Source organism: Euphorbia lathyris, chromosome 10, assembly GCF_963576675.1.
Source record: "Euphorbia lathyris chromosome 10, ddEupLath1.1, whole genome shotgun sequence".
Classification (NCBI taxonomy): domain Eukaryota; kingdom Viridiplantae; phylum Streptophyta; class Magnoliopsida; order Malpighiales; family Euphorbiaceae; genus Euphorbia; species Euphorbia lathyris.
The window spans coordinates 60,186,939-60,259,027 of record NC_088919.1 but is presented as its reverse complement, the minus strand read 5'-3'; the positions used below and the strand labels follow the sequence as shown (position 1 = coordinate 60,259,027).

Sequence of the window (72,089 nt, the reverse complement as noted above, 5' to 3'; positions counted from 1 at the left end):
TAGTTTTTAGAATTTTAACAGAAATTTTATGATTTTATTAGTAATACACTAAATATATTAGACCTAAATCAGTTGATCTTACTTGGAAACCTTAGGGTTAGATTTGCATCCTTTCATGTGTTAAGACTAAATTTGCTTCCTTTATTAATATCGTGAGAATTCTCAAATCCCAATACAAAAGTAATTTAGTTGTTTGTGGGTTTCATTGTTTTTGACCCATGTTCAATCAATGACTGTGAGGTCTACTTTTACCTAAAATGTATGTAACAAATTTTTTTTTTTTGTGTCAACACGTTTAAATTTCGTGTCATATCTCGCCTATCCTACCTAAACTTTATTTAACAAAAAAATTTGTGACAACTCGTTTAAATTTTGTGCCATATCTGTTATGAGATTATTTGAACTAAAAGCTTAAACTTATAGTTAGTTTTTATTATTATCTCTGACAATATCGTGTCAACCCGTTTCAACAAAATTGATATTTGGTGATTGTTAACAGGAAATACCGATATGGTGGAGGTGGTATTACTGGGGATCACCGGTGGCATGGACAATATACGGTCTAGTTTCATCTCAAGTAGGTGACAAAGACGACATAATCGAAATACCTGGAGCTGGTAATATGACAGTTAAAGCTTTCCTAAAAGAAAATATGGGATACGATCGAAACTTTCTCCCAGTTGTTGCAGTGGCTCATATAGGTTGGATTCTTGTTTTCTTATTTGTGTTTGCATACGGCATCAAGTACCTTAATTTCCAAAAGAGATGATAAAACACTAGTAAATAAATAGATACGATACGTACCAGGCTTTATTTATTTATTTATTTCTGCAAATACCATATGAAATTGTATAGTTTAGGAGAGGTACAGAAACAGAAAATCACTTTTTTTTTTTTGTTATTGTCGTTATTATTCTTTGAATTCTCGTACATTTGTTGTAAACTCGGATTTCTCATAATAATGTTCATAATCAATGAAGTAAGGAGAGGTTTGTTTACTCTATTTTCTACCCATGTTTGCCTTTTCGTATTAAAAAAAAAAAGAGTTTTAGGTGTTTTGTTAGAGAACTATTGTTTATATTTTACGTGAAAAGTAATTTTTTTTTCATCCGAGTCTTCACAAGTCCATGGAACATTTTGATTCCTCTTAGACATGGAGTTTTCATCCGAGTCTTCACAAGTCCACTTCGACATAGGTACGAGTTCGCTTATATAATTTGCTATGGGAATTCTGAGACATGAGGATCATTGCAGGGCATTAGTAGGGCTATAAGGATCCCTTTCGTAATACGGTTGATGGGGAGATGGGACATTTTGCACAGATTTTAGTTGACATTGGTCTATTAAAGGAGCTCCAAATTGACATTGACATTGACATGGATTGGGTTAATTTTGAATACGAAAATCTGCATGCCTTTTGCTCCATTTGTCACTCGGTTGGGCATATTGTTCAGTCTTGTAGGCGGAATACCACACAAGGGGAGAAAATACAAGATGGGAGGAAATCCACCAATACTAAAACTAAGGAAGTTATAATGCACCAATCCAAGTTGGACGGGCACCGTCAAGTTGACATGAGACTAGCAAGCAGAGCGAAGCAACAAATAGTTTGAAAGCGGATGATTATTAATTCTCCTCGTAATATTGAGCCACAAAAATGAAATTGGAAAACGTAGAGCTTGAGGGCCGTGATTACAGTCCTTTTACAGGTGGTTGTCTATGACACGAATGGGAAGGAAGCTTTAACTCCGGAATGGTATGTTTTGGAACACAACATGAAGGCTCCTATAATTGACGGAACTCCAGAAAAACGGGCGTCATGGATCGATGGATGCGACAACGATGAGGATATTGAAAATTTGGATGCAATGATGCAACATTGCTATCTCATAGACATAGTGTGGGACATTTTTTGATTTGTGGGTTAGCTCTTCAACCAAACCCACTATGGACTTGTCTATTGATAACATCCGGTTTTATTTCTAGGACAAATGTATAATAATGTGAAAAAGAATGAGTTTTCAAACATTATATCACGATATCTGGATCGAACCGTGAAAGATACGACGAAAGTAGTTAGAACCAAGAGATCTACCAGTTAACCTATATCCGCCATCATATCTCATTTTGGCTGTTACATTGAAGATTAAACGGTGCCTTTATATTTTCTTCAAAAATGAATGGATACACTTAAATGACAATTAACGACCACTAAGAGCAGTAATGACGTGACTGTTCAATTAGAGCATCATTAATGCTCAAATGTATAAATACTCTAACTTAGGTATGTTTCGGGTATATTAGCTAACTTCCCTCAAACTCTTGTCATTACTCCTTGTCTTATCAAATATCATTCAAACTTTACCATGGAAGTGTCCACGCCGAACCCAACGGCTCCTCTTAGAGAAAGAATTCCGATCAAGAAAGTCTAACACAGTTATCGCCTATAAATGCAATTCATGATACTGACCAACAACATTTCACTCTGGCTAAGTGATGTCGTACTCCGCTCTCCGACTATTCTTCGATTGATCATGTAATTCCTCATCTAATGTTCGTGATTATTCTTTGATTGATCATGTAATTCCTAGACTCCTGAGGATGATAATGATATGTTGATTCAGTGTCCAGAAAATGTGGAAATTCGAAACACAATTTTTGGGATGAATCCTAGTAGTGCACCAGGGCCGGACGACTTTATTGGTTGTTTCTATCATGCTTTTTGGGACATTGTCGGTCCAGATGTTTGCCGAATGGTTGAATGATTTTTTTTTTTTTTTTTTTTGCTTACGGTGTCATCTACCTCGTTCTCAACTCTAATCTTATGGCTCCTATATCAAAAGTCGGGGGTGATTTAAACATCGAACAATTACGTCCTATCATTATGAGCAACTTCAGCTTCAAAATCATTTCTAAAACTTTAGATGATTGGTTAGCTTAAGTGGCAGCTAAAATTGTTCGGGACAATCAAGTTGGATTTATTAAAGGTCGAAGTATACATCAGCACATCGCTATTACTTCTGAAGGAACTAAATGCTTAAAAATAAATGTTTTGGAGACAATATGGCTATGAAAATTGATAAATGGGAGGATTCCTTCCTTCTTCCTCCTCTAAGGAGACCTGGATAGAAAGCAAGAACCTAAAAGGTAATGATGACGGTGGCGACAACAACGGAAAGGTTGAGAAGAAGGAACAAAGGAGAAGAAGAAAATGTAAAGAGAACTTCTCTCTACATAAGAATGTAATACAAAGTAGATAACGGGCTTTACGGGCTTGGAATTTGATGATGGAAATAGGAATCCTCCATAATTTGGGTTTACGGGCTTGTTTATCTAGAGGCCTTGGACCATGGTTCGTTGGTAATCTCGAGAAGTTGGTGGAAGGTTAACACGAATGCCTCGGACACCGATGGGTTGTTCCGTGCAGGAGGGCATTTCGTCGGTTCGTTCGCTTTCCCTTTGATCAACTCTTTTGTGTTCTTAGCTTAGTGGCATGCTGCAATTTTTTTGCAATTAATAAGGCTTTTGAAAAAGGTTGGAGGAATCTGTGGCTTGGAAGCGATTCAATTTTTGTGGTCAATCTTTTTAAGGGTCGCACCTCTATTGTTTCTTGATCTGTTAAACATGATCGGAACCATTTTCTTTGGCAATTACAGTCGATGAAACTTTGTCTTTTCTCATATGTATAGGGAGGGAAACCGTCTAGCTAATGCGCTTACTAATTATAAGAGAACTGCTTATGAGCTGTAATTGTGGGATACACATCCTATTTTTTGTTCTTATTTCATCAGTGATAACTTTAAGGGCCGTAATATGTATCGGCTTGTTTGATTCTTGTATTCTTTTTAATCTTTTTACATTTTCCTTTTCTAATAAATTGAAATCTTAGATTTCAATATTGCTTAAGGGTTTCAACCTAGTTGGAATGTCCAGTTTCCTTTTCGTGGTTGTCTACCCGCGTGAGCATTACCCCTCTTAAAAATTTAAAAAGGATGAAAGGGGAATCCAGTCGGATCGAACGAAAAGCAGAAGGCAGAATTCCGCGATGGGATTGAACTTGAACGAGCAAGTGACAAACCTCTGTTCAATGGCATTCAGATCAGGCATGAAGGAAGTAGGGTAAGGCATGATTCGGAAAAGAGTAAAGACCGCGGCAGCTTATCCGAACCTGCATTTAAGCTGGCTGGATCTGCGGTGTTATCCTTCCACGCTTAACACATGTAATCTGGTGCGTTGGAGCTCCCTGAATCTGCATCCGCAAACTGTTACTCAGCTATTAACTTCCATTTGAGAGAACTATATCACATATGACCATTTTAAGTTAAATTGTTTTTCGTCTTCAAAACATATAACAAATTGAGAATGTTGCCTCAACATTTTGGATATCTTATCCTAATTCTAATAGCTAAAAGATTCACAAACGAACTACAACAACAACAAAGCCTTAGTCCCGAAATGATTCGGGGTCGGCTAACATGAACCATCATATGAAACCGTGCAATCAAGTCGTGTCAGCGACACAAATTCTCCCCCTCCACTCTGTCCTATCCACTACCATATTCTCATCAATCCCTAATAAACTCATATCACTCTCGATCACCCTCCTCCAAGTTTGCTTAGGTCTACCCCTATCCTCACCATTACATCCCTTTGCCACTCTTTAGTCCTGCATCAAGCGCTCTTCGTCTTACATGGCCAAACCACCTGGCCAAACCACCTTAGTCGGTTTTCCCTTATTTTATTCTCAATAGATGTAACCCCTACTTTTGTCCTAATTATTTCATTACTCACCCTATCCCTTCTTGAATGACCACACATCCATCTTAACATATGCATCTCCGCCACCGACATCTTATGAATGTGACAGTGTTTCACTGTCCAACACTCCGTACCATGTAACAATGTTGGTCTGATTGTCGTGCGGTAGAATTTTCCCTTCAATCTATTAGACATGTCGGGGTCACAAAGGAAACCCGTAGCACTCTTCCACTTCGCCCAACTAGATTTAATCCTATGAGCAACATCTCCATCTACTTCTCCATCCGTTATAGATTCACAAACGAACTAAATCAAAAATTTCTATAGAGGCAAAATTAATCTTGAAATGGTACTCTATACTTAACCACACTTTCTTTTTCTTTTTCATCTACCAAACCAAATGATTTTCCTTTCCTTTTTTTATTTGAAATGAAGTCAGATTGCAAAAGACAATAACTTTTTTTATTTATAAAGAAACTGCCAACACCCACATCAACATATATTCTAACTTTTTTAAATAAGATAAATATAATCCTCATACAAGATACCATAAACAACAAACTCCTAACTATAACACCGTTAAAAAAGCAGAGGAACCACATAAACTCTCTAATTACGCAATGTGAGATATCTAAAGATACGATTAAGTAATCGGCTATTCTATATTCTTCAACCGATAATTTCATGAATGAATAGGTAAGTTCGGTCAAATTTGTTATGCATCAGAAAACTGAAGTTACTGGTTCATATTATCGGTAAAGGTATCGGTATCACGGACAAGCTTCTGTGAAGGGAGAATAATTGCAGCTACTGGATTATTCTCTAGTCCACCACTTTCATCAATAATCAATCTCAGACCATCAATGTGCAGTTTCCCGTGATGGCCGCTAACTACAATGGTCGGTTTCCCCGTTAATTCCTGAAACACAACATAATCCAAGGGTCTCACTGTTTAATTTTCGACAATTACTAGCCGAGTCGTCAACAGAAATACATAAAAGGTAGCAATGAACATTACCTGTGGGATATCCCAAACATTTTTTCTTCCACTCAGAGGCTCTATCTTGGGTATGCTAGTGTCTTTAGCTTTCAGACATTTTAGCTGTTCTTCGACGTTTTTCGCTTTCTCTAAACCAGCATGTACAGCAATCAATTTACAATGTTGAATTCCTTCTTCGTTCTCTATACATACGTCTTCCTGGAGAATAATTCGGATATAACCAGGTTTGTTTCATTCATTGTTCAACAATGTAAATGAAGTTACTGAAAATCCTAAACTCACCACTAAACATCACACGAAACACGCAATCATACTAATTGGTTGATGCAGAGACAATGAAGGAAATAGCTAAAAACTTGTGAAGAAATGAAAGTTGATTGAGTAATGTCAGAGATTAATATAAAAGCTATTCTCGGGCTTTAACTATCAGCTTAATGACAAGTAATAAGGTTAATAACGCCTTTTGCTTATATCTTTTGTTGTCCTAGCTACAAAATAGCGTTAAACAACTCTTGTAAGGACTTTTCGGTACTTCGATATTGAATAACAAATCAAAGAGAATTTTCTCTTTTTTCTTCCTATATTTCTGGTAATCACAGAATCAACAGGTTTATAGAACTCTAGCTTCCTGGAATTCAGCCGAATCAAACAGATTGCTAGCAAAACCAATTCTTCAAACAGATTGTAGTTCATATAATAATATTGTAAAAATATGCTCATTAAACATAAACTAGATTTCTCATAGCTAAAATATTGGTAGAAGGCAAAAATTGATCCAATACTTGGTGTAGTTTATCAATTTGGTTCCTTCCTAAACTTCAATTGTGGCATATTCAATCCATATACTTAGCATAATTTGTTAATTTAATCCCTGATATTCAAAACCAACACTTGACACAATTTGTCAATATGATCATGTGCATAGTTGTTAGAATCCTAGGATTCTCGATTCGAATCTTACAATTCAATTCAGCTTTATTTCGAGCTGAATCTATAGGCGAATCTAAATTATAATAGAATCTTACGATTCCCATTTGAATCATACTATTCAATTCTATTCAGCTCTATTTCGAGTCGGATCTTCATCTCCATTCATCAAAACAACAGTTACTACTAAACTCACTCTTCTCCATTCAAACTTTTCGTCTTTGCTAAGTTATTATACAGAATTGGGATTGCATTTGCATTGGATTTGAATTTTAAGTACTTGCTTGATATGATTTCTTTTTTTTTTTTTTTACATTAAAATTGCATTTCTAGACTAATATTTGATAATATTTTGACTTCAACATGGTAAATATTCTATTTTTATAATATTATGAATTTGAACTGAATCTTACGATTCAGTTCGATTCACGAGTCACGATTCACAAAATAGGATTTCGATTCACGAGTCGAATCTCGATTTGCCAAATATGATCACAAGTGTGATTGGTGACCTTTGCAGCCAAATTGACAATAAAAGTCAGGGATTGAATGGACCACAACTAAAGTTCATGAATCAAATTCACAAATTCACAAGTACAGCAACTGAAAATTGAAGTCATGAACTAAATTGTCAAGATCAAATTTCACGTTTATGCCTAGAATAATCAAGGGAAAATGGTCCCTTACCTCTTCATGTACCCAAACCAAATCAGCAAGAAACTTCTTGTGTTCATCAGGAACTGCATTCATGAGATCTGCAAATTTGCAAAAATACAATACAAAATTTAGAACTATATATATATAAAAGCACATCACCAGTTGAATAAATAGAAATTTCAATTTTTGGGGAAACAAGAAAATTCAAACTTTGAACAAGAACCCAATACTAAAATACAAATGAAAAAAAAAAAGTACAAAAAAAAGTTATTTTGCATATTTGCAAGTAGAGGGATATGGCCCCAACTATCAGCAAAAGAAATAAGGAATTTACTTCTAGTTACCATTAATTGAATTCCTTCTTTTGCTAGTGGTGTAAAGCAAATAGCTTCTATTGCAATGAAAATAACATCTTCGTCTACATGTAAATGCGCAAAATCACAACAAAAAAATTTGGCCTAATACATCCCTAGCCTCCGTACTTGTCCAGAAAAGTCAACTGCACGCTATACTTGAAAACATCTTATCTAACCCTTGAATGGCTTAAAGTTGAAGTGAAGAAGGGGAAGATTTTGGATAAGTTGAAGTGCGTTGGGAGAATAAATCGCTATAGGCCAATAAGTCACTTCTAGAGAGTCAATAAGTCACTAAGGTAAATAGGACATTTGCAAAGAATAGGGATTAGGATTATTTAATAATCTTGACAAGTAAAGGGACAAGAGATGTATTATTAAGCTATGATGCACGGAAACACATCATGCACCTTTTACGATAGGTGTGGGAAATGGAAACCCGGAAACTTAAATGAAAAACATTTCTAGGCACGTTTCCGTAATTACTCAAAATATGAAGAATGTCTCTCAATTTTTAAACGGCTCCCTCTGCCAATTTCGACTAAAATTCTACAAATTCAAACTTTCGATTTTGTGATTCTTATTCAGTCTAAGATTTAGGAAAGTTGACAGTTCCTATTTGACTGATAATCCTTCAATTTTTAAAGAAGTCTTGTCTCTTGAATCTGGATCTAGCTTTCTCCGTCTTGTTCTTTTGTTCTTGTTTTTTTTAAATGTATTATTATATTTTTAATATTTATAAATATGACCTATATTTTTAATATTTAGAAGTTTTCCTCACAAATGATCTTCCCATTCTCATTGAACATTAAAAAAAAGAAAAAAGAATTACATCAAACAACATCATCTAGCAGCAAAATTAATAAAACAAGAACTCAAGCACCAAAACCAAAACCAAAAGCTACCCAATTACTCATATCAAATCAAAGAAACCCAAAGAATCATTCGCATAACCATGCAATGACATAAACACAATTTAGCATCAGAAATCAGAAATCACATACCAGCAGATCCATGAGGAACCCCATATGACTCAAAAGTAGGAGCAGCATCATAAATTGAACCCTTAAGTTCAGTTCCTTTAGAAGGAATAATTCGAAATTTAGGACTTCCAGCCCATCTCCTACCTTGTAAATACATATTTTCATACCCAAAACCCTTATACCATCCTTCATTATCCTCGTTCTCTTCATAAGCCTTCCACCCTTCCGCAAACGACACCCCGTTTCCAGGCTCTGGCACAACTCTCAGAAATGCCGCAAAAGCTAGGTCGTGATTTCCGGAGAGAAACACATGCTTCTGATTTGGATAAGCTGAGGATAAATTGATTAAGAAATCCATGACTTCTTTGGTATGTGGACCGCGATCGCAATAATCGCCCAAAAATATGACGATTGCAGATGTGAAATCTTCAGGGTTGATTACTTTCTGGAGATTGGACCAGAGGTTTTGGAGCTTGGAGTAGAATCCATGGATGTCTCCTACGCAAATTACCACTCTGGGTTTTCCGGTGCCGGAATCTGATACTTCGTTTTTCTGCATTTGTTGAAGAGCTTGAGAGATTGTGAGTTCAAATTATGTAGCGGAGGCTGTTGATTTTTCGTTTCTGTGGAGGATTTCATAGCTTTATTACTATTTATACAGAGGGTTAACATGGGGCTGGGGATGAGAATCAGAATGAGAATGAGACAAATCCTGAGTAATGAGAATTTGTACATTCACTTGCATATATATGACTATCTTCCAAATAAAAAATAGGTTTAATACACAAATACCCCTTTGTTCAAATGTTTAAACTGCCCCTTCCAACTTTCAATTGTAACAACTTACCCTTCGAATTTGTCTAATTATAACGATTTACCCCTTAAACTTGTCCAATTATAAAATATAACCCAAATTGCTGACATGGACTGCAATTGAAGAAACATGTAAAATACAAAAGTTGTAACGTTCCTAGAGTGTGATAATCAGATCTTTTGCGTGATACGAATCTGGAGAAACGTTTTTACGGTTGCTTTAAATACGGGGTAAAAAACTTCCCGATTTGGGGTTATGTTTTACAATTGGACAAATTTAAGGGGTAAATTGTTACAATTGAAAGTTGAGGAGGCAGTTGCAACATTTGGACAAGTTCATGGGTTATTTATGTATTAGGCCAATAAAAATAGTATGATGAGACTCCTAAAACTTCCAGTATCACAATCAATCCTTTGATTTCTTTTAAAATGTAATTAATTAATCTTTCGGTTGAATGGTTAAGGTGAAAAAATATCACTAACCTTTTAGGTCAGAAGTAATTTTACTCCTAACGTTTAAAATGATGCAATTTTATCCCTAATATGGAAAGCCAATAGCAATTTTACTTCCTAACGTTGATAAATTAGGTCAATTGGAGACACTATTATAAAACACATATTTTGCACCAATTGCCTAATAATTCATTCTAAAAAAAAGTATTTTATGTTGTTTATAATTTAATAATAGAATTAGAGATTAATATTTATAAATTCAGTTAGTTTTTTGAACTTTTTTTTTGTCTAATTTGTACAAAAAAAAAAGACAATATATATTTTTTTATTTTTCACATCTCAACATATGTTTGCGATTTGTTACTGATAAAATGATGCACGTGTGAAATGTAGATGACAAGATTCATAACCGAGAAGACAGTTTGATGAATTATTTCTCAAACTCAATTTATCAACATTAGGGGTGAAATTGCTCTTGGCTTCCAACGTTAAGGGTAAAATTGCACTATTTTAGATGTTAGGGATAAAATTGCTCCTGACCCAAAACGTTAGGGGTATTTTTGCACCTTAACCTAAAAAAAATTTACTTGTAAAAGACAAAGATGTTCAAAAACTGAACCGGACCGAAATAACCGACCGAACTGATGAATTACGGTTTTTCGATCTAATAGATTCAATTTCGGTTTTAAATATTGAAAAATATTGATAATATGGATCGGTTCGGTTTTTTTAACCGAAATAATCAAACCAAACCAAAATGGGAATTAATTAAATTTATTATATATTAATTATCTATTACAATTATCTATTAAGTTTAAAGGTTTTTAATTTTTGAACACCCAACCGTTGAGACTGAAAGACTTTGTTCTTCAGGAAAACCGTCCAACTCCCTCGATCGCAAAAAAGTAAGTTAAATTTGGAAGATGTATTCCATGCATCTTAGAATGTTATTACATAATTAAAAAATGGCTTAAAAATGAAGTTATTGCTTGTTCAACTATACAAATTGTCTTCTCTTATATTAGAATCGTATACTCTGATTTTGGTCGTTTTACTTTTTTTAAGACTCGTGGAATACATCTTCCGCATTTAACTTACTTTTTTACGATCGAATGATCAATTGATTATATTTTATGCAAGTTCAGGAACTAACTGAACATTTTATGCAAGTTTAGGAGCTATCGGAATACTTTAAAACTTCAGGGGACCAATCAAGCTTTTTGAACAAATTCAAAGGGAAATGATATATTAAGCCAAAATTAAATTTTATCTTTCAACGTATAGTGATTAATGAACAGCACGTTATCAAATCATGAAATCATTATTTTTTTAATATAAAGTAAGAAATAAAAAAATTGTTGAACAAATGCTATAACCGAAAACCGAACCGAAATACTCGATTAGGTTCGGTTTTAATTTTAAGTCTTATTCGGTATTTGGTTATTTTTAGTTCAGTTCGATTTTTAGACCGAATCGATCGTTAAACACCCCAATCAAAAGGTGTATTGCACGTGCTTTGGAAAGTCAAACGAATTGACACGTAAGCGTCATGTGGTGAATAACCACATGTCGCTTACGTGTCAATCCTATTGAGTTTTCCAAGACGACAGATCTTCCGTATGCAGTTTTTTTTTGCAACTGATGATTAGTTGACTACATTTTAAGTATATTGAGAGAACTATCGGAACATTTTAAATAAGTTGAGAGGAGGACTATCGAGACATTTTGAAAGTTGAAGGAGTCAATCAAACTTTTTGAACAAATCCAACCGGAACTCAAAGTTAAAAGGTGTTGGGGCGAGACTAGTACTAAAATGGGTGACCTCTAAAAAAATCACGATGTTGCACCCTCAAACTTTTTGCTATTATCTCTTTCCGGTTTTGATCGCATGGACCTTATAGTATTTGGTCATTCATCATTAGATCTAGGTTTATTATAATCATAGGGTGAAGATTCAAAGAATTCTAAGACTTATATTTAATAAGTCTAGATCTAACGGTGAATGATCAAATTTATTTAGTCATTAAGATTCATGTGAACATGGTTACTTCTCTTTTTAATAGTTAAACTCTACCATCACTCAATTATATGGACTCAATAAAAATATATATATATATATTCTAACAAAACAATTAATTTGATTACACTATTAATTTTCTAACAAAACAATTAATTTAACTACATAATATATTTTATAACAAAATACTATAATTTCTAACAAAATAAATAATTTATATTTAATGATAATTTTGATTTCCAGACTGAAAACAAATTACACAACAACATCATAATAATATAATAATCAATAAGAACAAGGGAAAATGTCAAAAAATCAAAATAAGAACAAGCAAAAATTACAAAATTGGGTCAAATTGGAGACTCATTTACATATTTAACTCATTTACTCGACCTATTACATATCTAGATTGTTTTTGTGTGATCTTCCCATAATACTCTTAATATATATATATATATATATATATATATATATATATATATATATATATATATATATATATATATAAAGCACTTAGAAATTTTTTAGCCTTTCGTCTTTCTCCCTCCCGTCTGACTTCGCAGATTTCGCAATATGCGAAGTCTGAACGTGTTTTTGCGAAGTGGTATATAACAAAAAAAAAATGCACAACAACAAGGGATTTCAATCACTAAAATCATAACATTATCAAAATTTACAACAAGATTGCCACAATAAACTTCTAACTAATTATTTCAAAGTGAACGTGACGAATCTGGATGGAAATTTCTCCCTGTATTGGAAGTCCAGACCTTTTGGGATGGGTGTTTCTCATGGTGCACACCAAGATTGCCACGATAAACTCCTAACTAATCATTTTAAAATGAACGTGACGAATCTGGATGAGAATTTCTCCCTGTATCAGAAGGAAAGTCATCCCCTCTACATCCTAGTACATCGCCTTCATGCGGTATGTTATGTATTCAACCACCTTCAGAAAAATTTAATCGTGTTAGGCAGAAAAAATGAAGATTTGCCTTCGCGAAGTATGCGAATATAAATGTGTAAGAAAGAGGCTGATTTTACTTCACGAATCTGCAAGCAGAAATGTGACGCTTTGACTTCGCGAAACAATGATTACGTGAAGTCTGCGAGGGAAAAATCATGAACTTTTCCCTCGCAGACTTCGCGTAATCATCGTTTTGCGAAGTAAAATCGACACCTTTCAGGCTCTTTCTCCTCGCAGACATTCGCGAAAACGGAATATGCTAAGTGAATTTCTAGAAAAAAAAACGCAGAGAAAACAGTAGATACTTACATTTTTCGCGCCTTTCACCATTAAAATCTACAATAACCATATGATAAACTGGGGAAAACGATGAAAATAATGTAGAATAACGGTTGCTTTGAACCACACAAGAAGAAAGAAACCAAGAGACGAGCAGAAACAGGAAGATGGAGAACCATGGCGTCGTTTTCTAGCAATAGGAAGATGAAGAATCAAGAGATGAAGAGAGGAAGAAGAGAAAGACATGGTGATGGAGAGAAATGGTGCAGATTTCACGAAATATAAAGGAAGAAAAGAAGATCAAACGTCTGGGAAGAGAAACCGTTCGCGCAAGGAAGATGAAAGGGGAAGGGAAGATGAAAGGTTAAGGGTATTGTGGGAAAGTCACACAAAAACAGTCTAGATATGTAGTAGGTTGAGTAAATAGGTTAAATATGTAAATGAGTCTTCCATTTGACCCAATTTTGTAATTTTTCCTGAGAACAATTAAACTCTTACAGATTAAATACTTTTAAAAAGCATAAAATCATAATATGAAAACATGTTTAGTACTAATTTTCTTGTTTAGTGCTCGACCAAATCATTTCAAAGTTCATTACGTATTACTGTATCACATAATATCGCATTTCTTTGAAAATATTGTTGAAATTTTTTAATGGAACCTTGATTAACAGTAATAAGAGGCTCTCTTCCATTATCATCCCAATTAATTAAGACAACTCCTTCATCTCTAAGATTAAATTATGCAATATGATACGTGCATATATGATATCATGCAACTTGTCTCGATGCCAAGAACATGTTGGCCCTCATTCTATTGCCATCGAGATTGTAATAAAGTAAATGCTAGTTCGACATCATTTTGTTGCAACCTCTTCCATTCGTTTGAACTTTATCATTTTTGCATATTTCGAAAATGAAAAACTTTTAACGAATGTTGTCAACTCTGGGTATGTTCCACCAGCTTTTTTTTTTGTATAATTCTTATTATTCACCGTGAATTGAATGTTTAGTCCACCTCCATCCAAAACATCTTTAAATAATAGAAATTTATTGAACGCCTTGATATCATTGTTTGACCCTACAACTCCAAAGAATGCATATCAAATCCACAAATCTATTAAAGCAATTGCTTCTAGCATTATTGACTTTTCCATGCAATGAGACAATTTTTCCATTTCTGGTGCATTCAATCAATGCTACCAAGCATGTTGGGAAAACTATGCGCACTGAATGCAAATGAAATGATCGCTCAATATCTTCACAATTAAGCCTCTAAAGATATTTTGGTGCAAAAATATCAATAATGCATCGATAAAATTTTCTAAGCACTTAATAGTGATACTCCTAAGCACTTAATAGTGATACTCCTGACGATCTGTATGTATTTTTCATATTGGTCATTTACCGCTCCATATGCTAATTGTCGAATAGCTGCAATGCATTTCTTTAAGGGGAGAAAGTCCCCTTTTACCAACTACATCGAACCTAACTTGGAAATAATAAAAATGGTTTTGTAGAGCTTCCACGATTCGTTTGAATAACTTTTTTCTTATCCTAAATCTTCGTCGAAATGTTTTTGCAAGATATACCAACGCATCAGAATAATAATCATTGAGAAGTCGATCATGACCTGCCTCACGCTTTCAGTTGAGATACCTTGTCTCATCCTTTGGCAGCTTGATGCCTCACTCAGTTTTGCCCACTTTTTCATTAACAGTAACTCTTTCTCATTGTTTGAATCAGCTAAATATTCTTTTAAGAAAAATTCTTCAATTTTTTCAATCTCAGCAAGATTCATTGGAGTGTATGCAAGTATTTGTTAGAGAAAATATGAGTAGTAATGGTGGCGGTGGTATAAAAGAACAATAAATGGTGTTTATATAACCATATTGTAACGGTTAAATAAATAACAATTTAAAATTAAGTATTTCCTTATGGAGTGTTTTTTCTTCTCTATTAAGATGTTTCCTCACCCTTTGTGGTGATTCGACTCGGGATTATGACATGCTTAAACTAGAACTGTCATGGATGAGACAATCCACGTACAATTATTGTCCTTCAGGCCTTGGTATGCCCAGAAACCATTGATCGTCTTTCTCAATCTGCCCCCGACAAGCACAATAATGAGGGATTTGTTATCGAATGTGGGGAGTGGCAGCATCGTGTGATATGAGCTAACTTTGTTGACCATAATCAGAAGTTGATTTCTCAATTCCGCGTCAAAGGCTAGTATGTGAGGATGGATGGTATTGGTATTTTGAAAGTTGGGTTCACAGCTATAGCAGCCAGCAGTACACATATATAAGAGGAATCACATAAACTCTCTAATTAAACAATGTGTGATATCTAACAGATACGGTGAAGTATCGGTTATTCTATATTCTTCAACCGACAATTTCATGAATGAATAGGTATGCTTGGTCAACTTTGTTATGCATCAAAACAATGTTATATTGTATTATGCATCAGAAAACTGAAGTTACTTGTTCATATTATCGGTATCGGTATCACGGACAAGCTTCTGTGAAGGGAGAATAATTGCAGCCACTGGATTATTCTCTAGTCCACCACTTTCATCAATAATCAATCTCAGACCATCAATGTGCAGTTTCCCGTGATGACCGCTAACTACAATGGTCGGTTTCCCCTGTAATTCCTGAAACACAACATAATCCAAGGGTCTCACAGTTTACTTTTCGAGTCGTCAAAAGAAAAATACACAAAAGAAATACAATAAAAGGTAGCAATGAACATTACCTGTGGGATATCCCAAACATTTTTTCTTCCACTCAGAGACTCTACCTTGGGTATGCTAGTGTCTTTAGCTTTCAGACATTTTAGCTGTTCTTCGACGTTTTTCGCTTTCTCTAAACCAGCATGTACAGCAATCAATTTACAATGTTGAATTCCTTCTTCGTTCTCTATACATACATCTTCCTGCACAAGAATTTGGATATAACCAAGTTTGTTTCATTTGTTGTTCAACAATGTAAATGAAGTTACTGATCCTATACTCGGCACTAAAGAGCACATAAAATACACAATCCAAATAGGGTTAAACATCTTTTGAAAGGACTTCTGCGTATTTTGACATCGAATAACAAATCAAAGAGAATTTTCTCCTTTTTCTTCATATATTTGTGGTATTTGTAGAATCAACAGGTTTATAGAACTATAGCTTTGTGGTATTCAGCCGAATCAAACAGATTGCTAGCAAAACCAAGTCTTCCACTACATCATTGGTCTTCTCTCTTTTGCAGTTCATATCATAATATTGCAAAATATGCTCATTAAACATAAACTAGATTTCTGAAAGCTAGAATAGTGGTAAAAGGCAAATTTTGTTCTTGTACTTGGTGTCGTTTATCAATTTGGTTCCTAAATTTCAATTGTCGCGCATTCAATCCATGTACTTAGCATAATTTGTCAATTTAATCCCTGATATTCAAAAGCAACACTTGACACAATTTGTCAATATGATCACAAGTGTGATTAGTGACCTTTGCAGCCAAATTGACAAAAAAGTCAGGGATTGAATGTAGGCTACAACTGAAGTTCATGAATCAAATTCATAAATTTACAAGTAAAACAACTGAAAATTGAAGTTCATGAACTAAAATGACAAATTGAGCAAATTAGAAGATCAAATTTTAAGTTTATGCCTAAAATAATGAAGAGAAAACAGTCCATTACCTCTTCATGCACCCAAACCAAATCAGCAAGAAACTTCTTGTGTTCATCAGGAACTGCATTCATGAGATCTGCAAACATACAAAAACACAATACAAAATTTAGAATTATATATATATATATATAAGCACATCACTGATACAATAAATACAAAATTCAAAATTCAAACTTTAAACAAGAACCCAGTACTAAAATACAAATGAAAAAGAAGTACAAAAAGTGATTTTGTGTATTTGCAAGTAGAGGGATATAGTCGCAAACGCAATAAGGAATTTACTTTTAGTTGACTAATATCATTAATCGAATTCCTTCTTCTGCTAATCCTGTAACACAAATAGCTTCTTTTGCAACGAAAATAACATCTTCGTCTACATGCAAATGCCCGAAACCACGAGAAATGTGGTTGGCCTAATACATCCCTAGTCTCGGTACTTGTGCAGAAAAATCATCTGCCTCCTACAATTTGAAAACTTCCTATCAACTATTGATCCTCTAAAATCCACCTATTGATCCCCTAAAATCCACATGGTACAGCAAAGGCATGTTTTGGACAAGTTGAAGTACATATACTCTAAGGGGCCAATAAGAGTCAATAGATTACTTTTCTGAACTAAGTACAGGGCCAAGAGATAAATTATCTTCCCTTTCACATTGAATATCTTAAAAAAAAATATCAAACAACATCATATAGCAAGCAAAATTGACAAAACATGAATTGGAAACCAAAAGCTACAATTTGCACAATCATACAATAACATAAGCACAATTTAGCATCAGAAATCACATACCAGAAGATCCATGAGGAACCCCATAGGACTCAAAAGTAGGAGCAGCATCATAAATTGAACCCTTAATCTCAGTTTTTATAGGAGGAATAATTCGAACTTTCGGACTTCCAGCCCATCTCCTACCTTGTAAATGCATATTTTCATACCCAAAACCCTTATACCATCCTTCATTATCCTCGTTCTCTTCATAAGCCTTCCACCCTTCCTCAAACGACACCCCGTTTCCAGGCTCCGGCAGAACCCTCAGAAATGCCGCAAAAGCTAGGTCGTGATTGCCGGAGAGAAACACATGCTTCTGATTCGGATAAGCTGAGGGTAAATTGATTAAGAAATCGATTACCTCTTTGGTATGTGGACCTCGGTCGCAATAATCGCCCAAAAATATTACTAGGGCAGACGTGAAATCTTCTGGGAGGATTACTTTCTGGAGATTGGACCAGAGGTTTTGGAGCTTGGAGTAGAATCCATGGATGTCTCCTATGCAAATTACAACTCTGGGTTTTCCGGTGCCGGAATCTGATACTTCATTTTTCTGCATTTGTTGAAGAGCTTGAGAGACTGTGAGTTCGAATTATCTAGCGGAGGCTGTTGATATTTTGTTTCTTTGGAGGATTTCATAGCTTTTTTACTATTTATGCAGAGGGTTAACACGGGAACGGGAATGGGAACGAGAACGAGAACGGGGACAAAAGATTGATCTTTTGTTGTTTGGTTGAGCAAAATTAACCGACTAACGAGAATTAGTACATTCTCTTGCATATATGAGTTAGAGATAATTACAAATACTCAAATAAATGAAGGCTCATTTACATATTTAACTCATTTACTCAATTTATTATACAGTTAAACTTCGATAAATGAATATTCGATAAAATAATAATCTATATTATATAATAAATTCTTCCGATCCCGACTTGGACCAATGGACTAAAGTAATAACCTCGTTAAATGCATTAAGTAATAAAAAATATTTAAATCCTTAAGGGCCAATGAAAATATAAAGTAATAATTATTAAATTACATACAAAAATATATATATATATCAATATAAATACCCAAGGAAAAAAATATACATATATAAATACCCAAGAATTTACAAAAAAACAAGACCTATAATTATGCCTATAATTATTTGATTGATTTGTAATTACGCTAATGTGATAATTACAAATCAATCAAATAATATATTTCTTAAACAAGATAATTACATATCTAATGAATATTTATCGATAAATGAATAATTTATTAATTTATCGATAAATGAATAATTTATTCATTTATCGATAAATAAATAATCTCGCTTAATGAATATTTTTTTCCGGTCCCAAGGATATGCATTTATAGAGGTTTTACTGTATATCTAGACTGATTTTGTGTGACTTTCCCATAATACTCTCAATATTTATGCGCGTCTCGCTCCCTCCTGCCTGACTTCGCAGATTCGATATTATGCGAAGCCTGCGAACCTAATGTTTGAGTTTACTTGATGAATTTCATTAGCATATGCGAAGCCAATGTTTGGTTTGCTTGATGAATTTCATTAGCATATGCGAAGTCTGCGAAGCTAATATTTGGTTTGCTTGATGAATTTCACTAGCATATGCGAAGTCTGCGAAGCTAATATTTGGTTTACTTGATGAATTTCATTAGCATATGCGAAGCTTGGATGTGTTTTGAAGCTAATTCGTGAAGTGGTATATAACAAAAAATGTCAAACAACAACGGATTTTAACATTAAAATTATAACATTATCAAAATTTACAACAAGATTACCACAATAACAACATTAAAATCATAACATTATCAAAATTTACAACAAGATTGCCACAATAAACTCCTAACAAATCACTTCAAAGTGAACCTGACTAATCTGGTATCAATTTTGAAGCGGATGAGTAATTTCTCTCTCTACAGGAAGTCCAAACCTTTTGGGATAAGAAATGGAAGTCGGGACCTTTTGGGATGGACGTGTCTCATGGTGCACACTAAGATTGGCACAATCTCTCCTAACCAACCATTTTAAAGTGAATGTGACAATCTTGAGGGAAATTTCTCCCTATACAGGAAGGAAAGTTATCTCCCCTGCATCCGAGGACGTCGCCTTCTAGAAAGGGATGTTATGTAATCAACCACCTTCAGAAAAAATTAATCGTGTTAGGCAGGGAAAAAGACGATTTTGGCTTTGCGAAATGAGGATTAGCGAAGCATGCGAATTTAAATGTGCAGGGAAAGAGGTGATTTTACTTCGCTACTCGATGTTTTTGCGAGGTATGCGAGGTCTGAAACGTGACGATCTACGTCGGGGTAAATTTCATCAATGGTGTATAACATTTAGCTCATTTCACACTTTGGTGTACAACCTTTAATTTGTCTCACTAATATGTACGAACTTACAGGTGACCTCCCACTTTGGTGTACAGCAGGTAAAAATGACCGGTCAACGCGAAGTCAATACGCCACGTCAGCGGTTTGACCGGTCAAAAAGTCAAAATGTGACTCCCTAATATAAAATTACTTATATACCCTTTTCTTCATCCTTGTCCTTTCCCTTTCTCTCACTAACTCCTCCATCTCTCATTCTCTCTCTACCTTATGATTAGAATAAAAAAAATCAATGCATATGAATCCAAAAAATTGCAGGTGGGTTATGTAATTTCAATACTAGAATTGTTGATTCTGCTGTCTAGAGTAGGGAGAAGGAAAAATGGCAGAAAAGGAAAGATTTTGAACACTCAATCGTACAATACGATGGATTACAGAGCTTATAGCGCATTAATCTCAGATTTTGGAGGAGTTGGAGATGGGATAACATCGAATACTAAAGCATTTAAGGATGCGATTACTCATCTTGGTGAGTATGAGTCGGAGGGTGGGTCGGAGCTAGTTGTTCCTGTCGGAAAATGGTTGACCGATAGCTTCAACCTTATTAACCATTTCACTCTCTTTCTCCATAAAGATGTTGTTCTTCTTGCTTCTCAGGTTTCTTTCTTTCTTTGTTTTTCTCAGATTAACCAACCATCATTACGAACTATGTTAATTGGGTGTTTAAGTGTTTGATTATGAAATTAAAGTGCAGGATGTGAATGAATGGCTTGTGTTGAAACCTCTGTCGTCCATTATGTGTTGATCCTTCAGCAGTCTATTCGCTCCTGTTAGACTTTGTTTTTGTTTATTTCAAAAGAAAGACGGTCAAATATTGATGTAAAAAAGGTACCTGGAAAAGCATCTCTTCATATGATACCAGCTCTGCCTCAATGCATCAGGCATGGTGTCAGCAATAGTTTCAGATGCATATTATAATGTATTTATTAAATATTTAGAATGTAGTATGTTGTGCATATTATAATGTATGTATTGAATATTCATATGCATTGAATTTTTTTGGATTCTAATCCTAACGTAGAGAGAGAGAGAGGAGTTAGAGAGAGGGAAAGGGAAAGGGGAAGGGGTAAGGAGGAAGAAGAGGATAAATAAGTAATTTTATATTAGGTGGTCAATTTTTGACTTTTTGACCGGTCAAACCGCTGACGTGGCTCATTGACTTTGCGTTGACCGGTCATTTTTACCTGTTGTACACCAAAGTGAGAGGTTACCTATAAGTTCGTACATATTAGTGAGAAAAATTGAAGGTTGTACACCAAAGTGTGAAATTGGCTAAAGGTTGTACACCATCGATGAAATTTACCCATCTACGTCGCATATCGATGCTTTCGCGAAGTCTGCGAGGGAAATCATGAAATTTTCTACTCGCAAACTTCAGGAACTAATCGATTCACGAAGTAGATCGTCACGTTTCAGGCTCTTTCTCTTCGCAGATCTTCGCGAAATCATCGACTACGCAAAGTGTATTCAAGAAAAAACGCAGAAAAAACAGCATATACTTACATTTTTTGCGCCTTTCACCCTTAAAAGCGACAATAACAATATGATAAACTGAGAAAAACGATGGAAATAATGTAGAATAACCATTTCTTTGATGGTAACAAGAAGAAAGAAACCAAATAACGAGCAGGAACAGAGAGATGAAGAACCATGGCTTCGTTTTCTAGGATTAGGAAGTTGCAGAATCAAGAGATGAAGAGAGGAAAAAGAGAAATTCATTATGATTTGACGAAATGGTGCAGATTTCGTGCAATTTAAAGGAAGATAGGAAGATCAAAAGTCTTAGAATCATTAATGGAGGAGCCAACTTTTTGCGTAACCAAGGAGAGGGGGGGAGCAGTCGTTCGCGTTGGGGGAAGTGGGAAGGTTAGGGGTATTATGAAAAAGTCACACAAAATCACCTAAGTTGAGTAAATGAGTTAAATATGTAAATGGGCCTCCCATTTGACCTAGTTTTGTAATTTTCCCTATGAGTTATCCAGTCTCCCTCACTAATCCCACCAATCAAATGGCTTAATAAATGATAAACTAATAGTTGTATGATTTTTTAGGAAAGTTTCAATTTAGGTTAAAGGGAGCTTATTTTTCTAACCTGTTTAGAAAAGAGCTTAAATGGAGGTAAGGGTTAAACGAAAGAAAAGAGTTTAAATAGATGTGTGGGTTAAACGAAGGTTAAAAAATCTTGAAATAACTTCAATTTCAATCCTAATCTGGAGGTTCTTTAAACAACCTCCTCTCCCCTCCCTCTAATGAACCTTCTGAAACTTTCATCCAAACAGACCTTAGGTTTCACATACAAAATAATATTGATATGGGTTTAATATTTAAAAAACAGTATCAATTTAGGCATCGATAGCAGAACATGACACTCTATTCATATTACTCCGTTAAGTTCTGTCAATCGTACGTGAAAAGATAAATCAGAACTTAACGGATTAATATGGATGATATGTCACGTTCCGTTATCGATGCCTAAATTAGTACTTTTTTAAACGTTAAGCATATATATTGGTGTTGTTTTGTACATGGAGCCTAAATTGATATTTTTCCAAAAATCATAAGCTTATTTTATTACCTTATCTCACTTTTAAAATGTCAAGATAACTTAGGTAAATTACAAAACTTCACCAATTAGAAAGCTCATATATATATTTAAACTCATTACATATTTAGACTATTTCAATATAGACTTTCCTAAATTCTCACATATATATATATATATAACAAACTTAGTCATTTCTTTTTTTTCTTTCTTTCTTCGTTTCTTTCTTCTTCTAATTATTGGCAATCCTTCAATTTCATAATCAATCCAAGGTCCAAACTCTTCATATAAGTATTATGTTGATTTATATACATAAATCATTTTAGTTTGGTTAATTTTGTGAATTTGAAGTAAGTTTTGCACCTATATGATATGTAGAGTTTTGATGTTACCCAATCGCTTCGCGGTTTACGATTTTGCTTCATAGAATCGTAAACTGCGAAGCTATTATTAGAAAATAAGGGTTCATGGGTCACCTAAATCGTGAAGCCAAACTTAACATATGGTTCGCGGTTCACCTAAAACGCGAAGGACTTCGACTTCGCGGTTGTATAATTTGCTCAGAGTCCAGTGTCCTTAGTCAATGCTTGTTCTTCTTTTTTCCGTTGTGTTCATCGAAATGCCACACTTCTGAACTTGGACAGAGGCAGACTGTTTGTCTAACCAAATAAGGCAAAGATTCCAGGTTGACCAGGGGACAAGCTGTCTGGAGCTTCTGCTTCTTTCCTTATTTGGTGATGCATTGTTAGTTGTACAGAGTCAACATTTGATCTTGTCTCTTGTGCCTTGATCTTCTATCTCTGGAATCAGTCTTCTCTTTAGGCATGGCTTTGAGCTTCTAGATCCTTCTTGTTGTTGGACTGAAGTTAATCCATAGGCCTTTGATCCATCCTTAAGGCCTTTTATTATTTCCTTTACACTTACACTTAATTTATCAAACACTTAACAAACACATTAATCTAAATAAATCAATATTGAATTTTAACGTGTTATTAATTATGGGAATATTAATTTCTTTTAATATTTTTGTCATAATCAAAATTAGTGTGGAAATGTGTTTCAACATGCCTATCTAAAAATGATGGTTAAATCGAACCTATACTTCATCTAACCAGACATAATTAGGCTTTAGCTAGCCTTTATGACTATCAAACTCATATAGTAATCTCGTGTGTAACCTTCGAGAACCTAATAATAATCCCTTACTTTTCGATATCAAGTCCAGCATGAGGCAAGGTCTGTCGTTCGATGGGTACACAAAAGTGACGAAGTTGCTTTGACTATAGAACCATGCTTGTCTGTTAGAGCGAATTGGATGATCGGGCAGATTCACTCTGCATAGATTGATTGAACGCAGAAAGCCTTCCACTGGCAGGCGATCGTGTTTTTCAAAGGATTTCTCGTTACTCATGTCAACATTCTCACTTCTGATATCTCCAGGTTTTGTCACCAAAAACCTTCCCCGATTGACAGAACGTCCAGCTACTGACACTTGAAAAAAGCCACCCTTATTTGTTGCTCAGACATTTCTTGATCTCTAGTGAACTGATAGGTATGAATGATCAATTATACATTACCACATTCGGGTGCCGCCACACGCTTCTTAGTCCCATTAGTCAAGTGGCCGATGATATCTGATCTCGACATTAGATTCAACAATCCCTTACTCGTGGCTTCTAAGCATGACACATAACACCTGACTAAATCCATACTTGGCACCTTGACACAGGGTCGTTAGGCGATTAATAAAAGTGAATCGCAAGCCATCTAGGTCCCACAATAGACATTTTTAAGGATTCAACTCAGAGTGTTACATGAGAACCACCTGTGACTATTCTAACCATATGGTTTTCTCATAACGGATCATCCATAATTTACTGTTTCATAAACCTTAATGCCATTAATTTGACATCCAATTTCTGTAAGAAATGAAACGCCATTAATATCAAAACGCATACCAATCTTTAGTTAGTTATCATTTCCACGATAGTAACAAACCAGAGATATTCAGATTAGTATCTTATTGCCTCACTACTTCACTTGACCAAGTCCTCAACCCGCCAAACGTGAGCAGATCACTAACCTTGGATACTCTGTTAATCAGTTTGCACAAGTAAGCCGATTTAATAGATTATTCCATTACCATTTACATTTCCGTCAGATAAAATGTCTCAAGACTAGAGTTGGTCCCTTATGAGATCATATTAGTTCCAAAGGCGGGTGAATGGAACTATATGGCAAACTTAAAATCTTTTTAATGTACTCACTTGGCTTCAGCACAACTCTGTTTAACACAGATGTAGGATAATTAATATTAGAGGCTAGACCTGTTCATGAACCCATTGGCCCGCCCAACCCGCCCAAGCCCGTAATTCATGGGATGGGCTTGGATATTCATATTTGATGTTTGGCCCGACCCGGCCCAAGCTCGCTCAAGTCCGCACATAAAATGGGTTGGGCTTGGGATTCGTCTCAAAATCCCAAGTGAGCCCGGCCCGGCCCGATTTTATAATATTTTTAACTCTATATATATATATATTTTTTTTAATTATGTGTAATATATTAGAGTAATAGATAAAAAATAGAAAATTACAAATTAAGAATAAATTAATAATAATGTATCTTAGTTAATAACATAATTAGGTGGTGCATTCTAACAAAAAAAAAATTTACTCCTCCTGCCTTGCCTTGTACTCTAACAAAAGAAAAAATGCTCTTACAATTACATGATAAAGAAAAAATTAAAAAAATTAATATCAATAAAGACTAATAATAAATACATTAGATTTTTTTTAATATCAACATATTAGATGGGCGGGCCGGGCCGGGCTTGGGAATTACTTTTTATAGTCTAGCCCAGCCCGGCTCGAGCCCGATATAAATATAAGTGGGCTGGGTTGGGCTTGGACAAAGTAATTATATGTAAAGCCCGATTAGGTCCGGCCCGAGCCCGGCCCGGCCCAGCCCATGAACAAGTCTATTAGAGGCTGAGATATGATAATCAGAAGAAACTATCGATTGGGCAGTTATGATACTAACTATTATGATTTATGGATGCCTTTTTAGTTTGACATAGCCTCTGTTTAAGATGCAAGTATTTTAACAAATGATAATGCAACAGAAGCATTTTAGCATTTATAGGAGATCAAATATAAAGCATAAATAATCAGAAGCAGTAGGTTAGAGTTTAGAAAATAGTTACTCAGCAGATTTATCCTGGTTCGGCCTCTAGCCTACGTCTAGTCCTCGGAATACCTTCTTCTGAGCTTTAATCTACTAAAGCACTCTTTCGCGGGTAGAGCACAAACCTTTATACAAATAGACAAAGCCTCTGTATTTTCCGAATTCTGATTTTCTTCATGCATCTATAGGACATAATCCGTCTTATATTTGGAGAAGTATTCTTGCTGGTCGTCCTCTCCTTTTGAAGGGTCTTCGTCGTAAAATTGGTAATGGCCTCTTAACTGATATTTGGGGAGCCCCGTGGTTATTGGATGAATTGAATCCGTTTATCGAAAGCCCTCTCTCGTCTAATCTTCCAAGCAGTAAGGTTGCTGATCTTCTTTTGTCGAATGGGCGGTGGAATTATGAGTTAATTTCTCAAACATTTAATCTCAGGGATGTTAAACTTGTTTTGGCTATTCCTAGGAGAGATGTCTTGGTTGAGGATTCTTGGTTTTGGGGCTTTGATAAATCTGGTTTGTATACGGTTAAATCCGGATATAGGATTAGCTCTAGTCGTTGTGATTTGTTGCCTGGCAGCGGTGTCTGGTGCAGTATTTGGAAGTTACTTTTGCCTCCAAAAGTCAAAAATTTTATTTGGAGAATTAAGGCTTGTTGCTTGCCGGTTATGAAGAACCTTCTGAGACGCCACAGCAATCTTTCACCAATTTGCCCAATGTGTAATGACGAAGTTGAGGATGAGGTACATATTTTCTTACATTGCCCGTTCTCCCAAGAGGTTTGGTTTGAATTTTATTTGGATAATCGTATATTGGGGGTTCGCGATTTTGGTGCTTGGCTGGATCTTTTATTAATGAATTCTGATCAGTCCGCTTCTGGTAGAATTTTATTTGTTCTTTGGCGGCTTTGGAAGAATAGGAATAATCAGGTTTGGTCTCATTCTTGTTTATCACCTCGGGATTTAATTCGTGTTGCTTCTAAGGAGTTGGAAGAGTGGAATATTGCTCTTTCCTTGAGATATTCTTGTTTTTTTGGTTCGATTAGTCGTCCGGATTATTGGGTACGTCCCGGTTCTAATCAGATTGCCTGCAATGTTGATGCTGGTTTATTTCATGATGAAGGTTACTGTTCCTATGCGTTTATTTTGAGGGATCATTTGGGTTTGTGCTTATTTGCCTGTCATGGTGGTTTGAATGGATGTTTTGAACCTGTTCTAGCTGAGGCTATGGCTGTTAAAGAAGCCCTTTCATGGATCAAATGAAGTGGTTTAAAGAAGGTGGAGATCCGTTCTGATTGTTTGTCAGTTGTTCTTGCAATTAAGGAACGTCATCATTCGATTTCATATTTTTCTGAAGTGATTTCTGATTGTATTTTGTTGATTCAAGAGCTAGATGATGTATCTATCTCTTTTGTTAAACGGTCAGCGAACTGTGCTGCTCACTGTCTAGGCCGAGCAGTTAGTTCTGTGTCTCACCGTAGTGAGTGGCATTTTGCCCCTCCTTTTTTGTCCTCTATTCTTTTTGCTGATATTAGCCAATAATATTGCCTTTTCTTTCAAAAAAAAAAAGACAAAGCCTCTGTAAAGTACCTTCCTTTACAATCTCTCAACTATCTATATTCCTATTGCTTGCCTATAACTGAAGAAAACAACAGAACTTCTGAAAAGAATATTATGAATAAAGAAAGTTCTTTTCAAGAACACAATGAATATCTAAATAATATCTTATAGTAAGCACAAGTATGTATTTGAATATTGCTCTAGCTCTTTTGAAGAAGTTTGATCTCGCTTGATAGCTTGTATATGTCGTGTTCTTCAAATGGAGCGTATAGCATGGTATTTATAGGGGATGATGGCGAAAGATCCGTTTGAATTTGAATTAGCCGTTATAGGCAAATAGAGCCTATCGCCCTGCCTTCTTCCACCTTTTGCATTTCAGGCGAAAAGTTATGTTGCAAATTTCAGAGCCACTTTTGTTCTTGAGCCATGGTTTTCTGCAACCTTTTCGACTATGCTCGTAACAGATGTACGGTGAGGGGACACTCCTTCTGTAGCGATGTACTCTATGTCAGGTCTTGGGACCATGCATACAGTGCCAGCTGTTTAATCGTTTTTGTATGATAGGCTTCTGGATTGTTACAGCCTCTATACTTAATTTGGGCTTTTAATTTCTTAAGCCCAAATTCCTTTTGCTCAAGTTCATAAACACACTTAACAAACATATTAGTGAATAATAATCAAATTAAACTTGAGATTTTATTGCTTAATTTAATTTTGGGGTTCTGATTAAATTATTTTTGTCAAAATAAAAAACTCTTGGAAATTGTGTTTCAACAACTAGCACATACTCCAACACAACCTTGTTATGATACATGTTCACTAAAAATCTATATATCTACAATGAATGTATAACACTGGAGCTCGACAATATGTTGATCATATGAACTATTTGTAAGTATGGATGAGATAAGTTCAAACCATCGTCTCTCCATTTATTTTCTCTTATAAATTATTACTATAATTTCCATGTTTTTCTTAAATCAAAATTATCAATTTATATATTCAATAAGAATTATAATCATTTAATTTTTTTTTCAAATCTTTGCTATATACAATTTCATTTTTTTTTAATTTAATATAAAGGCACGTATTCAATATGAAAAACAATATACTTATTTCACATTATATAGATAATTACTATTTTAATACATAATTAGTTCTAATTAGTATACGTGTTACTATTACACTACTAAAGTTATAAAAAAAACAAAAATTTAGTCATGTTTTAGTTTTTCTTTTTTACTTTTTTATTTTCTCTTTTCTTATTTTGTGCTTTAGTTTGATAGTGTTAAAATCAATTGGTGAATTTTGTAATTATAAAAACATCAAAAACTTAGATTTGATTTTTCATTTTTTGTGGTATATATCTATAAATGTTATTATATTTTTAGCCTAGTTATGTTATAGAAAGAAATCGAGGCGAGGATTTTAATCGTAAATCCACAAAGAGGTTCCTTCTCAAACCTTTGCTTGAAGGAGTTAATCCCACATAGACGAACAAAGCTCTCTAATGAAGGCTAGTTTTAATTCAATTCATAAAAAGTTGTGTTCATTGCAAAAAGAAAGGGTTATATACTTCCCTTTATATTAAGTAAAAATACCAACATAGCCCAATAGGGTTACAATCAAAGGAGAAGATAATAAGGGTGGGATGGGGTAATTGGGATAAATGATAAGGAAATTAGAGTAAATGGCAGAATAATAATTAGTTGTGATGGTAAAATAGTAAATAAGATGATGACAGCTCTTGTCCCCCTTAGGTCAGCTTGGCGAAGAACCCACACGCCGTGCCATAAAACTCACATGGCGTGTGAGGCCACTTCTGGACTCTCGCAGCCATTTCTCCATTTCCTCCGCATGTCGAGCCTGATTGGCAAGTTGAGCGACACAACGTGCAAAAAGTGACACGACGTGTCACTCAAGTTTTTCCCCTGGGTATTTTCCACTCCTCTCGTTAGGTCCATGTTGGAGATGTCCGCATCAAGTTATGCAAAAAGATCAATAATTATTATTTATCTTTTAAGCCTTATGGTATAAATTTAGCATTATGAATATTGGAGGAGAGTGAATTTAGCTTGTATGTAGTAAACATTGCATTCTTAAACATAATGTTTACGAGTTGGTGCAATGTCAAGCCTAATTGATTAAAAATGAGTTTTTTTTTTCCATTAACATAAAATGGATTACACTATTCCAACGGAGAAACGTTAGGTTTAAGATTACACTATTTTGTGCATGGATGCTAATTACTCTCTCATAATAAGCATATGGTTAAATTTATACGTTATCCTTTGTAATAATAAAAATCATATAACCTCCGACTTATAAAAAATAGAATGTATATATGAAGGGGCCCAAGTTTATCATCTTGTCCCGAGCCTCTAAAAGGTCATGAACGATCCTGACGAGATCTTTATATGTAATTATAATTAACTATATTAAAATTAGGGTAAATTATAAATCTAGCCCAACTAAAAGGGCCCATTAACATATTTGACCCATTTTGCTTCTATCTCATCAAATTAGACACTTTCATCCTTTTTGGACAAATATACCCGTAGTTCCATTCGACCTATTCTTCTTCTTCTTCTTCTTCTTCTTCTTCTTCAATTTCTGATATCAATCGTTAGCGATTTTTGAGATTATTGAAGTATTCTAAATTTTGAAAAGGAAACACAAAACAAATGAAGCTTTCCCATAGAAATGGTATGTTTTTAGCTTATATGCTTGCTTTTCTCATTGGCCTTGCCTCTTTCTTCATCTGTAACAGTATCGTTTCAATTTCCTCAATTTTCCTCCATTTTTATTGCATTTGTGATGAAATGCGATAAATTTCGTCAGAAATGCGACAATAGTTGTCGTATCTACGGTGTCGCAGCTGCGTCATGAGTAATTTTTTATCGCATATGCGACAACTCTTGTCGCATTTGTGACGAATTCGTCACAAATGCGACATCGCAGCATAATCCCTTTTCAGTTCAATCGTTAGCGTTTTTTTTTCCTCATTTTTTGAGCTTTCCATCCTAATCCTCTCCCACGGACACTAATTCATAAAAAAACTACTTCTCTTTATAAACCACCGTATTTTCTCTCTTAAGACTTGGCGGCAGGGGCGGAGCTAGGGGGTAGGGGAGGGTCTCCCGACCCTCCGGAACACCCTTGACGAACAACGGTTCAGTCTCGAGCAGCACCCAAAATAGTTAAAATTAGTACTTATAACGTAGAATGCGATTATATGACATAAAACTAAGTTTGCATAGTTGGTTGTAGTGATATTTAAAGGAATCTCTACATCCAATTGGTCCTATGTTTGAATCTACCTCTCTTCACTTTTTATCTCATTTTAATTTTTTCTCTTAAACCTCATTCTCTTTTAAAAATATCAATATTAAGTATCATTTTTAATCATTATTAACCTCATTCTCCTTTATTATTTTTAATTGTATTTTTTTAGTTACAAAATTCATGATCAAGAAGACAATTTGATGAATAATTTCTCCAATTGACCAAACTTGTCAACGTTAGGGATAAAATTGCTCTTGGCTGCCAACGTTAAGGGTAAAATTGCACCATTTTATATGTTAGGGGTAAAATTGTTCTTAGGTGTAAACATTAGAATATTTTTGCACCTTATCCTTACTTTGTATTGAATCTCAGTTGTTTTGTACCTTAATGTTTCCAATTATGATCAAATTTACCCATATATTATCAAAAATTTGAAAATTTTGATTTAACTACTATGAATCAAAGCCTTAAGTCGTTATTAAGAAAAAAAAAATCTTCATGCAATGGAGCCCCTTCGGACTTTGAGCTCGGGCTCCGTCATTGCTTAGCGGTAATGCCGCTTTTGTCGGTTTGGGATGGCGAGACGTTTAGAGTCTGAGGAAGAAGGTGAATTGAAATAAGGCTATTCTTGTCCAAAGTGGATGAAAGTGTCTAATTTGGTGAGATGGAAGCAAAGTGGGTCAAATATATTAACGGACCTCTTCAAATAGGCTAGATTAGTAATTAGCCCTTACAATTACTTAGTTTTTTTAGGCAAATGTAAAAAAAAAAACTCATGTGTTTTCACATTTTGTCAAACTGGTAGGTGTAATTTTTTTTTGTCCAAACAAAGGCTGAGATTTTCGTTTGCGACCAGGAGATGATTAAGGTTTTTCACTTTACTAAAAAATAAGGACCTCAATGTTTCAAAAAAAAAAAAGGACCTCAAAATTAAAATAAACATTGACGATCTGAAAATTGAAAATTTCAAAAACGTAATGATATTTTAAGCATTTTAATTCTCCATTTTTTTTAATTTTGAGGTCATTTAGGTGTTGTTTGGTGAGAAGAGAGAAAATAAATGTTTAGAGAGAGAAAGGTTTGAAAATTGATGATTTTAGAAAATAAAAAATTTAGTTTCATAGTAAATATGATACTAAACAACTTTAATTATTAGAATTTTTCTTTTTGAGATCGTTAACAGTGATTTTTATAGTATCAAACTAAACGATCTTCGTTTTTAGCAAAACGAAAACCTCGGTCTATGTTTAAATATTTTTCTTTTACAAATATCAATTTAACAAACGTGGAAAATATTTTTTTTTAGATTCTTCTTTTTTTAAAGCAATCTTTTAACCTTTTTAAATATTATGGCTTAAACAACCCAATTGGTTGGAGGATGAAATGTAAAATTTGATTGGCAACACAAAGATATTAACAAAAAGATGAGATGCCACGAACGGTGAAAAACTGAAAGTAAAAAGGGCCTTTTTGAGAAAAGGCAAGCAAAAAGGTGGGCCAACTCAAGCTAAAAGCCAACTAACCTACAATAAAACCTCACCGTTCATTTCTCATCTTCTGCCCAAAAAGCTCATTTTGTACCAAAAACGACACACTCCACGTGGCCCATAACCTCCAGTCTAGTAATAATAATAATATCTTCTAGATTTCTTGATCAAAATTATTAGATTTAATATGTCACGGGTTTATTAAAAAAAAAACTATTGATTTACCATCTCAATTTGCAAGGTTGTTTCATTTAACGGTAATTTTTAAATAAAATACTACTCCCTCCTTTTCATATTACATGACTTTTTAGAGAGTTATATAGAAATTAAGGATATTGTAAAAAAGACATTGTTGCCCCTTATTTATTGATTCTAATATTTATTTATTCTATAATAAGTCCATTATTCTAATTAATTTTCGTGTAACCGCGTTTTATAGCAGAAAAAAAGATGACTTAACGTGTACTGATCATACAAAGTGTCATGTAATATGAAACAAAAAAATATTTCTAGAAAGTCATGTAATATGAAACGGAGGGAGTAATTTTCAGATAAACAATTATGATTATTTTTTTTTCAAAATAAAGACTGAGGTTTTCAATTTTAATAAAATAAAGATTTTTTCGATTGATACTATTAAAATCACATATTTTAATAAAATAACGATTTCAAAAATGATATATTTTAAGAATTACTAATATTCTAAAAAACTTTAATTCTTCAACTTTTTTATTTTGAGATTATTTAGATGATGTTTGATAAAAAGAGGAAAAGTTAATGTTTAGAGAGAAAAAGTTCCAAAAAAGATGATTTTTAAAATCGAAAATGTAGTTCCATAGCAAATATGACATTGAACAACTTTAATTCTCGAAAATTTTCATTTTCAGGTCGTTAAAGATGGTTTTAACAACATTAATCCAAAAGGTCATTGTTTTTTTACAAGTGCGAAACCTCAATCCTCGTTTTGACACAGTCCTTTATCTAAAAATTAGTGAAACCACAAGGGTTTTATTTGAAATTTACCTTTAATTTAGTTAGCTTTTAAGTCACATAAATTTATTTAAATTATATCGTTTATTTGGTAGAAAATATTAACATTTTGATAAATTATTACTTAAAATTTTTTGAAGGATAAAGTATCAAAATAGATCTATCGTTTTTTAGAATCTATCAATTTAGATCTCGCATGCAAAATGCAATAATATAGACATAACCTTCAAAAAAAAGGTACCAATTCAGGTTTTGATAACGAAATGTGACACATCATTCATACTACTCCGTTAAGTTCTGTCAATTGTACATAGAGGGAAAAATTAGAACTTAATAGAGTAATATGAATTATGTGTCACATTTCGTTATCGATATCTAAATTGGTACTCTTTCTTAAACATTAAGTATACATTGATGCTATTTTGTATATAAAGTCCATTACTATTTTCCCAAAAAATTTAGACCAATTTTAGTATTTTATCCTAAATTTTTATGTTTGAAAATAAATATTTTTTTTGGTGTTTGGACAACTATAAATGAAAAGGTGACTATTGTTTTCAAAATAGTAAAAAAGAAATTAAATAGAATTTTAAAAAATTTAAGAAAATGTTTTACTTTTTTAAAAAATAAAATGTTTTCTTAATTTTTTTTAAAAAATTTAATTTTCTATAGACTTATTTTTTTAAATAAACAAATATCAAAAAATTAAAAAAATATTTTTTCTTTATAATATTTTTTTGACAAACAAAACTACCTAAGCTTGTTATTACTCATTTGAATTTGCTCAAAGCTCACATCGTCATTTCAATATCCAAAAAAAAATTTAGTTATATATATATATATTCAGATGTAAATGGCATGGAAATTTCCAATAGAATATGGATATAAGTTTTGTCCATTTAAATTTTAAAGACAGGAAAATTCTTGATAGTTTAGACATTGGAATGGAAAATATAATCCTTCTTATTTACATCCCTAATCCTATAAATTAAAATATAAACTTTTTAAAAATATGTGACGGGTCCTTAAATTATTGTATCATTAAATTATTGGCGATTGGCGAATACCCTACATTATCCGTACGTCAGTTGTATATTAAAAAAACTTCTTGTTCAAATTCATTTTTACTTAAGAAATTAATTATATGCTGATGATTAGGTAAATTTAAGTAATCAATCGGTATTTTATGTCAAAGTTTAGGGGCTGTTTATGTATTATGCCAAATTATTATATTTCCAAAAAAATGCGATGAGTTATTTTAACGGTGGAGAATGAGTCTAGTGGGCCCCACAAACCCCATCCCCATGCAGCTCCCCACTGCACACGTAGCATTTCCACTGCATTTTGCCCCTTGCCTTCAATTCAATCTACACTCACTAAACTGGTCTAGACGAAGAAAGATCTTTTTTTCCCTTCTCTACTCCTCCTATTCTCCGGCACGCATCTCTCGCTCTCCTCCGACTTCGATTTCAATCAACCACCGCGAGATCTCTCCTCTCTTTTCTCTTTTCAAAACTATCAATGGTGAACTACACCTTGTCACCCGGAATACGTTTTCCATGTGCACCGTCGTCGTCTTTGTGCAAATCTCACTCCACTGGCTTCAATGGCGATCGAAGCAGTCCTGCTTCCCTTTCTTTTTCCTTGAAGAAACCTTCATTTTCTCGTAATATTTCTTTCCTTGATTTTGTATTTTTGTTACTGTTCTTTTTTGAGGTGTGATGTGGTATGAAAATGGAGGAGCTAAGTTAGATTGGTTGGAGAGTGAATATGATAGCGTTTGGCATTGATGCGATACTTTAATTTCTTTTAATAGACAGTGTGTTTGTAATTGTTGAGTAATTGTTGATCTTCTGAGCTATTTTGTGATTCCGATGTTGACATTGTAATGAAGAAAAATTGAAATTGTTGATTTCAAATTGGCACAGAAATATTTGCGGCTGGATCGCTGATTCCTTTTTTCATACAGTGTGTTTGTAATTGTTGAGTAATTGTTGATCTTCTGAGCTATTTTGTGATTCCGATGTTGACATTGTAATGGAGAAAAATTGAAATTGTTGATTTCAAATTGGCACAGAAATATTTGCGGCTGGATCGCTGATTGATTTTTTTAAAACATATAATCAGAATATCAATAATTTTCTTTAGCACTTGTTTCAGCTGTTCATCAGGATTGTTTTAGTTCTTTCTTCCACCAGCCAAACTGAAATTGATCATATTATTTGCTCTTGTAATATATAGACCTGATCTGTTGCTTGTTTGTAGGGAAGATCCTTGCTAGAAAGTCTTCTATTGATTCTGATTCCTCAAATATAGCAGTCACAGCGTCTGAGAAAACCACTGTTCCTGGTGTCGAGGTTGATGAGTCTTCTTCTTCTTTAACCGATCAATTAGAAGCCCCTGGCAAGGTTTCTGAAGAATCTCAGGTTTGTGACTATCTACATGAAAAGTTGAGGTTGAATCCCATGTAAATTTTAATTTAGAGTTTGAGATGGTTCATGGCTGGCAGTAGAAGGAAGATAAACTTTATGCTAAATGTAATTACGTGAAGGAAGGGGTGTATGCAATCGTTAGATTATTTAATAATTATGTGCCACTGCCAGTCAATCAGCATGTTTATTGTCAGAAAGCAGACACAATTTATCTATGAAAAATATCTGCAAGGATGAACAGTCATGTATTTGTTATTTCTCTTACTAAATTATTGTAAAAGTTTCTTATGGCCAACTAGGCCTATGGTGAATGTCTGTTAATGAACTTAAATCCCACAAAACTTCAGCGACAGAAAAACAGAGTACCCTGATGGCAATAGTGATTTGAGTAGAATTTCATAAATGACAATGCTATGAACATATTGTAGAAGTATCCTGCTCTGAAGGCTTGAACAAGCCTTGCACTCAAAACTATGAAAATATCAAATGCAACATTTTAAATATATGAATATATTATGCATACCTTCTGCCTTTACTTATCAAATCAAGGGTGGAATAACTAGGAACAAAGCTGAGAATATTCTTTTTTCCCGTTATGATATGATAGGAAAAATGAGAAAGGAAATAGGTTGAATTAATATGTGGACAGGAGGAGACAAATTATTCTCCCAGGGTTTGGAGAATGTCATTAAAAATTGCATATTTTCTCATAAATTAACATGTATTCTGAATGCTGTCATGTGTATCTTTATCAATATAATCAAGGATGTGATTCTCACTTTCATCACTCATTTGTTTATCCCCTCCCCCCGTTCTCTTGCTTCTCAAACAGGGTCAGATTGAATTCCTCTTTTCCTCTTTTCCTCACTTCTGTTATTGTAATTTTTGTTTGATTGATGTCATGGTCTTTGGATACCATGTAACAGACCATGAAAATACAGAGAAATCCATGGGATACCATGTAGAGTAAGATGCTACATTGATATATTAAACTTATGATGAATACACATATTTATACAAGGTTTTCCCTACAATAAAGAAAACATAGTGGCCCTACTAGCAGCCTATAGCTGTCACAGCAGCCTAAGCATGCTATACATTTATTACATTGACTTTCTGTAACAGGCATTTTCTGATTTGCCTAAAAGAGTCAACAAAAATTTGAGAAAAAATTGTCAATTTGGAAGAATCAGATAAGGGGTATATCTTGAAACGTAGTAGAGAACCCTTTTGGATAAATGAGTATATTATTGTGATCATCAGTCTACTGTCTTTCATTTTTCATGACGGAACAGTTGTCCAGATAACTGTTCTAGGCTTAATTAAACCCACGACTGAGCTCAGTTGCTGTGTTTAGACATCTGATACTTCAAGTAACTAATGAGCATAGTCAGGCCTTCACAAGTAATTGGTCAAGAGAGCCAAACTTATGGCATCTAATTCATACTTTCCACTATTTGGTTATGCTTTTATGGTGCTTGTGACAGGTACTGGATGATGTACAGAGACTTACAATGAAGGATGCTGAGAATGCTGAGGTTGCAGTAGAACAAAAGACATCTATCAATTTGCATGAGGCAGATGTCGCTGAAAAGGTCGAATCCAAACCAGGGTCCGTTCCTCCACCTGGTACTGGGCAGAAAATATATGAAATAGATCCAAGTTTGTCAGGTTTTCGTCAGCATCTCGACTATCGGTGAGGTTCTAATATTCATTTTCAAAACTGTTTCCTCAGTTAAAATGTGTTATCCAATCATTATATGGGGAATTTTATTAAAGGATGACATCATGACACCTTATTTAGTTCCGTAGATTATATTTATTTTGAGTATTATAAAGTGCCATCCTAGATTCTTTATATTCTTAATCTATGACTATTAGCCCTGCAAGGTTGTAAATGGATGGCATTGCATGCTAGTACTTGCATTTGCTTGAATTACATTTCAATTGAGGTCTATTGATTTTTTTCTTACCATAAATGGTCCAAATAACAAAACAGATATTATTATTTTATTTAATCTCAAGGAAAACTTTCAAGCCTATATCATTTCGTTCCTTGGAAACAATTAATGTGAAATATTTGGAGAAAACTATACTTTCTTATTCAAGATATTGCAATTACCCAACCAGAAACCCAAGGAAACTGAAAACTTTTCATTAAAGAGATACGAATTTCCATATTCTTTTCTTAGACTAATTGATTGTACTTATATATATGCCTTTTGTTTTAGATTCCTGTTTTTTGTGGAGTTAGCCTAGTTGTTATGCTAGTTTAAAGACTTGAATCTTTTGCATTCTACCTGATCTTTGCCCTATTACAGGTATTCAGAGTACAAAAGATTGCGTGCAGAAATTGACAAATATGAAGGCGGGCTGGAGGCATTTTCTCATGGTTATGAAAAGTTTGGTTTTTGTCGCAGGTATTAATCTGTATTTGATCCTTGCACTATTTTTTCTTTTATTTTGCTGCACTGTATGTACAAATCATTCTGTTATTTGATGTAGTACTCCATTTCTGGTACCTGCTATCACTTTTTTAATCTCAATAGATTGTAATTGAAATGATGCAAGAGAGTCTAGTTAGTTAAAAGAGGCAAAATAATATTGACATTTAGTTGGCCAAACTTGACAAACAAATTGCAATTTCGCATGATTAGCTGAGCTGTTTCTCCTAGTGTTATGAAACTATGTTTTCTCAGCTAAATGCTTCCAATCTATGTTGCATGGAAACGGAAACGGATACGGAAACTGAAACGGAAACGATACTGGGAACGTAATTCTGAAAAACATAGGAAACGGAAACGTGGAGAAACGTGTAAATATTAAAAATATAGGGGCATATTTATAAATATTAAAAATGTAATAATACGTTAAATAAAAACAAGATTGAAGAACAATATGAAGAAAGTCCAAGCTCAATCAAATTTCAAGAGACAAGGATTATAGGAGAAAGAAATATGGATAAGTTCTTTAAATTGAAGGATACAAGGAAGTAATTATATCTCAAACAGAAAGTTTCAATTTTTCTAATCTTAGATTGAGCAGGAACTGCAAAATAAAAAGGTTGAATTTCCAAAATTTTGATCGAAATAGGTAGGGAAAACCGTCTAAAAATTGAGAGACACGTTTCATTACGGAAACGTGCCCGGAAACGTTTCGTATCAATTTCCGAGAGTTTCCGTTTCCCACATCTGCCGGAAACGGGGAAACGCTTGTCATGAAGAGTTTCCGTGCATTATGAGAATTCGTACAATTGACTTTTTGAATGTCTCAAATTTTCTGGTATCTCGTTTTACTAAAAGATGTCTTAGAATAGTTTGAAAAGATCCAATTATTAGCAGTCTTAAATGGTGATTGCGCACTTGAGAATTTACTTTTATATCCCAGCTGGTCTACCAAGAGATTTGTACTAGCTCCATGAATTGACTACTTCCTCTTCTTTGTGATGGCACCATAGTTGTTAAAGGCACACCTCCCTCAAGGCTCAAGGTAGTGAGCCTTGATTGCAGAAAGCGAGGCCCTGTTTAATAGGCACTCGCCTTGTGCGTCTCGCCTGGGCCTCGGCGCCTGAATCAAGGCGCTCCTCTGTGTTTTCACTAGGGTTTTTTTTCTTTTTCTTTTTTACTATTTTGTGTAAAACAAATGTTTGACTAATCTCAACCACTAATCTAATTGAAAAAAGCTTAATCTTAACCCTTGATTTAAATAAGAATATCAAGACACAACTAAATATAAAAAGACTAGAGAGGGATTATAATCTCTAGTGGTTGATTATAATCTCTTTTGTATAAATAACTAAATATAGTTCTTGATACTTCACTATCAGTTCTTGATACTTCACTATCAGCAGATATTCATAGTGGTTGATTATAATCTCTTTTGTATTTCAGTGAAAAAGGAATAACCTATAGGGAATGGGCACCAGGAGCCATGGTACATTCTGTGTCATCCCTGTATTATGTGGTTTTAAATATTCTTTTGAACTTTTACTCTCAATAATGGGGAATTTCATAATAACTGGATTTTAGTACTATCACTTCGAATGTGATGACCTTCAGTTCAGGTTTTGGGTTGAATCTTTCATCTGCTTAGTTTTTGTACTTATATAATGTGTTGCAATGCATGTAATATAACATATTTATAAAAATGTTCCTTCTTATATCCAAAAGGTTGTTTCTTTGTGATTTATCAGCTGGAATGTTCTTTCCAGCTGATGTTAATAAATTTACTAATGAAAAGATTTTTGTATTTCCTACTCTGTCTTATGAATGGCTATATTTACATAATTTCCAGTCGGCTGCTTTGATAGGAGATTTCAACAACTGGAATCCAAATGCAGATGTTATGACTCGGGTATGTTCTATCAGAACCACTATTTTGAGTCTTCAGTCCATATCCAAGCATTTCCTCCTTGGTTGAATTGATATTATGAATAGCTGTTTTGGAGATCATTTTACTCACTATATCATTGAGAATTGGAAATATTGTATCCCTTCATACATTTTGACTTTCAGAGTTATCAGCGTCTTTAACTCTTTTATTTATTTCAAATGGAAGCATATGGAGAAAAAAATAGGTTGTTTGTAGTTCATTCTTGCACGGCTAGATCATTTGACTGACATTTGCATTAACAAGAAACATAGGAGCTGTAAAGGGGCTTTGACCAGATTATAAAATACTGCAATTTGAATCCTTGTTGTAGAGAAGTCAAGATTTTAAACTTCCTGTTCTATCCCTTGAACAAAAGGAAACTGCTACACAATCAGTAAATTGTCTTTGCTTTGAAGTGTTTGTATGGACCTCGGTTTTGTGCTCTTGGGGTAGCAGAAATAGGATTGAAATTGGACATTGCCTGATTGTAAAGGTTTTTCCATGTTATTGGAGCACATAAAGTTTGAATTATGTTGTAGACTATTGATGTTTATCGTTGCCTTAATATTATAATTCGATAGCCATCATTTAAAAGACATGGGGTGGAAAATGGAGGAAAATGATATATAATGGCATTGCCATTATCACTGGAAATCCTTGGTGAAGATGATAGTGGTGAAGGGAGGATAATACCTTAGGTTGAAATGCATTGTTTTTCCTTCTGGTTGGGGTGTTGGTGTGAACCATGGATCACAAATTTAACTGTATCAAGCACAAAGGTGGTTAATCTTGTCCAAGTTTCATCAAATGATATATTGTTGTGAAGTGTGCTATTTTCTGGCTTCATATGAACTCCTGTTAGATCTCTTATGTGTAAAACCATATTATATGCAGAATGAGTTTGGTGTATGGGAGATCTTTTTGCCGAATAATGCAGATGGTTCATCTCCAATTCCCCATGGTTCTCGAGTGAAGGTAATATTTCTCAAGGTTAAATTTTGGATATACTGGTGATTCATGGTAAAAGTTATCTGTTTAATATTTACATTCCATCCATTTCTTGTTACTTTCTTTAAGCAAATAAAATAAGATTTATTTTTCCTTTTCTTGAAGTCTAAATATATATTCACATGCAAAGTGTTACTGATGCTTCTAAGAATTGTCACTTCATTTCTTTCTTGAACTTACTGGCAAAAGATGAATAGGTTATAGCCTACAAAAGACAGGATGCTGCTGTTAGAAGGCATATTAGTAATAATAAGCTGTTATTTGCATACTATAAAAATGATCCCATAGAAAAATTGGCATATCCAAGACAATCGCACTCTGATCTTTATTGCAAGATGGATAGAGGATGAGAGCTAAGCTGGTGTTAAATGAATAGCTTGGCTTCTTTGGTGTTTAAATTATCTTGAAGCTATTTGTTGATTCTAATGAACATATGGATCATCAAGTTAAAATTGTCAGACATAAATGAAGAGGAAGATGTTATTCTCCTCAAAATAAATGAACTTCTGCTAGAATAATAAAGACTACAAAGAGGAAGATGTTATTATCCTCAAAATGATAATTCCTCCATTCCTTTTTAATTATCACTTTTGAGAAAATTCCAAATTCCTTTATATTTGTTGTTTTTAGATTTCCAATGACATTTAATATTCTTTTTCCAATTTTACTCTTATATTTTCATTTTATAATTATTAATGTTGTGAGAATACCCAAATCCCAAAACAAGGGTAATTTAGTCTTAAGCACTTAATTTTATTGTAAATACAAGGCTAATTAATGCTCCTTAATCCTAGTGAAAATAACAAAAGTGACAAGTAAAAAGGAATGGAGGGAGAACAAAAGAAAACTAAGAGAGCTATCTAATGTTGTTCATATTTACTGGAGAGAGATCCTGGATGCCACAACAGCATTATTTTTTACATAAACCTTTTAATATCATCTGCATCGTGTAGGTGGGTGTGTTTTAAATTTATAACATATATTTCGATATTAATTAGAAGAGTAAATATCCTAAATTTTGCATCATTTTGCTTATTGCCTTCATTTGAAAAAGGATTGTCACTAATTTAGAGGTTGTAATTCATTTGAGGATTTTGAGTCCATGCAATTGCACTATTGTGCTACGATGTTGGAACATATATTTTGAATCTAAAACTACTTATCAGTTATCATGTCTGAAACTCTAACTTGGCTCTATGAACACAGATACGCATGGATACTCCATCTGGCATCAAAGATTCTATTCCTGCTTGGATTAGGTTTGCAGTACAGGCACCAGGTGAAATCCCATACAATGGCATATACTATGATCCGCCAGAGGAGGTATGTTTTTCTCAGTTTTTGCTCTCTATTTCTTCTTCTTCTTTTTTTTTTCCCCAATCCTGGAAGAAGATGGATTTTTTTTTTTTTTTGAGTCTGGATCTGCCTAATGATACTATCGAACTTAATTCAAGTCAAAGTTAAACAGTAGTGCAGTAAAGAACTGTCGAATGGCAAAAAAAAACTAGTATTTAAATGAGGTATTTCGATGATTGATAGAGTTATTTTCCATCTTGACCCTACCAAACAGCCCATGTCCTAAGATTTTGCATTTCTTCTTAGGTGCCATCTCCCAAGATCAGAAAAGGAGTGTACAAAAGCAAATAAAAAGACTGGGGAAACATATTCATGATTGTGAGCTTAGATTTTGTTATACAATTTGAATGATTAACTAAGTTTCCAGAAAACCGCACAACTAGTTTTTCTTAGTTGCTAATTGAACATGTCATGGTACCGTTTGAACCAAAAGCTTAAGCTGATAGTTAAGGCCCAATCATAAATCTTATATTAATCTCTGACACACCTCCACACACAAATGCCCCTGGGCTTGCAGCGCGTATAACACAGGCCCATCCCACCATGTGTTTTTAATTCCACAAATTATGAGGTTGTCAGGACTCTAACCCTCGACTATTTGGTCCAAGAGGCTCTGATACCATGTCATGGAAACGTTTGAACCAAAAGCATAAGCTCATAGTTACGGCCCAATCATAGATCTTATATTAATCTCTGACAGAATATAGGTGCTGTTAAGAATTCAAACACATAGATGACAATATAAACAAGAAATACTGATGTATTGATATATTTCACTAATGTTAACTTACAATACTAGGATGAACAAAAGATACAATGGATAGAGCTAACCCTCTAATCCCACAGGAGAAATCTCTCTCTCTTCTAAGTAGAACCACTGCTAAAGGCAGCCAGCAATAAACTGAACGATCCCCTTTATATTCTCTATATCCTTCCTTAAATACTAATGACCCATACCCCAAATAATATTGGCTCATACCCCTGTTCTCTACAACTCACCTTTCCAGAACATTCCTACTAATGGACTAGGCTATTCTCTATCAGGTGCTTACACTTCAGTAGCTGCATCCAATTTTAAATATATGTATTATTTACGAGTGACTATTCAATTCCATACAAGATTTCCGCCCTTAGTTGAGTCATGAACCATCAAGGCTGGTCCTATCTTACTTTGTAAAATCTTTGAGAACAGAAATTCAGTTGAACATGTACCATTGCTTGATTGTTTTTCTAATCTTTCTGTAACATGGTTGTGGTACTGATGCCCTTATTCATTTCTTTACAGGAGAAGTATGTGTTTAAACATCCTCAGCCAAAGAGACCAAAATCACTTAGGATTTACGAGTCACATGTTGGAATGAGTAGTACGGTACACATCTTCTCATTTGTCAACAAAATTTCATCAATATTGTTATTTATATTGTTAATTTTCATCTTCAATGCTTTAACATAATCTCAATATTTTGGAGTTCAATTATGATTGTATTTTAGATTTTCTGTGTTGGTGTGTAAACAGAATGTTCTTTTCCATCTAATGGATTTGATTTTCAGAGCCCCCTATGATTCTGATGTAGTGGGGTTACAACCCATTTGATACAGATGTCAAACTGATACAAGCATTACTCATGGAATAAGAATCTTTCTGTAAATGCAGTTAAAATTATATAAAAGGATTGACATATACTTTAAATTTAAGTTTGTACAGCTATAGATAACCCAAATAGCTAGAGATTGGACTGTTTTTGCAACATTCATGTGTGTCATGAGAATTTTCTTCCCACAGTTCATTCCTGTTCCTAAAAAATTACTGATCTAAATTGTGCTCTGCATGAATCTTGAATGTTTTATTCGTGCTGCAAAATGAATTCTGGTTCTTTTTTTGGTTAAGAAAATGTAAAACCACAAAATTTGCCCTATTTTTACTGATATAATTTTGATTCAATGAAAAAACGGCTCCTGTTGGTTACAAGTTGAATTGGAAGTTGAGGTCTTGCTTGAAGTCTTTGATTGAGAGTTTTGACTCTAGCTCAAGTTTATTCCCAAAGCTCATAGATATAGGCTGTAATTGATGGAGAAAATACTCTGTATATTTAATATATATAATTCAAGATGCAAGGGTATCTTGTTTATGCATGTGTTAACGTATTCATGAAAAAAAAAATTACTTGTTTGAAAGTATAAAAATTTTGTGCTGGAATTTTAGTTCTTCAAATTTGATATACATAAAGCATTAGTACCTAGAAATTACAGTTACATCACACGCAAGGACTTTTTGAAACTTGAACAGATTATAATTTTGATAAGCTTACAAATATTTTCATTTGCAAAATTCTGTTCATAAAGATTTTCAGCTCAATTTTGGTTCATGTAGTAAATGAGTTGAGCATGCCAAATCACAGCTTAGTTTTGGATAAATTGTTGGTCCATTGCTTTGCTAGAGTAGTTTATTGACCGGTTTTGGCTTTCTATATTTGATGTTATTCAGTTTATTGATTGCTTTCATTGAGTTGCTGTATCAAAATATCTAGTTGACTTAAAAAATCTTAAAATTTGTGCGCTATGTTCATCTACTTAAGGAGTGCCATGGCCTTTATTTAATGATTATATTTCTTTTTCTTCTTTCTTTTTGTCTTCAGTCTTTCTTGTTTACCTCTAACAGTATTACCTACGGTTAAATGCAGGAGCCAAAGATTAATACATATGCCAACTTTAGAGATGATGTGCTTCCGCGTATCAAAAAGCTTGGTTATAATGCTGTGCAGATCATGGCTATTCAAGAACATTCATATTATGCTAGTTTTGGGTATAGTCATTCTTTGGCATAGGCTCCATTTTGCATTATCCCTCTGTTTAATTGTATACTTGTCCATTATGGTGTTTGTTGGTTGGTGGGAGTGCTTCCCTATCATGATGCAGTTTCCCTTTGATGCAATGCAGGTACCATGTCACAAACTTTTTTGCACCTAGCAGTCGGTTTGGAACTCCTGATGATCTGAAGTCCCTAATAGATAAAGCTCACGACTTAGGTCTGCTTGTTCTTATGGATATTGTTCATAGGTAAGATCTAGATCTTTTCTTATATTTACAGGTTATGTAAGCAAACGTTTATGGGGATAAGCAGATGTGAAATAAAGTATGAGTTCAATATTATGCCACCTTCAGTTCTATGAGAGCAAATATTTTTGTTGTGCATGTTTCGGTACCTTTTTTTGGCATCATTTGATCATCTTTATACAACTGCAACATTTTTTTTTTCAGTTTTTGTAAAGGTAAATGCTAGACCATTTGCCAACATGTCAAATTTTATTTTCTATCTTTATTTTGTTTGGACCACTTATTGATATTGTCTTGTTTTTCAATTACTTATTCTTATAAATCCAGCCATTCATCAAATAATACATTGGACGGACTTAACATGTTTGATGGAACCGATAGCCAATATTTTCACTCTGGATCAAGAGGCTATCATTGGATGTGGGACTCTCGCCTTTTCAACTATGGAAGCTGGGAAGTATGTTTTGTTTTCTTTGCTTTTTATTTATTTTTTTAAGCTTGAGAATTCATTCATTATACTAAGCTTACTGTCATTCTTTCCCTTTATCCTGTTACCGATCTGGACTGAGTTTTCCTTTTTTATATAGGTACTAAGGTATCTTCTTTCAAATGCAAGATGGTGGTTGGATGAGTACAAGTTTGATGGGTTTAGATTTGATGGTGTAACTTCGATGATGTACACTCACCATGGATTGCAGGTGTCACTTGAATGGCATGGAATTATCATTTTTTTTTTATCATAATGGCTGAATTACTTGTTCAACTGATAATCAAGGCTTTAATATGCCCAATTCTTAGTGTAACCTAAGAAACTGGTGCTATGGATGAGTTTAATGTGGCTCCCATTATGTTTTTTCCTTCGACTTCTGATCTATTATTTCTGCTTTGGTGGAAGTCTGACTTCCCTCTATCACATGCTTTTATTGTGATCATGTTGCAGGTAGAATTTTCTGGCAACTACAACGAGTACTTTGGATTTGCAACAGATGTGGATGCTGTTATTTATTTGATGCTGGTTAATGATTTGATTCATGGTCTTTTCCCTGAGGCTGTCACTGTTGGTGAAGATGTATGTTCACAATCAAACTCTGTTGAATTTTCCTAATATAATCCTCAAGCAATTTTCTGCTTTGCTATCAATAATAATTTTCTGGCTGCACAGGTTAGTGGAATGCCAACATTCTGCGTTCCTGTCCAAGATGGAGGTATTGGATTTGATTATCGTCTCCACATGGCCGTTGCTGATAAATGGATAGAGATTCTTCAGTATGTCGCCACAAATTCCCTTATGTTGAAACTAATTTTTTTCTCCAGATTCTCCAGCATGAGAGTAAGACATCTCTAACCTATGCTTTGTGTTGCAATGATACTGGTTGTAGAAAGCCAGATGAAGACTGGAGAATGGGTGACATTGTTCATACCCTCACCAACAGAAGGTGGATGGAAAAGTGTGTTTCTTATGCTGAAAGTCATGACCAAGCTCTTGTTGGAGACAAAACAATTGCATTTTGGTTAATGGACAAGGTCAGAGAATTTCTTCCTTATTGACATTATCCACATCACTAAAAATTTGAAAATAATGTGCACCATTCAATAAGCTTAAGTGTCAATATGCATCAAATTTTGTGCTAATTGCTTGTGAAAAGTTATTTATGCATTCTTAATATTGAACTAGTTCTGGTGTTTAGACTTTACAGCTGAGCTTTTATAGGTCATCCTAAATTTATAGTATTGGTCTGTCTCGTGATAATTGAAAACAAGCATGAAAGGTGGACTGATATTTTTTGGAACTGCATGTGAGAGTTTGAGCAAGTGTTGTATAAGATGTGAAATTCTGTTCTCTGGACTAAAAGAACTTGTAAGTGTGGATCAATGGAAAAGGTAAATTAAAATCTTAATCAAATATTTGTGATGATCTTGTGCAATGTTGGTAACTATGAAGCTCCGATACGGGTACGCGTACGGGTATGGAAAACAACATTTCTAAAAAATATGAGATACGGTATATATATATATCATTTGTAATGAAAATTTAAAAGATATATAAATATATAAACCACAAATCAAATTCATAGAGTCATTATAAAACCAAATAACACTCATAAGTCATTATAAAACCACAAATAACATCTATAATATTAACTAATAAGTCATATAATCCTTATATTTTAAAGTTTTTTAATTTGTTAATGGGTGGTGGGTTGATATTACTTTATTTAATTTGTTATATAATCCTTATATTTTTAAAGTTTTTTTTTTTTAAAAAAAAAACCCTTACAATTTAACTATTTAATTATGAAAAGTATCCCCGGTGTATCCCCTAATTAAAAAAGAAAAAGAAAAAAAGGGGATACTTCCTAGCCGTATCCCGTACGTATCCCCGCCGTATCCCCGTCCTCCGGTACGGATACTTGTACATTGACCTCTTAGAAGTATCGGTGTTCATATGTTGATAATATGTTTGGCAAAGCATAACGATGAAGAAAGGAATTCATTGACCAGCTTTCAAGAGGATTTATTTGTTGCGGGATTGGTATTGAGAAGTCTCATGCATCTCATAAATGTCTTGTAGAAGTTAATGACAAAGTTGATTACGGATGTATAGTGATTGAGCTATATGGTAATTGCACATGTATTTGCATTCCAGAGCCATAACCACAAGTTCCTAAAGCTGTTTAACTTCTTTGAAGCCTCTACTGTAGTCTGTGAAGAAAACAGGTTTGTAAGGCTAATGTTTATATGTTTTCTCAGGATATGTATGACTTCATGGCTTTAGACAGACCATCCACTCCCCGCATAGATCGTGGAATAGCATTGCATAAAATGCTCAGGCTTGTGACAATGGGATTAGGTGGAGAAGGATATTTGAACTTTATGGGAAATGAATTTGGACACCCTGGTAAGATTTTTCAACTGCTTTTCTATTGATTCTTAACTTGTCTTTCTTTGATTTGTCATTGTAGGATGAGCCGGTAACTAATCTTCTGCTCTTCATGACATGGATATGTTGTTTGTCTATTTTTCCCTAACAGAGTGGATTGATTTTCCAAGAGGCGAACAACTTCTTCCAACTGGAGAAAGACTTGCTGGGAACAATAACAGTTATGATAAATGCAGGCGTAGATTTGATCTGGTAAGTCTGCAGACTCTGCTTGATTTTGTAATATCCTCCCGTTCGTTTTGGGTTCATATGGCTGATTCCGACTGTAGGCCACCTAGTATCTTTATTAGTAATGATATATCGCATATAGTGCAATTCGGGAATACTCTCTCTCTCTCTCTCTCTCTCTCTGTGTTTTATTGACTTTATTTTTGTATAGATTGTAAATTTAATACAGGACTAGTAAGAAGTCTAGAAGACTAAAAGCAACTATTCATATTTATCTGGAGGTTTTACACTTTCCACTGTTACCATGGATCAATTTTTGAAGAGCTTGCAGCTAACTCTGCTGTTATGGAACTATTTATCCTGTAGCCTTTGCAAACCCTTTTTTTACATAATTGACCTAGCATAGCAAAGCATCAGTTGCTGATAAAAGATTTATGTGAAATTCAGTATATGTTGTTGTTTGATGATACTTCTTTTTTTTTTTTTTCTTTTTTGCGTTGTAGATGACTGAAGCAAAATGGCTGAAACTTCTATAATTATTGCTAATGGATACAACTATGTTGCAGGGACACTTTGATTTGAATTGCTTCCATATGCGAAAACTGATAGAAACTTGTAGGAAATGTTTCCGGCGAATTTTCTGTAATTTGAGAAAATTGGAAACTTGTTCTTAAAATAATGTATGTTTCCATAACCATATTGGCGCATTAACCAATCCCTTAATCTACATCATGCACTAAACACTTTGTATTAGATTCTAAACTTTTCAAACTTTCAAAATGCAGAAATCCTCTCTTTCTTTTATGTAACTTGTATGGGGGGAGTTTTCCCCGTTTTGAATATAAAAATAATTAACGAATGTTACATTTTATAAATATGCCCTTGCATTTTACATGTTTCTCCACGCTTCCATCTCCAATATTTTTAAGAAATACCTTTAGGATACAAGAAATAAGGCACAGCAATTACAAGGTTAGTGATAATATAGGATGGTCGAAACTATATGCATTACTGTTTTTGTTGAGTCATAGGATCAATAATCACCTTCTAAACTTTGTGAACCACCAGTTGCAATGTGGGTTTTGGATTTGGTCTAATCGACTGTTGATTGATTGTATTCTTAGGGGGATGCAGAATATCTAAGGTATCATGGAATGCAAGAATTTGATCGGGCAATGCAGCATGTAGAAGATGCCTATGGTGTAAGTTACAGTAAAATTATTTGTATAATTTCGCTTTTATTGCTGATGTTCTACATTCATGTATTTGCTTTAAATTTTGTGTTAACATCACTTGCATATAAAAATTATTATTGGACCTTACTTATCAACTTAAGCTTTTGGGCTAAATGGTTCCTTCATATGGTATTAGAACCATTTAGCTTTAAATTAGAGATATAAAAAACTATTCTTGAACCTCAATTATCAGTTTGAGCTTTTAAGCTAAATGGTTCCTTGACATGTATAATGTTTTGAAAATAGAAAACAAACTGTGCATAATGCTCTGGCACTTTTGATGCAGTTTATGACTTCTGAGCACCAATACATATCACGAAAGGATGAAGGGGATAGGATTATTGTCTTTGAGAGGGGAGACCTTGTTTTTGTCTTTAATTTTCATTGGAATAACAGCTATTCAGATTACCGCGTTGGGTGCTTGAAGCCAGGAAAGTACAAGGTATATAACCTCTTTATCTCTCTTTTAGATGTGAAAAAGGCTAACAATTTTATTATTGTTGATTGACCCCACTTACCTGCTAAAAAATATTATCAGATTTTCTTTTTTTACAAATTTACTCTTTGACCTCACTAACATTATTGTTGAACCCATTCAACATTATTACATCAGTAAAAAAAATGACCCATTATTTCCTTAAAAGATAGTCAAAAGTGCATGTCCCTTAAGAATAGGAAAAAAGGAGAATCTAGGAAGATTTCCTTCATTTAAGAGAACTTTATATTCATTGAAGGTGGAAAGGTATTTGACTTATTAATTATTTCTTCATGATCTCTTGCTCTTTAAGCTAGTGAGTTTGTCAAATCACCTGGGAAAAAAAATCTAGACCTATTTAAACAATAAAATAAAGGGATAAGGTGCCAAAATAGGTCTATGGTTTTTGGAAGCACTAATATAGGCTTAACGTTTAAAAAAGGGTACCAATTTAGGCCTCGATAACGGTTGGAAGCACTAATATAGGCTTAACGTTTAAAAAAGGTACCAATTTAGGCATCGATAACGGAATGTGATACGTTATTCATATTACTCCGTTAAGTTCTGTCAATTGTATGTGGAGAGAGAAATTAGAACTTAACGGAGTAATATGAATAACGTATCACGTTCCGTTATCGAGGTCTAAATTGGTACCATTTTTTAAACGTTAAGCCTATATTAGCGCTATTTTGTACGTAGAGCCTAAATTGATACTTCCCAAAAAACCATAGGCCTATTTTGGTACCTTATCCCTAAAATAAACCTAAAAAAACTGCTACACCCTCTGTTCCACGAATATAAGAATAAATATGATTTCACACTGAACAAGAAAACATTAAGTATTTTATTGATATTTTCTGAATATACCCTCAATTAGTTAAGTGAATTAATGAATAAAATATTTAATTTGTTTTATACTTAGTAATATTAGAAAACTTCTACTATACTCCATAGAAGAAATAAATAAATACAAGTGGCATCGATTGATTGGTAGGGTGTATTGCTCTAGGAGTATTGTTGAACTTCTCAGTAATTTTAAACCATGATAAATAGGTTATAGTTAGAAAAGTGGTGGTTATTTGTAGATCACAGAGTAAGCCTATTTCACGTGTCGTTAAAAATGTGAATTTTTTGCCTATATTCATGGGGTGGAGGGAGTATAAACCGATCTACAAAAGTTATCTTGATTTTGCTACTATAGGGGATTATACACCTGTGAACCTGAATGTAAGTTCAGGTTTATGTTAAGTTCTCAGTAATGAATGATGAGTAACTTTACCTGCACAAACTTTAGGCCCGTGCACAAATGGATATTCTTTGATTTGTTTGATTTTCCATAATTTCTCCCAGAAAAACTTCTTCATGTCATGTGCTGATCAAATTATTTTGTGTTCCCTTTTTCCAGATAGTCTTGGATTCTGATGATCGGAAGTTTGGAGGCTTCGGTAGACTTAAGCACGATGTGGAGTACTTTAGCTTTGTAAGACATTGACCGAAAATCAGCACCTAAAACTTATATTCGTCTATTCTCTTGCTCTCCCATACAAATGGTTGCATCTTTATTTTTGCAGGATGGGTGGTACGATAACCGACCTCGATCCTTCATGCTTTACGCCCCAAGTAGAACAGCTGTGGTATATGCTTTAGTGGAGAATGAAAAGCAACCTGAACCTGAAGCAGCAGATGACTCACTGGAATCTTAAGGGATCCCTTCTACGCGGGATGGAACTTAAATTTGCATTGCCATTTTCAACACTGCTGACCGAGAAAGCATAGAAAAGATGAACAATGAGAGAGGAGATGCTTGCCATTTTGCAAATCCTTAGGGATCACACGGAGAAAATAATTCCAGGAAATGCAAATTTCATCTGGTATATGCTCTCGTCCAGTATTTGGCAGATATGGTCGCAATCTAGCAAAGTTTTGTGTATAGGCAGGCGTATTAGGATTTTGTAGGTTGATATCTAAATCTGCCATGTAAAGAAGGCGCAGTAATTGTCATTTTTATTGTAATGGATTTGATGGCTAAACACTTCTTGTACTCGATGTTCATAACGCACTAAATTTTAGGGTGTGAAAATGGATTGTCGTATAATAATAATCATATTACGTGATTTAAAGCTCTGTTTCTTTGTTAGAAAATATTTTTCTAATTTTCTGTCTAATTTTCTGGTGGTTGTTTGCTGAGTAAAATAATTAACGGATAATTTCAGGTGAAGTCAAAAATTTATAAAGAAAGTGAAAAAAATGTTTTAACTTTTAAAAAGAGAAATATTTTTATTTTGTAGTAAAATGCTGAAAAATATTTTATTTTTTAATACATAATTTTTTTCTTATCTAATATTTCATGGAGTCTAAATATTGCTTACTGTTATGTATAATCTATGTGGTTTGTCAGTGTGATATGTATAATGTACACGATTGATTTTATTAATTGTAAAACTCCAATGTTATACCGTCAGGATCCGTAGCAGTAGGGAGGAGATAGGAAGATCCTAGGCCTATTCCAGTGTCAAGTTCCGGAGAGACTAGTCCTCCTCTCTATAGTGTTTCTTACACCAAATCGAAGTTTAGAGACAGTAGACGATACAACCATTCACCACTGCCCCTGGTTACCCACACACTCTCCTCCACTTTACATCCAAACTCTCCCCTCTCCCCGTTCACGTGATTATATATAAAGTAATTATCTTATTCAATTGCATATTTTTTTTCAGACTTTTGGAGAGAAGTTAAAGCACGTTGTATTTCAGCAATAGGTGGATACTTGAGCAGATCTCCCTCCTTAGTGTGATAAACAAGTTCTGTTAAATATTGCTGCTTGCAGGTATATTTTGAACAAAGATCTGAAAACATAACTGACCAAATTTGGGAGGCTAAAAAATCACACATTCTTCCCAAGTACAACAATCAAAGATTCCCATGGCTTACATACCACTGAAACCATAGAGTAACATGTAATATAAAGATGTCTACAGCACCCAACAGAATAAAAGAACAAAAAAAAAGACATAAAAACAAAAAAAAACCCATTATTAAAATGAAAAAATATACAAAAACAGAAATTAAATAAAAATCAAGCACTGACGAAGCTAGTTTCCGAAGCAGAACCACGAGGCAAGTGATGTAGAACACTTGTAGGAGAAGAGTTAGAAATAGAAGATCTAAGTGCTTCAGCAAGTGGTCCACCCATTGAAGCCACATGATGCGCCGATCCCCATCCACCATACTGTGGCTGCTGCACCTCTCTCTCCGGCAGTTCCTCACCGTCTCCGGTCGCCAATTTCAACGACACATCTGAAGTCATATTCCCCGGCATTGAAATTGATAGACATGTCACACTGTTCATCTGACCACCACCGCCACCGCCGGTGTTTCCTCCATGACTGTCGGAATCCGACCGTGGCCAGTCATCAAAAAAATGCCTCAGAATACGGCCGTCATCACGGCCAACACCCACCTGAAACTGGGTTTCGGAGGGGGGACTAAAAAAGCAAAACGGAAAAGTAATTAGGTAAAATAAATATCTAAAAAAAGGTGTGGTTAGGGATGTTTTGTAAAATTTGTACAGAATGTGAGAAGCTAAGCTATTCCCCCAGATATGAAACATAATAAGCCCATCAGTGTCCCTACCATATATATACTCTAAAACAGTGAGACATTATCACTAAAATCTAATCTTTTCAAACAGTGAAAATTACATCATTTTCCCCCAATTTCAAACAGTTTTGTCATCAATTTATCAAACAACAACAAAATCAGAGCCTCACCCATTATTGTGGGGGTGGTGGAGGAATTGGGTGGCGGAGGCGGACGAGGAGGATGATTGACCGGTGAAACAAAAAGTACCACCACTATTATTATTATTCCCATTATTATTCACCACCGCCCCATGAATAGATGATGAATTATTGAAACCACCGCCACCTCCGCCGCCGCCGCCTGCGGCGGCGGCGGTGGAATTACTGGTGGCGGATACTGGTGTGGGGATTTCCACAGGCTTTCTTGAACGATTGCGGCCACGATGAACGTGGCGCTCGCAATACTTCTGACCAGCCACCACGTCTCTAGAGCACCGCCATTTCTTTCCGTCGGTTCTCCGGCACCGACCTGGCTCCGGATCCGTTGCTGCTCTCCCCCAATACCCTGTCTGCAACACTGATTTAACCAAAAAAAAAACATTTTCATATTCAAGAAACAAACAAAAGAAAACATTTTTACTTCAGATCCAATAGTACAGAAAGAGTAAAGATGAAGAAATACATTTACCAAGAAAACCATAATAATCAAGAACGCATATCTAAAAAAACCAAGAAAATCAAGAAAAACACAACATTGAAACAAGAATCAAGAAATAATTTTTAAAAAAAAAAAACTTACAAGCAGGCTGATAATAAGAGTAATGCTGAATAGGGTGATGAAGGAAATAAGGGAGACTTTTTCTGATTGGCTGAAGAAGTTCAGGAGGAACAGTAGCACCGGCTAACATGTATTTATAGATCAGAGCTTGAAGTTCTAACTCTTGCCTCTGAGCCCAGCTGAAATAACCACCACCACCACTTCCACCACCTCCACCTCCTCCGCCGCCAGCGCCGCCGCCCATTTCTGATAAAGATGGGGGTTATTAAGCAATGAGCAAAAGGGTACAAGGGAAATTTAAAGAAATTGAAAGAAAAGAGGAAAAACTTACTGGGAGAAGGAGAAGTTGAATCTGAAAATGCTGACAGATGACTGATTTTACAGGTGGGTATTTCATCATCAGGTACAAACAAAGGGAGAGGAGCAGAAGAGGAGTATTGTTGAGAATGATTATTATTATTATTATTATCTAGGAGAAGTTTTGGCATCTTGACAGGGTGTTGTGGTTCTTGTTGTTGGGGTTCTGACTCATGCTGCCTCCATTGTTTCAGATGGAAGTCCATGTGAAAGAGAGAGATAGAGAGAGAGAGAAAGAAGTGGTTTTGTTTCAAAATTGGGGAAAAAGAAGAAGGGAAAGATTGGGAAGGCTTTTGCAGAGAGATAAATATGTTCTTTTATATCTATATAGATAGATAGAGAGAGATGCCACCATCAGAGGGGGATAGATAGATAGATTGAAAGAATGGCTTATTACATTATTTGCCCCTAGATTTGTAAAAGAAACTCTATCAGCTTCCTTAACTTTCAAAGTGTTCCGGTAATTCACTCTATTAGTTTAAAATGTCTCGATATCCTCTCCCATTGCAAAAAAAAAAAAAAAATGTATGTAGAAGATATGTTGCACGCGTTTTGAATAGATTAAAACATATTAAAATAAAGTTCTCGATAGTAAAACATGTCATCTCTAATAGGGATGGCAACGGGTACTCTACCCGCAGGTACCCGCCACTACCTGACCCTAATAGGACTACACGTACCCTGTATAATAGAGTATGAGACGGGTATGGATCAAAATCATTACCCGTTAGGGTAATGGGACAGGTATAGGAAGATCCCCCAGGGTACCCGGTACCCGTTATCCGTCTTAAATTTTTTATATATTAAAAAATATTATTGTGTTTTGGATGTAAGATGTGAGATTTGAATACTAAACTTTTGTTCTTTAACCATTAAGTGTTACCACTAAACTATTTTATTTTTATTGATTAAGGTTCAATTTGTTCAATTTTTAAATCGATGATTTATTAAATTTATAATTTGTTAAATTTGTAATATTTTTTCTTATTGATTCTTAACGGGTAAGGGTACCCGTGAATTAAATGAGAAGGGTACGGGTAATTAAAAAATAAAAGGGTAAGGGTTTGGGATTGGGATTGGGATTGGGATTGGCAGTATCCGCGGATACCCTACCCGTTGTCATCCCTAATCTCTAATTCATATATGGATTTCTATCGTTTTACTTTTCCAAAATGCATGCAATACACTTTCCCTGTACAGTTTCGTTGTAATTGAGTGATTAATTAATTATATTTTAAATATGTTAAGTTGAGAGAGTTGTTGGAATATTTTGAAAGTTCATGGAGCAAATGATGTAGTAAACATTGGAAAAAAAAGAAGGGTAAATAATTTATTACGGCATTTCTAACAGACTCTTAGTCCATTTTCTAAAAATAATATAAACGAATAACTTTTCATAATTTGAGGATTGACTAAGATATATCATCTTCAACAATACTCTTCATGTTTACTCCTTATTTAAGTATTATTATATTTATCGATACTGAGATGAGAGATTGCTCAATAATAAGTTATTAATAAAAAATGAAATAATGAGATATTAGGATCTCCTCAATAATAGAGAGGGTTTTAGTGATTTGAGACTTTGGAGTTGATTTTTAATTCTATTTTCTCAAATTTTAATTTGAGAATCCAATTAAGAGGTGGTTGGAGATGCTCTTAACTTTTATCTTTTTATTTAACATACAGTTTAATCTTTATATTTTAATAATATACGGTTTAATTTTTAATTTTTATTTTAGTTAACAGTTTAGTTTGTTTATAGAGAGATTAGACTGTTGAATAGAATAAAATTAATGACTAAATAATACACAGTGGTTAATGACTGGTCAAGTGAATTTAGTTAATTACCGTTAGATTGAAGTCTATTAAAATTATGTGGTGGAGATCAAAATCGTAATATTTAAATTGATATCTTCTGGATATAATGATGACTGATCAAATTTACATAGTCAATTACTGATGTAGTGAAAACCACTGAAACAATATATTATTAAAATACGAGGATTGAACACTATTGTTGATAAGAAATGCAGGAGTAATAAGTGATTTATGTAGGAAAGAAAGAAAGAAAAAAAAGCTGCAAAGTTTGTTTAAGGGGGGGGAGAGAAGGCTTAGGGTTAAGTGGAGAAAAAGACAGTCAGACTCAGACAAGACAGTTGAGAGAGTTTTAATATAATAATAATAATTATTAAAAATAGGTTAGGTGCAGTCTTTTTGTAGCATTGGGAATATAGATTTAATAAGGGGAAGAGAGCCCATCAATGTGAGAGTGATATATTATATTAATATAATAATATAATAAAATAAAATAAAAGGCCATGCAATGGAAATGGAAAAATGGAAAAAGGATATACATAGAAGCAAGAGACTGAGTGAGTGAGCCGACAATACAGTTGGTTAGCAGCCGAGCTCAGAGGGGTTTTGCAGCCAAAGCTGAGTCAGAACTTTTTTACAGCTTCTTGTCTTTCCAGTTTCTGTTTCTGTGTTTCAGATTTCAGTTCCTTGGAATAGCTAATCAAATGTTTTCCTTTCTTAGTTCAATCTTTCTAAGTCAATGCTCATGTCTTCTCCTCTATTCTCTTCTCCCAAAAAAAAAAAAAATATATATATGTCTTTATTGTTACATATGTCTTTATATCAAATAAACAGTCAATATATTCTCATTATTCCGTGTCACCTGTCATCATACATATATCAAATGAATAGCTAAATATGCACTCGTAATTATTAACGACAGACAAATATATGTCCAGTACTGTGATGACTAGACTAACGAAATTATATCAAATGAGCTTACCGTTCAAATAAATGTATCTTTCTCTGACGTTAAGAATTATGAGACCATATTTGACTGTTTATTGGGTAAATTACATCCCTGACCACTGAACTTTACTCACTTTAATATTGTGGCCGCTGAACTTCAATTCTTAACGGTATAGCTACTGAACTTTACAATTTTTAATACTGGTGAACATTCAGCGCCTCAAAACGACCGTTGATGGCCTCAAAATAAAAAATTTGAAGAGTTAATGATATTCTAAGGAACTTTAATTCTTAAAAATTTTCGTTTTGAGGTCATTTAGGTGTTGTTTGGTTAGGAGAGATAGTGAATTTTTAGAGAGGAAAGCTCCAAAAAAGATGGTTTTGGAAAATAAAAAACGTGGTTTCATGGTAAATGTCGTTCTGAACAATTTTAATTCTTGAATATTTTCATTTTGAGATCATTAATAGTCATTTTGGAGAGTAGCTAAAGTTGAGTGGTTACCGGTATTAAAAAGTGTAAAATTCAGTGGCCACAATGTTAAAATGGGTAAAGTTCAGTAACCATGAATGTAATTTACTTACTGTTTATTTGATATATGACCATATATGATAAAACAGATAAATATAAAGTCACATATATATTAACCCTTATTCCCTCCATTCTCAAATAAATGTCATTTTAGAATTTTCACACAAATTAAGAAACACAGTTAATATACATTTAAATTAATAAATTTACATAGATTAACTAAATAAAAATTCTCTCTCCTATAATGATTAGAGAAGAAACTTTAAAAGTTTGAAAAACTCATAAATCAAGACAAAATTTAAATGCTTAGACCAAAAAACTATACTAAATTTTATTGAAAAACGAAAACGACACTTAAAAAAGAACAAAAACAATTATTTAAAACAACATTTATTTAAAAATGGAGGGAGTATTTTTTTTAAAAAACTTTTTAAAATCAAAATACAAAATAAAACCTCTGAAGTTCTCCTTAATAGATTGTTGAATACAATTAATTTTTTTTTATTGAAATACGGACCTAATCCAATAGATATCCCAAAACTAATTAATTTGACTTGTTGACAACCAATTAAGGCTAATTTCACTTCTTAAATATCTCAAATCTCTTAAGATTTCGAATTTTAATGTGCACAATTAATTTTAATAGGAAGCAAATCCATCACATTAACAAAAAAAATTAAACCCTTATTTTGGATTTGTTACAAAATCTCATCATGTTCTCCCATGTGGTAACATTTGACTACTAGAAAATTTCCAGTGACATTTAACTAATTTAATGGATAATTACTGATTTGTTAATTTCTCGTAAAAAAAAAAAAAAAAAATCCGAGTTCTATAATCTTTCATTTTTTAATGCATTAAGCTTCTGAAATTTTATTTGGATACATTGAACCACTGATTTTCATTTTTTGTCATATTACATCATTCTTTATTAAATTGGTTCGTTGTGAATATCTAATACAATTAAAAAAGTGTTATTAATTTTATTTGTGTTTAAAATTATATTTTTTTTATAGTTTTTCTATAATCATACTACGTATATTAAAACCGGTTTCAAACTGTTAAAAACAAAAAAAAAAATCTAACGCATGTGAACTGAATAATACTCTGTTAATCCAGTTTTATATTCAAAACTAACTTTTGTGGTCATTGGAGGTTTAGTGCCCGTTTGTTTTCATTTTTCGGAACTGCCTTTACTCTTTCAATACTAAACAGGAGATAGAAAGTGTTTGATAAAATTTCAAAACGGCTGCTTTTTACATAAAAAACAACTAATATGTAGTGTATATCAACAACAACAAACAACAAACAGCAACAACAAACAGCAAACATGAACAATTGAAACAAACAGACCTTTAATATGACAGAAAATAAAAAGGTCTAATACATCATCAGCTCCCTGAACTTGTCCAAAATAGTAGATGGGCTCCCTGAACTTTGTAAGTATCTCACCAGCTCCCTAAACTTGCTTATTTGGTATCACTAGCTCCCTAAATGTGTCCATAAAAGTAGATTAGCTCACTGAACTTTGCAAGTGTCTCACCAACTCCCTAAACTTGCTTATTCTGTAACAACTAAATACAAAAAACCATAATAGTAACTCTCGATCCTTATCCATTCAATTTCTTAAACTTGCACAACTAACTCTTATAAGTGAAAAAATTACCTTTCGAATAGATGAAGACGTATTTTTAGAATTTAGGTTTAATAAGTTTTGTATTTATTTGTTACAAAATAAACAAGTTTAGGGAGTTGGTGAGACACTTGTAAAGTTCAGAGAGCTAATCTATTTTTATGGACAAGTTTAGGGAGCTGGTGATACGAAATAAGTAAGTTTAGAGAGCTGGTGAGACACTTACAAAGTTCAGGAAGTTAATCTATTATTTTGGACAAGTTCAGGGAGCTGATAATGTATTAGGCGAAATAAAAATCATAAACGTCCAAATAAAAGATTAAGTGATAAATACACAAAAAAGAATCAAAGTTTTATTTTCAGATGCTTGTTGCTTTAATTTTTCCTACATGACACAATTTGACACTTAGCATATACATATTTTTTTTTATGCAAATACCTCAGTAGCCAAATGATAGCACAATGAATAAATGAAAAGGCTAAATGTGCATTTATTTGAAAAAAAAATATATTCACTTATTGACAACATAGCATTCAAACTCATTTTGTTTCAATGGCAGAAAAATAATTATGCCCAGCTGTCAATTTAATTATAATTATAATTATAATTATAATATATTAATTAAAGTTTAGCCAGTATTATGAGAAACAATGTGTTCTAACATAGAAAAAAATAAAGACATACAGAGTATTAATTGTGACAAAATCTAAAAAGAATTATTTCAATGAAAATAATCTATTTTTTGACCCAAAAAAACTGTCACATAATCCATAATGCTGTAAAAGATTGAGACTTGAAGTTACAATTTGCATAAGATCTGCAAACATTAAAACTTTATTTTTATCCTATAAAATGATTCAATTACTTCTACTTTCATAATTGAAGTTTTTATTCAATTGTATCTTTTTAATATTAATGATAATTTCCAACCAAATTCTTGAAATAAAAAAGAGTAAATTATGATTTCTACTATGGACACGAGCTTACCGAATCAATTGTAAAAAAAAAACGGTTTAGAACATTTTTTTAAGCCTTAGACTTTTTCTGTTATGGAAAAAAGATCGGTCTAGATTCTATCTCTATCTTTCGATATCTCATTTTTATAATACGATAAAAAGTGGATAGAGAATCTTTTATGTATTTTATATTATTATCGGAAAGAAATAATTGAATTTCTACTTCTAAGATGGCAAGATGACGAAAAGCACGAGTTTGCTTTGAGGTAAAAAAGGTGACAGTGCCTAATCTCCTCGGACATCGTTCTCATTGATGCAATGACCAAACATGTCACACCATCCCTCATTGCCCTAACTCACCAATCCCTAGCATCGCCTAAGTGGTATCCTATCATGGAGGCTAGTAAGCAAGTGTCGTTTTAAACATTTTTGGGACTATGTGCTAAATGAAAATTTGGGCCCTATTCATTAAAAAAATTAATACTTTTATATAATGTTTGACAAGGGCATCTCTCATCTAGCAGCAAACCCCAAGCCAAGGGACGCGGAACGTGGCATTGGACACGCGGGCGTGGCTTCAAAGCTCGCGAAGGCGACGGAGACCCAGCGAAGGAGGGAGAAGGCAGCCAGCCAAACACGTGGAGCGTGGATCCCATGATGCGGAGCGTGAAGAGTCCCAGACGCGAAGGAGAACCCAGGAGGTCACGTACGCGGAGGTGTATCCCCACGAACGCGGAGCGTAGAGCGAGCCATCGGAACGAGTAAGATCCAGGAGGTCCAATACGCGGAGCGTGTTTCCAAATACGCGGCTCGTGAAACGAACCAACGAGAGGCACCAAGTCCATAATCGCACCCATGCGGAGCGTGCCTGGACCGAGAAATACTTCCTCCCCAAGTTCTTCCTGCAAGGAGCAAGATCTGCCACCCTTTATTTACTGTTTTGCCATTTCCCTATTATTTACTGAATTGCCATTAGTTTATCTTACCCCTATTTTACCCCTAGAGCTATAGCTACCCTTGTACCCTAGTGGGGGCTTTTAGTCATTTCCCTTTTAAGTTTGGAGAAGGTATAAATTCTTCTTCTTTTGTAATGAAAGACAACTTTTGATATTATGAACATTTGAGCCTCCATTGGAGCAAAAGAATTCTTCCTTTTGGGTTTACTCAACCTTCAAGTTAAGCTTGAGAAGTTTGTGATCTTTGTCGGTTTAAGACTAAAACCGTCCACATCGAGTTCAATCTACATCAATGTTTCTACAAAATGGAACACCAAAATATACTGTTAGCTTGATTTTTAACATAATAAATATAATAAAAATAATTAAATTAGATATTGTATAATAATAAAAATTGGACCCTTTAAGACTCTTAGAGCGTTAATTTTCTGGATAAGTTAACATTCACTTAATTTTTCACATAATAATTAATAACAATAATTTATTTAGATTTGTATAATAAAAAAAATTAGGTCCTCTTAAATTTGGAGCTCTGTATGCGGGAGAGCTCCTTATACACCCTTCTCCTACTCCCCTGCTAGTAAGTAGTTTATCATATTTCACGTTATCCATAGTATATCTTTGGATGGAAGGGTTCAGTAGATAAACTGATTTTCATACAAATCTAAGCTAGGATTGATATAAAATCTAGGAAGTGAATAAATAATTTATAAAAAAAAAAAAGAGAAAATTAATAACTAAATTATATCTTGAATGAAATATCAGAATTTGAGGATTTATAGTGGCAAAAAAAAAAAAAACGATCGCAATCCAATTTCCATCGTTAATATCATTATGAATAAATGAATGCATAAAAATTTAATAATTTACAATGTACGGATGATAAATTTTCTAAATCAATCACTTCCATTCATATTCAACTCAAAAAAAAGAAAAAATAATAAATAATAAATGTGAATTACAAGTATATGTATATTATACATAATAAAAATCCAATAAAGAAAATATGAGTTACAAAATAAAATGAAAATGCATAATAAAGTGAAAATAAAAATAAAAATAGAATGAGGAAGAATATAGTATATGGGAGAGGATCCACCACATTGATTTTACATATATATAGACATTTTAGGACAAACTACCGTACCTAATAGTTTTTAATACTTTCCAATTATTATTTATATTTTCAGAATCATATTTATTTAATTCAATACAAACTACTGCATAGCTTTAAATAGAATACAATAAATGCAAAAATCATTTTAAAAATAAATAATTTTCAATTAATTTCACAATAAGAAATACAAGAACACCTCTACCTTTACCCTACCTTTAGTGCTTTTTTTAGTTGTACGCAATGCATTTACATTAAACAAAAGAAAATTACATTAAAGACGAATGAAAACTTTCAACCCACCTCATCCCAATATGATTCGAACACATGACATTTGCAGTTATAAACAAGCTCTCAACCAACAAATTAAGAACTTTACCACCTTTAGTGCTTCTTACTTGATTGTTACTTTGTCTTAATTAGTAACAACCAAGCACTTACCAATTTTAGTTAAACCAAAAATATATCCCGTTAATCCAAAATTTTGAGAGCTTGAATCATATGGAGGGCGCCAGAAGCACCTGATCTGGCGCATCTTCCTTTCAAGAGAAATTCTGCTTTTTTGTATAGAACAATTATAGATTTGGTCTCTATATAATTAATAAAAAAATTTACCCCACAAAATTTTAAATAACAACCCCTCTCTAGTAGGATGTTACTAAACATTTTTACTAATGTCTTTAAAATCACAATGGTTGTTACCAACCATTGTGGATGCTCTACCAACAACTATACTTGAATTCAAAATCACGAAAACATTTATATAAATATATACAAACCAAAAATAAAAGCTGACAATAATAAGCTAATAAAGATCTTTTAATTTTCTCGATATTTGTGAATGTAAGGACAATCATTAGATTCTTAATTCTTGGATAAGGATCGGGCTTGTTGATGAGAATTGTTGGGGCATAATATCTAATGTAGTCGAGCTTAGGAGATGAGGTATCATCAAAGTTGGTGGTGTTATCACAGATTTGTATGGTACATGAAAAGCTAGATTCACGTTCAACATTGGCAACTGTTTGGATATCCAGTTCGAGATGTGGGCTATCCTTAAAGGCCTCGATAGCTTGGGAGATGGGAATTAAACATTTGATTATTGAGAGTGACTCTGTAACTCCTATTAACTAGATGAAGAATAAGAATGCTAGTAATGATATGTGCAATAATCCTTTTGGGGCTTGCATTGACCTTGTCAACAAAAAGTGTGAAGTCCAGTTTGCTCATGTCTGTAAAGAAGCGAATATGATTGCCGGCAAGCTTGCTAATAAGGTCCTCTCGAAGCCCAGTAGTATTCACTTGCTTCCTAACTGTCCATCTTGGGTGAGCCTCGAGTTTTGGCAAGATACTATAGGTATATCGTGGCCTAGAGTTCTCAACTATGTCTAGCTTTTATTTTCGGTTGTCAAGGTTCTCTTTTGTGGCTTCTTACCCCTATGTTGTATCTTAAAAAATGTAGTCGAACTTAGATTAAGAGTAGGGGCACATATTGATGGGAGGATACACGAGCTTCCTTATGAGTTTTATCAATACTTTAAAAAATCCTTTTGATTATAAGAGCATTTCCATCATACAATTGAGTGCGTGGATTTATATTGTTAGATCAACTAATTTCAAATATATTTATAATTGACACCACTCTCAATCTTTGAAACTTAGTTAATATTTTAATATAATTTTTTATTATTAATGAATTAATTAGATTAATTAAAATTAATAAACTATCTAAAAAGTTAATTATGAAAATTAATAAAAATTAAAATAAATATAAAATTTCATTTATGGAAATAAATTACAAAGAAAAGTACAATAAAACTCAGATAAAATTCAACTTTAAAAATTAACAAAAAGAAAATACTACATCAATTATCACTTTCTCTTTCTCATAGTAGTTCCAAATCTCTTTAGCTAAATCGCTTACAACTGAAATTAGAAAGATGAAAACTATCAAAAAAGTATAATACAATTATAAATATGAGAATGAAGTTAAAGGACCGGAAAAGAAACGAGAGGAACGAGAATTGAAGAGACAAGAACACGAGAAAAAACTAAACTTTAATTGTTAATTAAATATTAATTACACACTTTAATCATTTATATATATTATTAATTTTATTAAAAAAATAATAAAGTGGGATTCACGTCTAATATTTTAATTCTCTCTCCTATTTCTAATGAAGCAAGCTTGTAAATTATCTTTTCAACAAAATATATTTAAAACATACCGTATAAGCTTAAACAATCCTTTTACAATCATACTAATAAGGGGGATGAAGATGCTCTAAGTGTTTTTTTAATATTATAACTATTAGGAAAGAAGACTGTTACAATGATAAGCTAATTAGGACCCTTTAATTCTCTTGATATTTGTTAATGTAAGAATAATTATTGGATTCTCGATTCTTGGATAAAGATGGCGCTTACTGATGTTGCTGATGAGAATTGTTGGGACATAATATCCACTGTAGTCAAGCTTAGGTTAAAAGTAAGGGCGCAAGTTAATTGCTGGGATCAGGGGCGAAGCCAGCCCAAGGCTCTGGGAGGCTCCAGCCCCTCGACCGCCGGCTCCACGCTTGAGTAGGATCGGTTCGGTAGTTGATAGCCCCCCTTAAATATAATATATTAATACGTGTTTGTTGTATTATAATAATATGTTGAGATAGTTGGGTTGGTTAAAAGACTTGTTTTGTTGTGAAAGGTCATGGGTTCAAACCTCATCAATTTCTTTTTTTTTTTGCTATTATTTATTTAATTGATTTTTTCCTCTCAATTCTTTTAAACTTTTTTTTTCCAAGTATACTTTTAAGCAATTAATTTTTTTGCTATTATTTATCTAATTGATTTTTTCCCTACAACTCTTTTAGACTTTTTTTTCCCAAATATAATTTTTAAGCAATTAATGTTGGATTTATAAAACATTAAATATTTCTACTTCTTTTAGGCTAAACACTTTTAATTTTTTAACATTCAAAACGATAAAAATTTAGGTGTCTTAGTTTAGAAAATCAACATTGGACATACATAAAATTAAATAAGTTTACGCTTTTCACTTTGATCAAAATGAAGCAGTTTTGTCATGTTAGAGGCTAAAAAAAATTTGTCCAGCCCTAACGGGTTGGACTTTAAAAAATTACCGCAACTACACGACTAAAATTAACCCCCCAAACCTCAAATCCTGGCTCCGCCACTAGCTGGAATCGATGGGTGAATATATGAGCTTCTTAAATTTCCATCCTACAATTGATCACGTGGGTTTATATTATTAGATCATCTAATTTTAATTAGAATTTCAAAGTTTATTATATACCTTTCTCGGCCTTTTAATTAAAATCAAGTGTAAATAAATGAGATATTTTTTTAAGTAACTAATATTTAATATTAATTAAAATTAAACTTTAAATATTAATTACACACTTTAGTCAATTATATATATATTCTTACTTTTATTTATATTTATTAAAAATAAAAATGGATCCACATCTAATATTTTAATTCTCTCTTATTTCAAATGAAACAAGTTTGTAAATTATCTCTTCAACAAAATATACTTAAGACATACTACGAGGGTGTTTGTTTACCTACTTTTCATCTTATTTTTGCATTTTCACTTTAAAAGACAGCATTTTAGATGTTTGGTTAGACTCATCCTGTTTGCCTTTTACCGTTGAAAAGCAGCTTTTTACAAAAGCAGAGAATCTCTGCTTTTTGGAAAAGCAGCATTTTCCAAAGGCAACAATAAATAAGAACAGCAACCAGCAACCAGGAACAACAAACAGCAAGTAGCCAAACAGACCCTACGTAAGCTTAAACAATCCCTTTACAATTACACTAATAACGGGATGGAGTTGCTCTAAGTTTCTTTTAATATTATAACCTAAATATATTCCTTTAGATTTCTATTCATTAATATAATAAATATAACTTCAATTTGCAACTACAAAGTACAATTATTAAAATTAAATTAAAACAATTATTATTAATTATTGAGGAACTCAAAATTATTCTGTGTTGAAGTAAAATAAAAATAGAATTATTAACAAATTCCATATTAAAATTAAATTCACCCACTCTTATGATTAACTGTGAAATATCTCACACAAAAGACAAGTTTTTGCAAAATAAATAAAGGCAAAAAGCATCTTGAGGTCTCTGATCTTTCATTGTTTGGTGCATTAAGCCCTCGATCTTTTATTTAGACACATTGAGTCCCTCATCTTTCACCATTTGGTGCATTAAGCCCTCGATCTTTCATTTAGACACATTGAGCCCTTGATTTTTCATATATGAGTGTATTAGGTCCTTCTATAAATCAATTAATATATAGGTTTATTAAGGGCATGTTTGATGTGACAACAAATGATGTTCTAAAAATAACAAATTCTAAAATAAAAAATATATTATACAAATTAATAAAAATAATTTAAATAAAAAATAAAAAATTTATTGAACACAATAAAACCTTGTTTTTCGATAATTATGTTCTAAAAATAAAAATAATATTAAAATTAAAGCACATTTTGTCGAAATAAGAAGGGTAATTTTATCAATAACAAGTAACTACAAACAACTGTTAATGAAAAGAGCTTTTCATGAAAAGCTCCAAAATGTTGCAGTGTTCAGAGAAAATGCGAAACGCTGCAGTTATATAAACCTAACCAAACATGCCCTTAATAAACCTATATATTAATTGATTTATGAAAGGACCTAATACACCCATATATGAAAGATCAAGGGTTCAATGTGTCTAAATAAAAGATCGATGGCTTAATGCACCAAATGGTGAAAGATGAGGGGTTCAATGTGTCTAAATAAAAGATCGAGGGCTTAATGCACCAAACAATGAAAGATCAGGGGCCTTAGGATGCTTTTTGCCATAAATAAATACCACAAAAGGAAATTAAAGATAAACATCTGGCTGCAAGTTATGGCCTAATAAATGAGGCCCACAAAAGCCCATCAGTAATGAGATCTTTCTGGCCCATTACAAATTTTCTGATCGTTATCACGGCCCATGATAAAGTTAAGATGTTGTTGGCTTCACACACAGCCGAGCCGAGCTGCAAAACTAGTATAGAGATAGTGCGCATGAACTGGGGCCATAGACTGCTTGCAACTTATTATGAGAAATTCCATTGACGTATATACCCTTGGCTCTTTTATTAAATTTAAGTATCGCTTGTTTGTTTGCCGGAAAATATTTTTTAATTTTTCGGTATTTGTTTAGTTAGAAAAATAAGTTAAGGAAAATTTAAAGCTAGCCGAACGGAAAAATTTATGAAAAAAGTGAGGTAAATATTTTATTTTTAAAAAAATTAAAGAGATAATAAGGTATTAAAATAGGTTTATGGTTTTTAAGAAAGTATTAATTTAGGCTCTACGTATAAAATAGCACCAACATATACTTAACGTTTAAAAAATGGTACCAATTTAAGTCTCGTTAAGAGAACGTGACTCGTCATTCATACTACTCCGTTAAGTTCTATCAATTGTACGTGCAGAGAGAAATCAAAACTTAACGGAGTAATATGAATAGCGTGTCACGTTCCGTTATCGAGTTCTAAATTGGTACCTTTTTTAAATGTTAAGTCTATATTAGTGCTATTTTGTAACGTGTCATGTTCCGACGTTTGGGGAATCTGTTGTGATACTTAAGTCAGCAAGAGTGGATGAGAGGTTGAAAACAATAAGAATATTGACAATTGATGTGTTTTACATACCTCATATGAATCATATACTTTATCTATTTATAGTTATTGTCAAGGGTAACTACCGTCATTCTAGGAATGTACCTAATGACATCGAACACGTGTCAACCTCTGATTGGCTCTGTAACTTTCAGATATTACTGATGTCGGGTGATGCACTCTGTCACATAGCATGCGTACTGCCAGATGTCATCTTTTCATTGGGTCTAAGCATTCGGGCCTCTGAGGTGCTAGAAGACGCACTATGTCCTATACCTCACGTCCTTAGCGCAACAACATTTACTCTTTCTTGGTCGTACGGCTACTAAGATGAGCGGTGGATATTCATCTATGTGGCCAAAAGGTACCATTTGCATCTTTGAAAAAATATACCTTTATTCAAATCAAACTATTTTTTATGAGTCTTTCAAATTCAAAGAATGACATTTATCCACGTTTAAATAATGTTTCAATAAAATATTCCTTATAAGAGGTATGAACTGATTTTCCTTTAAAAATAATTTTTAATAGCTATTTTTCAATTGTCACATATATTTTTTTTTATCTAATATTTGTATAAAATCAAATAAAAAAAGCTAGATGGATGGACACTAAATATAAGTAGGCATCACATCCATTTTGGTGCTCAAATTAAAGCTTGAAAATCAATTACAACCCTAAACTATTAAAATCTTAAATCAGGTCTTTAAACTAAACAAAAATCATTAATGGAGTTCACATCATATCTTAAAATCAGAAACTATGACTATTTGATATAGATTCTAATAATCTTTATGTTGGTTCAAAATGAATTTGTGAATTGAAACTGTTCAACCGAATGATTTTCGGTGAGACCTCAATTGATGATTTTTGTTTAAAATAGAGACTCGATTGATGATTTTGCTGAGTTCAAAGACTTGATTAAAGATTTTGATAGTTTAAGATCTTAATTGATTTTGAAAACTTAGTTTAAGAATTCAAATAAGTATTATGTCATATAAGTATAAGTTGGAAAAGAAAGCATTTTATAGAAATCAGGAGAAAAATGGAGTAAAGAGAAGGGTTAAAATATAATATTATTAGGCACTAGACGGGTGGATAGAGTCATCGACGATTAATTGGAGATTAATTAGATTTGTATTTTTATATTTTTTATTTATAAATCAACAAAACTGTTATATAAATTTAATTAAAATATATATTACACTATCTAAACATACATATATTTGTAATATATACATTTAAAATGCGTAAGCATCAACATTTCAAGAATAATATTATTGAAACAACTCAAACAAATAAAATAAAATATTCACAAGTAATATAATTCACTAAAAGTTATTAAATAATGGTTTTAAAGTTTTAAACCATATCATGAAAACAAGCAAAGAACACAATTAAATTAATTCGAAAATAATAAACACAACTCACGGATAACCAAACGACCATTTTTAAAAGTGAACTAAAGTAAAAAAAAAAAACTCATTTGTTCATTGTTACTTAGGTGACGTCCAAGCAGTCTAGATAGATCCCAGATGGTAATCGCTAAGGGGAAAAAACGTTAAGAGGGATTAATCGAACAAAACGATGAATTTTCGATTTCAAGTGTCTAGGTGGATCTAGGCGGTCAAACATTGAATATTAATGAAAGGAGGAGAGCAATAAAAAAAATGGGTTAATTACAGATAGATGTCATGTGGTTTTACGGATTTGTAGATGGGTACCTACGGTATTGAGTAAATTACATCAATGGTATCTGAATTTTTTCCTAATTCATACTTTGGTACCTAGATTACATTTTGTCTCAAAAATATACTTGAAATAATGATGACCAGATAATTTAGTATATTTTAACCGTCAATGGCCGGTTAATACAATTTTGAGGAATAAATTACACTGATGGTACCTGAACTTTACTCTAATTCATATTTTGGTACCTAGATTTCATCTTGTCCAAAAAATCAATGTTATCAGGCTTGGACCGGACCGACCGGGAACCGGCGAGGAAGCCGGTCCGAGCCTGGCCGGTTATTTCAATGGTGAAATAATCGGCGAGACCCGGGATTGGACCGGGACCCGGCGGTTGGCCCGAGAACCGGTGCGACCCCGGGTCTCTGGAAGGAGAAAAAAAGCGCGCGGGTATGCATTAGGGCGGGCTGGTACTAAAGGCGGGTGGGTTGAATTTGAAATTTTTTAGGGGGGGGGGGGGCTGTGTGAAATTTTGGGCGGGATGGAATTAAAACATAAACTGAGCTGAAAAAATTAAAATTAACAGCTGGAAAAAAATAAATTGAGCTGAAAAAATTAAAATTAACAACTGGAAAAAAAATAAATTGATAAAATCAATAGTAAAAGGGGGTCAAGTTATGGAACCATATTCTGGAGCGTGCGGGTGCGTCCCTAACCCGATGTTTAGTCGATTGTGTTATGGGTCCCGCCCATATTTAAGGTCCATTTAATATTAATTTTGGCTTCTTTGAGAAGCTAGGTTAATATGTATTTAAGTGAACTAATTATCATTTATTGAGATAAGTGAAGGAAGAAGAAAAGACACACACAAAAGAGATTTTCGGATTTGGCCTTTCTCTCTTTAGGTCAGTTCACGTTTTTGTCGATTCCCGGAGATTGAACTGTCGGATCGTCACGATTTTTGGACAGGAACTTCTAGACATATTGTTCCTTGTTCTCACCGTTGGGATTGCCGTTCGGTGGTCAGGAAGGTCTGTTCGAAGTTGGGGCAGATTGTAGACTGATTTCTTCTCTTTCTTGGTATTTGTCTACTTCTTCAAATCTCTTATTGTTTCATGATTGTTGGTGGGTTAAACCTTTTGTAAGACTTTATTGGGTTTGTTTTGCCCTCAATTTTATCACACCGAAGAGGTTTTCCACGTATAAATCTTGTGTTGTTGATTGTGGTTTTGGATTTCCATTCTAGTGGTTATAGTTGCTATTTTGATTTGGACTTGGGTTGTGCTTTGGTTGATTGTTTGTTAGATTGATCCTTGTGGTGTTGTTATTGGTATTCCGCGTATTTGATTGTTGTTATTGGTAATCCGTCTTTTGGGTCCTTCAATTGGTATCAGAGCAAGGTTAATTTTGAAGTTAGCTATGGAATCTAATAGCAGTAATAGTTCCATGGTCAAATTGACATCAACCAATTATTCTATATGGAGACCTATGATGGAAGATTTGTTATTTTGCAAAGATTTGTATGACCCAATTGATGCAGAAACCAAAGAGGATGGTAGTTTGTCCAAACCAGTCAAACCAGAAACATTGGAAGATAGAGAATGGGAAAAGTTGAAAAGAAAGACTTTAGGGACTATCAGACAATGGGTTGATATTAGCATTTTCAACCATGTTTCTCAAGAGTCCGACCCATATGATTTGTGGAAGAAATTAGAGGGTCTTTATGAAAGAAAGACTGCTCATAACAAGGCTTCTTTGATTAAGAGGCTTGTTAATTTGAAGTTGAAAAGTGGGAAGTCAGTTTCTGAACATCTTAGTGATTTTCAAGATATAATCAACAAACTTACCACTATGAAGATTATTCTTGATGATGAGTTGCAGGCTTTA

At 33.6% G+C, this 72,089-nt stretch overlaps 5 protein-coding genes across 6 annotated transcripts in view; 2 read left to right on the top strand and 3 right to left on the bottom strand.

Moving 5' to 3' along the window:
- LOC136208695 (ABC transporter G family member 39-like) overlaps nt 1-998 on the top strand; it is a 10,375-nt gene extending 9,377 nt beyond the window's left edge. Inside the window, exon 20 of the mRNA XM_065999805.1 lies at nt 500-998. Coding sequence (XP_065855877.1) covers nt 500-769 — 270 coding nt within the window. The 3' untranslated portion in view covers nt 770-998. The remainder of the gene's footprint in view (nt 1-499) is intronic.
- Nucleotides 999-5,202: 4,204 nt separating this feature from the next.
- On the bottom strand, nt 5,203-9,383 carry LOC136208817 (tyrosine-protein phosphatase RLPH2-like). The gene is made up of 4 exons (XM_066000066.1): nt 8,700-9,383; nt 7,373-7,440; nt 5,777-5,956; nt 5,203-5,677 (listed from the first exon to the last, which is right to left on the bottom strand). The coding sequence occupies exons 1-4, from the start codon at nt 9,235-9,237 to the stop codon at nt 5,495-5,497; spliced, it is 969 nt and encodes a 322-aa protein (XP_065856138.1). The 5' UTR covers nt 9,238-9,383; the 3' UTR covers nt 5,203-5,494.
- Nucleotides 9,384-15,084: 5,701 nt separating this feature from the next.
- On the bottom strand, nt 15,085-18,405 carry LOC136208816 (tyrosine-protein phosphatase RLPH2-like). Its single transcript, XM_066000065.1, has 4 exons — nt 17,689-18,405; nt 16,904-16,971; nt 15,968-16,147; nt 15,085-15,866 (listed from the first exon to the last, which is right to left on the bottom strand). The coding sequence occupies exons 1-4, from the start codon at nt 18,224-18,226 to the stop codon at nt 15,690-15,692; spliced, it is 963 nt and encodes a 320-aa protein (XP_065856137.1). The 5' UTR covers nt 18,227-18,405; the 3' UTR covers nt 15,085-15,689.
- A 16,070-nt stretch (nt 18,406-34,475) lies between these two features.
- On the top strand, nt 34,476-52,279 carry LOC136208674 (1,4-alpha-glucan-branching enzyme 1, chloroplastic/amyloplastic-like). Of its 2 annotated transcripts, none has more exons than XM_065999778.1 (22): nt 34,476-34,781; nt 35,381-35,541; nt 37,035-37,243; nt 37,869-37,967; nt 39,438-39,480; nt 39,841-39,900; nt 40,813-40,893; nt 42,133-42,249; nt 43,568-43,651; nt 44,964-45,085; nt 45,220-45,339; nt 45,664-45,793; nt 45,924-46,034; nt 46,277-46,405; nt 46,499-46,602; nt 46,716-46,860; nt 48,088-48,235; nt 48,369-48,469; nt 49,570-49,647; nt 49,967-50,122; nt 51,561-51,635; nt 51,727-52,279. In XM_065999778.1, exons 1-22 carry the CDS (start codon nt 34,637-34,639, stop codon nt 51,856-51,858), a joined length of 2,550 nt encoding a protein of 849 aa, XP_065855850.1. In that variant the 5' UTR covers nt 34,476-34,636; the 3' UTR covers nt 51,859-52,279. The 2 variants fall into 2 exon arrangements, with proteins under 2 accessions (XP_065855850.1, XP_065855851.1); XM_065999779.1 differs by having other exon boundaries at nt 34,642-34,781; nt 35,386-35,541.
- Nucleotides 52,280-52,983: 704 nt separating this feature from the next.
- LOC136208407 (growth-regulating factor 3-like) lies at nt 52,984-55,207 on the bottom strand. The gene is made up of 4 exons (XM_065999269.1): nt 54,846-55,207; nt 54,536-54,760; nt 53,926-54,313; nt 52,984-53,640 (listed from the first exon to the last, which is right to left on the bottom strand). Exons 1-4 carry the CDS (start codon nt 55,075-55,077, stop codon nt 53,232-53,234), a joined length of 1,254 nt encoding a protein of 417 aa, XP_065855341.1. The 5' UTR covers nt 55,078-55,207; the 3' UTR covers nt 52,984-53,231.
- Nucleotides 55,208-72,089: the final 16,882 nt, after the last annotated feature.

Excerpts from the sequence above, each read along its gene's own strand:
- LOC136208407 (XM_065999269.1), bottom strand. The coding sequence starts at position 55,077 with ATGGACTTCCATCTGAAACAATGGAGGCAGCATGAGTCAGAACCCCAA. Across the intron at positions 54,314-54,535 it reads CTCTTATTATCAGCCTGCTT|TGTTGCAGACAGGGTATTGG; the intron begins GTAAGTTTTTTT and ends TGGTTAAATCAG. Across the intron at positions 53,641-53,925 it reads CACCACCCCCACAATAATGG|TCCCCCCTCCGAAACCCAGT; the intron begins GTGAGGCTCTGA and ends TTGCTTTTTTAG.
- LOC136208817 (XM_066000066.1), bottom strand. The coding sequence starts at position 9,237 with ATGCAGAAAAACGAAGTATCAGATTCCGGCACCGGAAAACCCAGAGTG. Across the intron at positions 5,957-7,372 it reads TGGTTTGGGTACATGAAGAG|GAAGACGTATGTATAGAGAA; the intron begins GTAAGGGACCAT and ends ATTATTCTCCAG. Across the intron at positions 5,678-5,776 it reads ATGTTTGGGATATCCCACAG|GAATTAACGGGGAAACCGAC; the intron begins GTAATGTTCATT and ends GTTGTGTTTCAG.
- LOC136208816 (XM_066000065.1), bottom strand. The coding sequence starts at position 18,226 with ATGCAGAAAAATGAAGTATCAGATTCCGGCACCGGAAAACCCAGAGTT. Across the intron at positions 16,972-17,688 it reads GGTTCCTCATGGATCTTCTG|ATCTCATGAATGCAGTTCCT; the intron begins GTATGTGATTTC and ends GTATGTTTGCAG. Across the intron at positions 15,867-15,967 it reads ATGTTTGGGATATCCCACAG|GAATTACAGGGGAAACCGAC; the intron begins GTAATGTTCATT and ends GTTGTGTTTCAG.
- LOC136208674 (XM_065999778.1), top strand. The coding sequence starts at position 34,637 with ATGGTGAACTACACCTTGTCACCCGGAATACGTTTTCCATGTGCACCG. Across the intron at positions 45,340-45,663 it reads CTTATGGATATTGTTCATAG|CCATTCATCAAATAATACAT; the intron begins GTAAGATCTAGA and ends TTATAAATCCAG. Across the intron at positions 46,406-46,498 it reads CTGTCACTGTTGGTGAAGAT|GTTAGTGGAATGCCAACATT; the intron begins GTATGTTCACAA and ends CTGGCTGCACAG.